Below are 70,922 nucleotides of genomic sequence, written 5' to 3' on the forward strand. Positions count from 1 at the left end.
GGCAGGATGAGGTCGCGGTCCATGCGTTGTTGTGATGACCGCCGCCACTGCACATTGTTCCTGGTGTAACCTAGCTTATTAACCTGAACGCATCCACTAGCATTAGACAAGGAGGTATCGATGCATGTGTTCTTCTCGTATCAAATCGTTTTCCGTGTTAGCTCCCTCTAGCAGGTGCTTGTTTACTGTCATGCTATCTATACACGATTATAGTCCAACATATGCTACTTTGGCGCAGCTGAAAGAGAGAACGGTGCCTCCTTGTGCATTCCAGTATTTATTTAGCTGAGGCATTTTTTTATAGGCTGTTTCATTTTCCGCCCGTTTTTCTTTAGATAAATGAAGCAGTTTAGTAGCCTAGGCACGCCTATTCATATGTCAAGGTTTGAGCGTATGATAATGATGATGATAGCATGCTTCAACATTAATAAACAACGATTGAAAGAAACGGATATGTACACTTCTCTATCTATCTCTCTCTCTCATTCTCTCTCTCTCTGACATTGCAGTTCAAATAATGTATGCTGCACCATTCTGTGGGGGCTAGGCTTCGTTTGTGACAAAATTAACTTTATTGCTTACGTCTATCAGGGAAAAGCAAGCAAGAAGAAGATGAATTAGGTTTGAGTGGATTGGGGCCATGGGAATGCCAGCCCGTTATCGGCCAATAGGGATTAATAGAATGTCACATATTTACATAATTTTTCTTAATGTTGTCCTGACTCTCTAACCTGCAGGAACCCCAAGTGTCACAGTGTCCTTATAAGGGTGCACACATAAGCAACATGGACAGCACCGCAGCCAGCGGATGTGGATTCAGCACCACGGTCGTGGACAGCACCGCGGTCAACTCCAATATGAGCCAGATTGGACCTGTGTTGTTGATGGTGTGGCTTTGTAGACAGAAGGCCTGTATAGTGACTCTCAAAGTTCTCTGTTCTCCCCACGCATGTAAACACATTGGATTGGTTTAGCATGGGCTATGGGGAGTCTGATTTTCCACCATATTTCGTATACCAGTCACGTGAAATCTAAAATGTCCAGAATCGGGTTTATTAAATAGCCGATGACAAACAAAACCCCCTGGTCCTATTGAAGCTAATGTATGGCAAGGACAAGGTCATTTATCCATTTATGTCACTAGAGACTACAGCGGCAGGTTAGGATATGGGACTGTCACTTTAGTTTAACCCTAGCTTTGTCTCTGGGGAATTTCCTTTTAGCATTAACCATAAATCAGTGACCTTGCAGCCCTCCCATCCTTCCCTCTCTCAGTATGAACAAACTGCTGCATCAATCAAATCATACTCTCTGACATTATTATGTTCCATGTGCAATTCAAGGTGAGCCAGGCTACACTGTGTCCCAGCCACTCAATTGTTTCTGTGCACTGAATATAACAATTGTATTGCTTATCATTAATCAGTGAAATTGGAGTAAGATCAGGACAGAACAAAATGTTAGTTGGGCATGCTGACAATGCCATAGGTAAGTGATTAAAAAGGCCTGGTAGGGCAAAACACATTTGAAATGGTACACATAGTATCATGTTGCCATATGGACATGAGCAGATGGAAGAGGATGAAATTGATTCTCACTGCATTCTTTATGAATGCTGTCATTGGGCTATAGAACCTTGACAAGGTACATTTGTTGATTAAAATCTTCCAACTGCATGCAGAGAGGTGTACGCAGAGCATGCGCTGACCAGCTGGCAAGTGTCTTCGCTGACATTTTCAACCTATCCCTGACCAGGTCTGTAATACCAACTTGTTTTAAGCAGACCACCATAGTCCACATGCCCAAGAACACCAAGGTAACCTGCCTAAATGAATATCGCCCTGTAGCACTCACATCTATAGCCATGAAATGCTTTGAAAGGCTGGTCATGGCTCACAACACCATCATCTCAGACACCCTGGACCCACTAGAATTCGCATACCGCCTCAAGCAACAGATCCACAGATTATGCAATCTCTATTGCACTCCACACTGCCCTCACCCACCTGGACAAAATGAATACCTATGTAAGAATGCTGTTCATTGACTACAGCTCAGCATTAAACACCATAATCCCCTCCAAGCTCATTACTAAGCTCAGGACCCTGGGACTAAACACCTCCCTCTGCAACTGGATCCTGGACTTCCTGACGGGCCGCCTCCCAGGCGGTGAGGGTAGGCAACAACACATCCTCCACGTTGACCATCAACACAGGGCCCCTCAGGGGTGTGTGGTTAGTCTCCTTCTGTACTCCCTGTCACCCACGAAGAGCTGATGACTCAACGGTGGTAGGACTGATCACTGACGACGATGAGGTAGGAGGTCAGAGACCTTGCAGTGTGGTGCCAGGACAACAACCTCTTCCTCAATGTGAGAAAGACAAAGGAGCTGATCGTGGACTACAGGAAATGGAAAGGGGAGTACTCCCCAATCCACATCGATGGGGCTGTGGTGGAGTGGGTCAAGATCGTCAGTATCCACATCACTAACGAATGAACATGGTTCACACACCCACACAGTTGTGAAGAGGGCACGACAGTTGCATCACTGCTTGGTAAGGCAACTGCAAGGAACCCGACTGCAAGACACTGCAGAGGGTTGTGAGTACGGCGCAGTATATCACTGGGGCCGAGTTCCCTGCCATCCAGGACCTCTATACCAGGTGGTGTCAGAGGAAGGCCCAAAAAATGGTCAAAGACTCCAGCCACCTAAGCCATAGACTGTTCTCTCTGCTACCACACAGTCTGGAACCAATAGGACCCTGAACAGCTTCTACCGCCAAGCTATAAGACTGCTAAACAAGACTGCTAAATAGCTAATCAAATGGCTACCTGAACTACCTGCATTGAACTTTTTTTTAATGAACTCTTGCACTGACTATGCACAACAGTGGACTCTACCCACACACACATACTTACACTGACACTACAAACTCCCAAACACACATAACGTGCACACCCTCACCACTTATGCTGCTGCTACAGCTCACTTTATCTATCCCATTGCCTAGTCACTTTACCCCTACCTATATGTACATAGCTACCATAATTACCTAGTACCCCTGCACATCGACTCGGTACTGGTACTCCCTGTATATAGCCTTGTTATTTTTACTCGTTATTTACTGCGTATTTATTCCTCGTGTAAATATTTATATTTTTTTGTCAATCCATAACTCTGCATTATGGAAAAGGACCTGTAAGCATTTCACTGTTATTCTACACCGGTTGCATCCTGGATCTGGGCGGCAGGTAGCCTAGCGGTTAAGCGTGTTGGGCCAGTAACCGAAAGTTTGCTGGTTTGAATCCTCGAGCCGACTAGGTGGAAAATCTATCGATGTGCCCTTGAGCAAGGCACTTAACCCTAGTTGCGCTGAATAAGAGCTTCTGCTAAATGACTAAACTGCAAAAAAATATGTGCAACACTAAAAAGAACAGTCAATTATTCAAATGTTTTTCTAGACATGTTTATTCATTCATTGGATTCATATGTACATACAGAAATATTCAGGCACTATGGACTGAGTTCTCAGCTTGCAAATAATTACAATGTTTTCATTCTTTTCAATTTACAAAAGAAAAAAATATTACTCCCTGAAAAAGGTAGCAAATCTTGTGTTTTTAAATATGAATCATACATAACAGAAATTAAGAGGGCAAAATGAGAACCTTGTAGTCTCTATTTGGTAGTTCATTATATAGCCCCCTATTTAGATTCATTCCTAATTAACTACTGGTACACACTCAGATACAGTCACACACTGAAACACATTCATGTCTAACCGGTCTCCACTCTATCCTGTAAACACTACTACTCTCCACAATCAAGAGTAAATGTGACAAATTATACTTAAAATAAAAAATATATTCATTCTTTAAAAGGAACTCAAATCAATGTTGCTCTGCAATCCGCATCACTGTGCAACACTTGAACAACAAAAAAATCCTCCTTTAGAGGTAGAGGATGTGTTTGACAAAAAGGGCATTTCTCTTTGTGGGGAGGCGGGTCAGTGGTTTCACTATAGGATGGGGGGAGGATGTTGGGCCCACCTTGGCCCCAAGGAGGAAAGGCAGAGCAGGAGGGATGAGCCTGTCCACTTAATAGAGAAAGCAGAGAGCAACCATCCCTTCACCCTCAGCCCTGACCAACAGCAGAGATTGAGCATTGTGTATGTCTGTGTGAAAAGTCATCAGTAAGTTCATACGGAAGTGTACATGAGTCTGTGTATAAACGGGCATGTTTGGTCAGGGGGCGTATGATATTGCAGATTTGGTAGCAGAGGCATCAGTAGAAGCAGACTGTGTGGAGGAAAGGCCTATTGCTCTTGTCCTCAAACTCTTGCAGCAGCTCGTCCATCTCGTTTTCCATGTCATCGGTGTGCTGGATCTGAGACGGGGAGAAGGGACAGTCTGAACACAACACCTGCTACACTGGGCAAGGCAAATGCATCAAATTCAATTTAAGTCCCAGTTTAACAGAATCACAGAGACATACCACTAACTCATGCACCATTGCTGTCTCTCAACACAATCATCCCAACACCACAAAATGCTCTGTGTATGTTCTTCAATTACATGTACTGTATGTCACCAACATGTATCTAGCAGAGCTCATTCAACACTGTAGAAAAAAAGACCACTATGTACCCCAGGAGTAGAGTCTCTGACTCCCCATTATACCATGTTCCTATAACAAAAACGGGCATTCCCTATGACAAAGTAACTGTGTGATTGTAGCTGCATAGGGTCAGGCAGACAGACACTCACACACTGACACAGCTCACAGATGAGGAAAGCCCCCAGTGTGGCCTCCTCGTGGTTGTCCTGGATGTCCACGTTGATGACGTGAACCGGCGTGAAAGTCTCCTGCTCCCGGGAGCTCAGGTCTGAGTGGGAGAGTAGTGATAGTTGATCAACATGTAGACAGAGTGGCATAGCGCTAGACTAACTTCGTTGTTATGCATGCTTTCATGGAAGTGTATTCAATATTTCAGTTGCATTTCACATGCATTAAACCCCATTTATAATAGTTCATAGCTTGACACGTGAATCCCTCCACCCTTCTGTCACCAGTCCCCTCACCCTCCAGCACTTGGTCGTAGACCCTCTCCTCACAGGTGATGACCAGGTCAAACTGGTCCTTACAGCTCTGGAAGCGTTCCGGTCGGGACTTAATCCGCTTGTTGCGGTCCAACATGTGCAGGATTCCGTTCTGCGTGTATCTGAGGTGCTGAGGGTCAAGGAACACAGCAAGACGAGGGACAACACACAAGACCTCAAACATTAAGGGATCTATGAAAATATATCAACGTCTCAGATTGACACCAGTTAGACAACACCCCCTAGAGGCCAAAACTCATAACACATGAAAAACATGTTTGATCTTTAGAAGTTTAATAACTTTAAATAAGATCCTGTAATAACTATTGTAACTGGCATCTAATAAACTACCGGTGCAGTATTCTAGATAAACTCACCTTCCTCACCTAACAATTTTTACATTTGGAGAAAATATGTTGGGTTTAGGAAGAAAGAGGGAGATGAATAGTCAAGAAAATATTACAGAAATGTTCTCCAATCCTTGCCTGCACTGTAAGGATGGGTGTCAACTCGTACACTCCTTAAATAGGGACTTGAAGTGAAAGGAGTGTTATTTAGTTCCCACTAACAATTCATACATATCCCCTTTCTTTTTACAAGCATGCAGATATCTCGATTGTCAAAAAAATCTTTGGGGGTACATTTAAAACGCTAGTGGGCATGCCTAACACAGAACTGTCTCAAATACTTCAGTCTTATGCTGAATCCCAAATTGATTGCTAGCCCCTACCCTGCTATGCACTTCAGTAGATCTGATAGGATTTTATTGACATCTACAATATAATAGCACCAATGTTCACCTTCCTGCTTACACCTATCCAATTTATTCAGATCCCAAGTGTAGCAGTAGGAGTCCATTTAAGGTTGGACCATGTGGGCTCCAGAGTTGTTATATGAATTGATGCCTTTTCAAAGATAAGAACTTGGCTTCAATGGCAAATTTATTTTTCTGAGGAGTGTGGTTGAGAACCCTGTAGTGGAAGGAAGGGGTCCAATTATTTACATGTGGAAGCATATACTAACACAGAAGGAATGAATGTTCACATTCAAAAGTAGTGCCAATTTACAACGCAAGATTTAAACTACAGACTACTAGTTGGGTCAAATACATATAGTGCGCAACAAACCAGCATTTCTGTTTTGTTTATAGTCTACATCCTGGTCCTGATATGGAAAGACCGAGATATATTCCCTAGACCTTCTGGTTTCTGGGCCCAGAAACAACCTACCTGGCTATAGAGGATAAATGGATACTTGTTTACATGAACCTGTCAAAAGTGAAATCTTTCATGCACCCCACTCATTAGAAAAAGCAATGTGACAGCATGTGAAATCTCACAAATAGATGTGAGGACAAGCCTGAGTGCCAGTCTGTATGTGCCATCATGCAAACTCCATGTCATTCACTGTCATGCCAATGTTTGGCTCGACAAGTGCAGCAACGGTGTTTGCAAGAACACAAAGATCTGGGATCAGGTTAGTGAAGGACATCCTTTACTACAAAATCACAAACTTTAACATGCACCTCCATGTTCAGTGACCCTTCATGTTTTCATACATATAATTTGGTATATTTCCAGTGAATATTAAGAGAATAACTCACTGAAGAAAGGAAACATGGAAGAGATAGGGCTGTGTTTAAGGTGTGTGTGAACGCAAGTGTGCAGGGGATACAGCTCCTTGTCCTTGCGGACCAGGTCGTTGTACATCTGTTCATAAGTAGTTTTGAAGTCATACACATTGGGCTTGTCCGGTGCTGGCCCAGGTAGCTTCACATGGGACCCTGTCCCAAAAGAGCGTACGTCAAAGCCACGCTTACTGTAGAGATGGAAAGAAATAAGAGAATGAAACGGGAAAATATGGTTACTTTCAGACCAGTACATACAATGCAAAAAGTATACAGACCACAGCATGGGAAATGCGTGGATGTCATCATCAATGAAGTTCTCATCATAAGAGCCATATTGCAGGAATCTTCTGTAATTCCCCAATAGGCTCTCCTTACCTTTCCATCAGTTTTTTTTACTCAGTGAAATGACAAATTAGTCGTAAGATGTATTATTTTAGTGTTACCCTGCCTAAAATATTGATTCATTTTGAGGCTGTTGGGTGACAATTGCTTTATGATCCTTTCATGGAATAATCCAGAACATGAAAGTAAGTTGTAGGTGATGCATGGCAGGTCTAACTATTTGTATACATTTTTTTCTAATCATATTTTTACAATTTCAGGTAGTTGACTGATTCGTTGCCTACCTAGTTCTAGCCAGTTTGTTCTAGTTACTTCCAGCTAGTGACTGACGGCTATGCCGACAGTCACTGCACTGAGTTAAAAATGCCCTACTTCCGGTAGTCGTAACACCGGCGAGGAAAAATACATTTGCTTTTTCTCCATGTGTGACACTCGTAATTAGTTGAGCTTCATAAAGACCTAGAAGTATACGTCTCAGTCTTGTAAAATATGGAAGTTAGCCATATTAGTGTAATAAAATGCGTCGACCCTTCGTTTGCCGCAAAAAGACTACGGTCGGCGTAGCAAGCCTGCATTGTTGTGTGGAGGAGGGTGAGCTCTCAACCAAGTAAAAAAAAATAAAAAACAGGCCGCTGAAAATCAAAAGTTGCGGCTTCGTGACATGTCGTCGTAGTTTGTCTTCCAGTAATGTTACCTGAGGATGTTGTGCGCTTCCATGCTGCGGTTCTGGTTGCTCGAGCACACCACCGCCACGCGCAGCGGGTGGCTCGGCATTGCGAATGCTATTTTTCTGAAAGAACTAGCAATCGAATGTTAAGAAAGTACAACTTGTTTAAACGTGGTACAAATGTAGCTATTACAAAAGGACTGCAGGGAAAACCTTCGTTTTAACTAACCAACCAAATACAACAGGGTATATATAAATGAGTCAAAGCGATCTGACAACCTTCTTTCTGTGAGCCTGTTAAAATGGCGACGGGGAGTTTTAACCACAAGGTTTTACAGCTGATGTCATATGGGGGCAGGGCTTCACACCAAAGCCATTTATGGTGCACCCATTGTGCATGCATGACGTCATCCAAACATAAACTTCTCCGGTCTGACCCGATCAAGCCCTGATGATGCTGGAAAACAGGCTGCAACTGTCCCACATGTATCCGTAATTAATTGCACACAGTCTAGGCATAGCCATCTATATTTTATTTGTACAATGGATGGATGGACGGATAGATACAAATATTAATAATATTTTTCTGTACACGGGTACACAAACACACATATTCGGTGTGTTTTATTGATTCCACAGGGCCTCCTAAAGTAGAGGTTTGGCACAGTATTTGGCAGACTGCAGAGCAGACCAGCCTGTTAAAGGTCTATGACATACATAGCTCTCTACAGCCATGACAAGATATGGCGAATAGGAATCATTCTTGGCTGCCTGGGGGTTAATTGTTGACATTAATTAAATGAATCCTCTCTGAGGTAAAAATGAAAAAAGCACTAATTAAATTACCTACTGTGCTTGCACTTATTATTTGCCACTTAACAGAGGTAATCATAACCAATCTATAACTGGGCTCCAAAAAAATTGAGAAATCTTTATAAATACTGGTTTATACTGGTTGGCACACATTTTTTTTCTCCTCTGCTCAACTATAGACAATGTTTCACTCTTAGGTAGGCCTACCGACTACCATCTTACTATCTCTAATACAGCACACATTGATTTCTAGCAGAAAGGCTGAGATAAATACACATGAGAGGAAAATATGCACACAAAAACAGAGATGTAATTATCTGAGCCCTATCATTTGAAAAGTATGTAATAGTATTTGAAAGTGTGGTGGTTTGTTCTGAGGCTTAGTTCATCATTCTTCCACAAGCTTGCACATCGGTATGATGTATTTTAGTCGTGTATAAGGTGCGATTCCCTGAATCTGTGTGAGATTTCTATTATGTGTGTGTGGTTGTTCAATCACAGTATGTTACATACATGTGTTTTTAGAGTATGGATTTAGATGTGGGAGTAAAAGAAATTAGTGTGATATTGCTTAACAAGAATACAAGTGTGTGTGTGTGTGTGCGTGAGTGAGTGACATTAGTGGCGAGAGTGTGTGTGGTATGTGGAGTGTGAGTGCTGTGTCGTGGGGCTCATGATGTTCTCAGTGATGTACGCCACCAACAGGCAGATGATGACCAGCATCACACAGATGGCTCCTCCCACTGTTGTCATGGCGATCACAATGTCCTGCATGCCCAAGGGTGAGACGGTGAACTCTACGCAGTCTCCCAGGTCCTGTCTTTGGCCTGCTCCTCCTGAGTGGGGCAGTGGGGTCAGGGTGGAGGCCAGCGGATGTAGGCAGATGCGGTAGGGGATGTTCTCATGGAGCTCAGTCAGCAGGAAGTCCCTGCAACCGGAGCCAAGATGAAGACCAGCGCACTCAAACTGGGTGTAGCTCCCATTCCACCAGCAGCTCAGCGCAAACCCACCTCTTCTGACCCGTCGTCCACTGAATACCCTCTTTGGTGAGGCAGTCAAAATCCTGCTCTCTTCCCCAAGCCCTGTCCTAGGGGCCCCTTTCTGTCCCTCTACAATTGTTCCTCTAGTCTTAGTCTCTTGTTTATCTAGGTCATGTCTAGCTGTGTTTCCTTTGGTTGTCCCATGAGCCTCTCCCCTCAGACCTTCGTATGTCCACTGTAGCAGCACGCTACCGTTGGTCAGAACGTTGGCCACCAGGGACCCTCCTGGAGACGGAACAGTCCGGCAGTCTCCACGATGACACCTGAACCCCTGCTGTGTGTGTCGAAAGCACAACCGCCCCCCGATTCCCCCCTCTGTTACCCGGTAGGCACATATTGGTGCCACTTCTCCCTCCATGGCCATGACCCACCTTGTTCCACCTTGCACATGGTCTGGCCTGCCAGATATCACAGTGGTTCCTGTATTGCCTCTGCTGGTGTTGATGGATGAAGTGCCATTCCTATGGCTGAGGTCCCCCTCCAGCTTTGGTGTGCTCATAGTTTCATTCTTACTGAAATAATCAATACCGTAGTTATGGTGTTGGCCAGAGTTTGGGGAGACACCCACGTCCTTCTCGCTTCCCTCGTCTGATGAAGATGCTGACGATGATGGTGATTGCCCATCGCGGCCGCCGCGTGTCTGGTTGGAAACTGCGATTGTTGCGCGGCACAAACAGAGAAGCACTGCCGAGAAGGCGACCAGGGACAGCCGCCGTTGGCCTCTCATGTCTTCCCGTCTTACAGGTTCACTCTCACTGTATTTAGTGAAAATTGATAGTGGACTGCGCCGTTACTGTCAGCGGAGATCCGAGGCGAGAAAGAGAGGTACGGGGGCAGGTGCCTTCCATAACAGTCGTAAACCACCAATGCGGTGTAGCCTCTCCCCGGTGCAGAGCACGAAAATTATCTGCAACAAAAGCGAACAGTAACAATCATATACCTAGTTGGATGATTGATAGTTTGCAATCCACACTATTAGAGAATGAGCCAGACTGCTATCACTTGGATACGCATGCTTGATCTGTTTATCCATACACAAATGTTGGTTATGCACACAACTAAACCAACCAATAAATAGGTCACATCGCTTATTACAATTGTTCATGTAAGGGAAATCAATGTAAGATGCATTTTGGCTATTTGAGAAAATAACTTCCATGTCTGGGTTTTCGAGAACGAGGACCGCGGCAGTTATCTTTTTAATCCCATTTGGCCCAGTCTTGTCCTCCAGTCTGGCTTTCTTTGATGGTTGTTGTGAGGAAGTGTGTGTTTGTGTGTGTCTGTCAGAATGTTTGTAGCCTAGTCATCAACAGTCAATTACATCATGAGTCATCATTTCAAATCCCCACTCCAATCTTAATTTCCCTGCCACCATTTCCGTTACTTTTTTGTGCCTTTCCATCCTTCCTTCCACTCTCCTCTTCCCCACATTTGGTGTTAGGCTGTCGTCTTCAAGGCTGATGTGTGTAGCCTTTTGTCTATGCTATCAAGTCAGGCAGTTTATTGGAAATGCATTACAGGATATTGTTTTGTGCATGTTTATCCTGTAATACAAATGTCCTATTTTCAGGAAAAAAATGTATTGTAGAAGACTATGAAACTTGCAGCAATTAACTCTGGTAACAGTTTATAACACATTAATGAGATAAATTTATGTTACGCTAACTGACATTTCGATATCGTCAGCGGTAACCCAGGGCTGTAGTTGGTTTTGGTGTGATGCTATTTCCAAACCTACAGCGTCCTCAAGTGGTGATTAATTGATAATAGGTCTATAACGTTCTACAATATTCTGGCGCTAGTTAAACGGCAGACCTTGTAGAGAGCTAGGTTTCTTTTGCACACACTCAAACACTTCTGAAGATTTTTGCTGAAACATCCATTTTTGGTTAGTTGTACAACCTCTTTATAACCTCTTTAAAATAGTATCATCGTTAGAACGATCAGATAATAGGAAAACCAGAGCTGGATTACAACAATCTAAATACACATTGATTGCTGTGTTGATGAGTAGCCTAATCATCATATAGGTAATACAACTCCAAGTCTAACAACACCTACTGGCAGATATAATGGTCACAAAAAGCTTCATATATGTGAAGATCTTGAATTTAAGAGCATTTCATTTTAATTTCTGATCAATTCGACTCAGCAGTTCACTGACAAGGTTATTGGAGGTAATGATTATATTTCCATTCCCAAAAGGAAACAATAGGCAAGATAGTAGGGCCAAGGGAGAGGACAGGAACAGTGTGATTAATGAATAATACTGCAGCATCAGTGGATGGGATGGTTTTAATAAGACCCCTGGGAAGCCCCTGGGGTATGCTGGGTAAATTAGTCTGATGATGCCTCTCTACATCTGAGCAATGGGAGCTAACGATGAGGGGGTAGAGACACTCATGGGATGGGGCACGAACAAATGGATCATAACATAACACACAAACATCTAAATATACATGTATGGCCCAACAGATATCTGACACAATCACATACCCCTGTTAAAATAGGAAGATTTCACCATGTTTTATTTGTTTGAATTAACCATTTACAGCCTGCTGTGTAACAGGGCAAAAAAATAAATACATGTCTGGACACCCACTGAAATGAGCTGAAATTATTTGTATATCTTTATGGTCTCAGGCGTTAGTCAGCCTCACATGTCTTGTAGATGTGGCCTGTCTGTGGGGTATGAGTTGATAAGAGGTGTGTGTCTTTGCAGCTGGCCAATGGAGTGAAAAATCTGCATGCCTTAGCAGCAGGTAAGGGCATGGTATCTAGGCGACAAATTATTGGAGTAAATTGACCCTGAGCCGGGTCAGCAATGGGATGGCTTTGTTTGTGCATGAGTGTGTGTGTCTATATAAATAGTTCACAATGAACAGGATAAAGGCAGATATACAATGGATACCCTGGTAGAGTAACAGAGTAGGGAGAGTAGCTCTCACCACTCTTGAGAGTTGAGACACATCCATGCAATGAATAAGAAATAAATAGTGGCGCCATGCTAAGGAGGATGCGATGTCGGAGGTCCTCACTGTAGATGCTATTCTGTTTGGGTTTCTGGTCTTCTCTGGCATCCTGGGAAACATACTGGTCATCCATGTGGTGAGGAGAGAACTATCAAAAAAATAAATGGAACCCAGCTGCCAATAGCCATGGAATATCAGCCTAAGAGGACATCACACAGTGTTTAGTGTAATAATGAATTATACTCTCTCTCTCCCTCTCAGGTGTTCCAGTTGGCCATTGAAAGTTTGTCTCGTCGGCTCCCTCCCTCTGACACCATCCTGGTGAACCTGTCGCTGGCCAACCTGCTGACGTCTCTGTTCCGCACGGTACCCATCTTTGTGTCTGATCTGGGTCTGGACGTGTCACTGTCCCAGGGCTGGTGCCGTCTCTTCATGTTGCTGTGGGTGTGGTGGCGGGCCGTGGGCTGCTGGGTTACTCTGACCCTCAGTGCCTTCCACTGTGCCACCCTGAAGCGCCAGCATGTGGCCATGGGCCCCCTTGCACAGGAGCATGAGAGGAGGAAGGTGTGGGTGGCTCTGGGGCTGGTCTGGGGGCTCAATCTGGCCTTTTCCCTGCCAGCGCTGGTCTACACCACACATGTCCAAGGCAATGCCACGGTGGAGCTGATGGTGATCAGCTGCACCACCAGACCCCTGCTGGGCTGTATGTGGGAATTCCCCTCGGAGGAGCAGGGCTCAGCTTTCGCCTCCACCTCCCTGGCCCTCAACGAGGTGGTTCCCCTGGTGCTGATGGTGGGCACCAACCTGGCTACGCTGCACTCGCTGGCCAAACACATCCGGGCCGTCACCTCGGCGGGCGAGGCAGGGGGAGGGACGCATGGCGAGCTGGACAGACACGTGGCCAGTGAACGCAAGGCCAGTCATGTGATCATGTTGCTGGTGATGCTGTTTGTGGTGTGCTGGGTCCTACAAGTTGCGGCGGTGACATACTATAACCATAACAGGGGGCACCATGCGGAGGAGCTGCTGACTGTGGCCCACTTCTCTGCCTCTGTGTTTGTGGGCTTCAGTCCCATGGTGGTGGCTCTGGGACACGGCAAGCTGAGGAGGAGGATCATGAGGATGATCGCTGGCTGTGCTGACAGAGTGAAATGTCAACAGGAGAAAATAATAGATGAAAGCAAAGCTCCAGACAAAAGGGAGAGGACTGCAAAACAAACCGTTTTCATTATTCAGAAGGAGAGAGAGGTTATCAAATAAGAGGAGAGAGTTAAAGCAAATATGAATGAATGAATGAATGAATGAATGAATGAATGAATGAATGAAGGCGTATCACTTTGTATGGAATCATTAATTAACCAATGCTTGCCTCCCGTTCAGTCTGTGTTTAAATGTCAACATGTATATAAAACCCTGTCTAAATATGTAATAACCCACCCAATAAATACCTTAGTACTTTTAAAGTATTGGAATGTTTAAGATCTTCTACATTTGGAGTATTGACATATTGTGAAGTTTGTGAAACTCTGATGTAGAGGAACCTCAGGCTGGGAGATGGTATATGACTGTTTTTTAAAGAGCAAACAAGTCAGAACATGTAACAACAACTATCTACAGCTAGGAGTGCCCTCTTACGTACAGTCAATATATCAAAAACATTCTCTCACTCACAAAAAGGCAGCTTGCCAGAAATAAATTGTGTTAATGTAGTCTCACTGACAAGTACAGAGTATCACATTTTATTCCAATTAAGAACTCAACAATATTTTCTACAAAACCCCTCCAAACAAGTGACAGTGCTCTTCCTCAGTACTGATCATTGCATCCTTAGAAATGGTCATATAAAATGAATGGGTTTGTCTCTCATAGTGGCCATATTAAAACAGCCTTCCTAAGGAAGAGGATCAAAATGGATGCCAATGGTTAGAGGAATGCTAACAACCATATAATTCTATGTTACTGTTAGGCTGAGGGCAAGTATAATATCTTTCCACTGACTTCCCCATAATGTCAGTTGCAGTGTGTGTGTCAGAGTGTGGGCTCTGTCAGTGAGTAAGAATAGACTTAATGACAGCACGCAGCCGCAGGTGACCCACTGCCAGCACGATGGGCGAAATGGCATTGAAGATGGTGTTGGCAAAGCGAGCTGTAACCAGGAGGAACTCGGCTGACAAACCTCGGTTGAAGTTAAAGTAGTTTATAGAAATTAGGCTGGTTCCCCAAGACCCAATGAAGAGCATTATGGGGGCTGGAATCACCTAGAGAAAGAGGGAGGGCAGGGAGGGAAAATACTGTGAAACTAATTACCTGTTTTCTTCTTCTCTTAGCATAAGGGTCATAAAACATACACATAAACATGTATTTTCTGTACTAACACTGTTTGTTGAAAGCGAACCTGGATCATCAATCAATCAATCAAATGTATTTATAAAGCCTTTTCTATATCAGCAGATGTCACAGAGTGGTAAATTAACACCTTGGTAATCCATAAGCCATTTCTTCCCACATTCCTCATGTTACAGGTACACATTACATGTGCTGTACTTCTCCATCCTTCCATCCACAGTAAGCAGGGTACATATAACATGGCATAATTCTGAATCCTGTCCAGCCTCTTTCACCTTGACAGCTTGTCTCTCGGCCGGTGCCCTCTTCAGGGCGGGTGCGTCCGTGGTCATGTGTGCGGTGTAGCGGGTCCTGCTGTGGGCATAGAGCGTGTAGAGGGAGGCAAGGTTGGTGATGGCCATCAGCATAATGGGCACTGTCTCGTGGATCACCATGGAGGTGGTGGCTTAGGCCAGGCCCACGTAGCTGGAGGGGAAGTCCCACAAACAGCCCAGCGGGGTGCGTGTGCTGCTGTTGAACAACATCAGGGTCTGCATGGGAGGGGGAGGAGAGAGGTGGAGAGAGGAGATGAGAAGCGGGGAGGGGATGAGAAGATAGAAGAGAGGAGAGGGGTGGGAAGTGTCGGAGGGGAGAGGACAGGAGAGGAGACAAGGCAGGGAAGCCACACTCACACCCCCATCAGGAAGCAACACCGGTCTCTGGAGGAGTACAGCGACAGAGAGAGCTGGGTGTCAGTTTTTGTGTGTGTCTGTGTGTGTGTGTACACAATAGTGTCGACCGGAACAATACTAATTCCAGTAATTATGGCACGGTATATTGTCAGCTTGCTTTAATTTCACATAGCATATCTCCAATCACAGACCCCACCACCCTCCCTTGCGCTTGCATTTTAAACTACCACTCCTCAAAGATCAGCCCAAAACCCTCTGATATCTTAAATACCAAATCCCATAATCACAACCCTTTTACATAGAGCCCAAACCACACACAATCCCCATACCTGCCTCTCCCTTGTCTCGAGCACCCACATAAAGCCATTATTCTTCAGCATCCTCTACTCCAGTGCTCGACCCCTGTCCCAGACCAACCCAGCTCCAGGTCAGCGATGACCAGCAGGGCGTTCCTCAGGACAGACATGAGCAGGTTGGAGAGGGCCATGTTCATCAGGTTGATGTCTGAGTTATGTACTCCACTGGGGTCTTTGAACACGTTCTCCCCGATCACACCAACCACTGTGTTGTTACCCGTGATACCCAGCTGGATCAGAATAATGTACAAGGCGGTCTGAGTGGGAGACGTGGTGACACAGAGCCCCATCCCCACCGGCTCCTGCCCTCTCAACTCCGGCATTGGGGCCTCCATCTCAGCTACTGAATTAGAGTGAGTCCTGGTTAGAATACTTTGTCTCTCTGCATCCTAATCCAGGGCACTATTTTCAGAAGTTTTTTTTTTTTTTTAGAAGAGCGAGTTATATTCCAGTAACTGTCAGCTCCATTCTATCTGCATCTCCCAATCCACTGCTAGATGTTTTATTCTAAACATGAACACCTAAATACAAATGCACAAAAAATACGTATCTATTTCAGGGACACTTTTATACACTCCCTCTCTCTGTAGCATCCAGCACAAGCCCAACCTCCCACAGAAGTACCTATGTAAACTTACCATGGAGACCAGATAAATACAAAGTAGTTCCTGGCATACCCATCCACCCATCTTTCCCTAGTTACTCAACTAACATCTGCTAGGCCAGAGATATTGTGGGGGTTCCAATCCCAGGGTTTAGCTACTGAGCGCGCATATAAAGGGAACACAAGAGATTCATCAGTCAGCCTAATTGAAACATGTTTCCTTAGCAGCTAGGTTCATTATGCCTAGCTTCCCTAGGGAGGGATGTAGAGGTGTGTATGGTTGTGGTGCTGAATGGGTGGCAGGTAGCCTAGCAGTTAGAGGGTTGCCAGTTTGAATCCCGGGTACGACAGGAAAACGTAAAGCTAGCAACCGCAGCGTTGTTGGTATCAAAGTCCTAGAAGCCATTGAGCAAGGCACTGAACCCCCCACAACAGCATCAAAACCTGTATATATATACACTGTATAATATATATATATATATATATATATATATATATGCGCGAGTCCTTCGGAGGGGTTGGGTTAAAAGCGGAAGTCACATTTCAGTTGAACCTTGTGTGCGGTTGACCAATACAGTGATCTAAATCACTTGATGCCATTCATAAAACAAGACAACAGATCATCTAAAAGCATTTTTATTTCAAAAATATTGTTCAGACAAAAGCTTTGGACTATGATCTTAGAGCATAGTTTCCCAAATTATAATGTAATACAAACAATCTACAAAAGTGAAAACATTGGAAAGTCTGGCTTGTATTTGGTCCATGATGTGCTGTTCGATAGGTAATTTACGATAGCTCTTCCTTGACAACACCTATGAGAGTTATCTTCTACGTGAGTATTCATCTCTCCTTCCTCTTCCTCGCTCCCTCTCCCGTTCCCGCCGACGCTCCCTCTCTTTTTCCCTTTCTCTATCCCTGCGACTGATTTTCTGGCGGTGGGTGGGAGAGACAGAGCGCAAAGGAGAAGACACACTGCGACTGCGTCTGAAAACAGAGAGTGAAGTTAGTCTCAGAGCTGAGACCCAAAATGGAGTCCATATGAAACAGAGTAAGGAACAGTGCTTCTTCCATACCTTCTTCTGGAAGGAGACATGGACTGAGTTTCTCTCCTCTCATCACTACGACTCCCTCTTTTCTTCCTGAGTGAGAAAAAAAAGGAGAAAAGAAAAAATAGAAAAGTCTTCATTTCATGAGGGAAAGCAGCTCCATTCAATCGCACAAATATACTCAGTACAGATATCCCCATACTCCAGTAGAGGAAGAATACTTACTCGTCTCCGTTAGCGAGTTTCCGGCAGGCATTTTTTAGGGCGACTTGATTTAGGGGAGACTCCCTGTTGGTCTGTGGTACAGCAGGCGACGCTAGGACAAAGAGAGATGAGCATACGGAACTTTGTAGGAGGAAATGGTTAAAAAGTCAAAGGGTTGCTAAAGGAAATGATGAGCACATGAGACAAACAGAAGTGGAGAGGACGGTAATAATCATTTAAAAAAAGATGCCAGGATGCAAAAAGAAGGAAATAGAAACAAAAAAAGCATGATATAAAACATTAGGATATCACTTATTACACAGTGTGTTTCCTATGGGTGAGTGGTGTGCGCCTGTCTCACCTGCTTTGGAGGCAGGGGAGAAGCTGGAGGGGACGTCCAGGGTGGGGGTGCCCACAGCCAGCAGTCCCCCTCCTGCCAGCTTAGCCTTGGCGATGCGTGCATCCAGGGCCAGGTGACACTGGTCCACTTCTTTTAACATACTGGGGAGGGAGACGTTGGGCAGTGAGTACAGCCTCAGGATCCGCCCACAGATCTCCCTCAGGTCCTCCTCAGACGCACCAAACAGCAGGAACCAGGGGGGCTGGTCCGGCAGAGGGATCTGCATGGAAGACGGGAGGGGGGTGAGGAATCAGACAGGTGGTCATGTCGCTGTTATGGATATCTGGGAGCTATATAGACCAGCTAATCATGTTTGAGCATATGTCCTTAGATAAAATCTTGGTTTGTGTAGTAGGTGTGCTGATATGTGCAGGTGTATGAATGACAACCTGGGATGGTATACTACTGTAAAATACCTTATGTGTTAGCATGTTTAAAGCACATAAGTGTACACTGTAGTGTCCTACCTGAAGTGTTCTGGCTGACAGGTAGATACAGGCACAGGCCACGGTCTCAGCACTGAACCTCAAGAACACATCTGTCCTCAAACTGTCATTCATGTAGTTCCTAGAAAACAGACAGCAGCAGAGAGAGGCGGAGAGCGAGATGAAAATAGATAAATAAGAACTCTTCCTAATATGACATTCGAGATATATTGAGAAATGATTAAACAAAATAAAGACAAAATATCAAGAAGATACTCACCAAGCTGTCTGTACCAGCTTTGTATTCTTCTCACACTCCAGCACCTGGAGGTACATCACAATGATCTGTGACAGAGGAGCACAAAAACTGTTAGGGATGTGTTCCCAAGACCAGATGCAATGTAAATTGCCATAGACAAGATAATTTGTTAGGCATGTCATGGTAATACAAATCCAAGCCTACAGTAGCAATCACAACAAACCAGTAGGACAAACAGGGCCTAAACCACAGTGGTTATCAATTGTCCTGTTTTAGATAAGATGCGCCACTGAATGTATTGAAGGTGGTGAGGTAAGGAGTCTGCTGCTTGCCTTGTGGGGGTGTTTGACATGCACACAGAAGCCCAGCTCCTTCAGCACTCTCCTCTCTGTCTTGATCACCTGAGCCTTGGCACTGATGTAGCTGGCATCCAAAGGCATGGGGACCTGGGTCCTGGAAAATACACATGGTTAGCGATATACACAATAACGCAAGAGGGTTGGGAAAACTGGAAGAGGAGTTCAGAACCCCTTACCTTTTGCCTTTGCTGTGTTTGAGGTGGTAGAACACATTGAGAACATCGCGTACCCTGCGCGGTTCCTCCTCAATCTTTGAAGCCAGGTGCACACAAGCCATGGCAACCATCTGGAAAGAGGCAGGCAGGGAGGTAGATGGGTATTTTGAGAAGGGGAAAGAGGACAAATGGCATCATTGGATTAGTTAGTCACAGCAACAGGGTGAACAAATAGTAAAGGGGTGAATGTTTGCGCTAAGTCTGATAAAGGATTTTTGCAGTGGAACTGGTTGCCAAACAGAGCAGGATAATGGGGGTCCTACCTCTGCACAGTGTCTGACGAACGATTTGCAGTAGTAGAACCTCTGGAAAAGGATCTGCCCCGTGGCCATGGCTACCTGGAGAGAACGTTTATCAATTAACTTGCTAACTACGATTTAAATCCATCGCATGGCCTGCCTCATTGGTAAACAACATGCGTCTTTAACTTAGCTGTTGATTTTAGACATGGTCTCGTGTTTGACCTGTACAATTAGATTTGTCTGACTTTGAATGCAAATTCTACTTAAGTTCGGCACAATAGTTAGCTAAATAGCTGTTACCAACCTGCGGGAGTCTAAGCAGAATACCCGCGGCCTGTATCAACTCACAGCCCCGCATTCGCAGCTGCTCCTCGGTATCCGCGGAGAGCCCATGTTCAGCGGACGGACTCTGCTGTAGTCGCTCCGGCGGCAGGAGACAGTTATCTAAAGTTAGGGTTACACCAGAGTATATTTTATCCCCTATAAGAATTCCCTCCCCGGGAATTCTCAAGTCTTCTGCCGCCATCACATATTCAATAGTCGGTTGCATGACACCAGGCAAGACCGAGGCCCAGTCCAGCACGGGACTCCAGTACAGTCTCTACCGATTGGATGGACCGTATGTAAACCGCGCCCCTTGCTATTCTTCATACTGGTTGTGATTGGTTATTGTGCTCTTGAATTTCGTTACGTAAACCAATAATAGCAGTATCTTTTAAACGGTGGAAGCGGTTAATTTTTATTTCTGCAAATTCCGGTGTTCATCGTTTTGTAAAAGTTTGCATTGTTTTGATACCAGAATGTTATTTCTAAGCGTGTTTTGCAGTTGAAAAAGTTATTGTCTCTTGAGGGAAGAGCCTATCATTGATAAAATGGACTCACTTGGGTAAAAAATATTTGCTGTTTAATAGGCTAAATCTTAATGCAGATCAATCTATGGTGGGGCTGCAAGGCATGTGACAATTTGACAATTTTGTCTAGAGATATTAATGGTCATACTGTACCTGACAACAATCATACAGTTGCCTGTGTGTGTGTGTTTTTGTGTGTTGTATTGATTTTTACACTCCAAATGAAATTATTAAAAAAGAAGAAGCAATAATTTACACTCGTTTTATTACCTCATATGATATTAACATTGAGTACATAGAATACAAGGTTCGTAACACTTCAAAAAGTACAAGAAAGTATTTCGACACCCACCATCTCAGATTGTTTTTATATCATTTCTGTCGTTAGAAACAGATTAAATTAGCAATCCTGCAAAATTATTTTGTTGATCTCTGAGAAATGAATCTAATTGATTGCACCCAAATTGGCCATTTAAATGTATAGGATTCGTATAATATTCAATAAATATAGTACTTAAAATCCGATTTCCACCAAATATACTAACAATTAAATACACATGACGAATCTCAAAAGCCACCCCAACAACGAGTATATATTATCAGTTCTCTATGTCTGAAAAGTAGTATGAAGCTGCTGCTCGGAGTATTGTTTCTTTATCCTATATAATGCATTCCCAGTGAATTTGGTGATGTCCCCCGTTTATAGAAACCAATCATTGAAGTCATTTGGTTTATGTGCCATTATACATCCTGATACTACCAGGTTCTGACCACTAGATGATGCTGTTCCTGCTATTAGGTGATTAAAAAATAGAAATAATCCCCTCCCCTCAATGTTGGTTTCCTTACCAGGTAAACACTAAAGTTTCTAGCATTTGTGGCACAAATCCAATGCAAGTCAATGGTACCTATATTAGCATTTTCACACTTCATGTCCAAATCATCCTAATGTACCAAAACATGTATTGTGTAACTCAATAGCTAGGTTTCCATCCAATTGGCAACAGATTTTCATGTGAATATTTTAAAATCCACATTAAGAAAATATGCACATTTTCCCACCTGTGGTGTTTCCACCAAACTGACTTGTTTCCCCAAAAAATTAATAGGTGATGACTTAGTGCACACAAAATGTAGTTTTTCGCTCAAGTTTTCATATACCGAATAAACATTTTAAATGTGTTTCCATGGCATTTTCCATCGATAGTTTTGTTAACAAAACTGTTGAGCAAAATAGCAAATGTGCCTACTCTGGTCTTGGCACATGTGCTCTTTAGCCAACAACTTGCAGTGCGGGTAGGCTATACAGATAGTCTAGTGAGTCTACATGATGAGATTATTATGGATAAGAGACAGAATATTTTTATTTGTCAAACGGTAGTCAAGCATCGATCATCATGTCACCAGAATAAGACCTTCAATATTTATTGGAAAACTCATCACTGTACTGTGCACTTTCACCACCCTGTGAAGTTCATTATGATTTATTTAATCTGTAGCCTAATAAACTGCATGGTTTCCCGAGTCATAGTGGGAAGAGTCCTAGGGCTGTTATGGTGACCATAATACCTCTTTGTTAACTGCTCTACACAGAATAGCCACATGTGCACACTCCTTAAATCTTTGGAGAAAATATATTTTCTATTTTATTCAATTGTATTCTTCATACTATAAAATAATGCAATGGAATTCTAAGCAAATCTTGTAAGCTAAATGAACTAGCCATATGGCTTAGCCATATCAGGGCCTAACACAAGGACAACTCAAGAGTATGCTATTCTGTTATTCTGAAATAGACTTCTTTAGACCTGTCTAAAATAAATCATGGATTTATTGTGTTGGTATAGGCTGTATTACATGGATTTAATAGACTTTTTAAAATGTAGATGTTCCAAAGGTCTGCATCAGTGGCTTGTAGGCTATGCATGGAAGCCAGGAGATGCTAAATGTGTTAATTAACGGTCAATTACAATGAGACCTGCAGTTATTTGCTTGACAATCACAGCTGACAAAATGTCATGACCACCACAACCCTAGGGAGGACCACACACCATATCACTTTGTGACTCCAAGTTTACTTCGATATGATGGTTATTTTATCAATATTTGTAATTTGCACCACCTTTTCTTGCATAACAAATTTTTCATACACAAAAAGATCCCACCATGTCGAACGAAATAATGATCTGTCTGCATTTATACAATTGTAACGAAACGTCCTGTTTCCATCACAGCTGTCATGTTATTTTTATATGTTGGACTTTACTGGCCTAAAAATTGTGGTTGGAAATGTGGTTCCTGTTGTTACTTACAGATGATTTGGACATGAAGTGTAAAAATGCTAATATAGGTACCGTTGACTTGCATTGGATATGTGCAACAAATGCTAAAAAGAAACAGTGGCTCGGTAAACAAAACCAAAGCATCGGTTGCTGTCATACCTTGTCCATAAACTGCTTACAGGGTGAGGAAACCAATACGTCAGTTTGTAATTTGGGTGAACTATCCCTTTATTAACATTGAGGCGGCATGGAGTTGTTGGGGGTGAGATTGGCGCAGTGTCGTCTGGTGGGAGGTGCTATAGAAGGTAGGGCTCATTATAATGGCTGGAATGGAATTAATGGAATGGTACCAAACACATGGAAACAACTGGTTGGACTCCGTTCCATTGATTCCATCCCGGCCATTACAATGAGCCCGCCCTCCTATGGCTCCTTCCACCAGCCTCCTCTGGATTGTCGTGGGGTGTGGGGGGTCTGTGGGTGACTTTTGACAATTTCTTTGGATTCCTTGTGTTTTACTCATTGTTAGAAATAAGTTTGGTCCAAATCGGATGTTAGGTACTATATTTATTTTACCTTTCTTTAACTAGGCAAGTCAGTTAAGAACAAATTCTTATTTTCAATGACGGCGTTGGAACAGTGGGTTAACTGCCTTGTTCAGGAGCAGAACGACAGATTTGTACCTTGTCAGCTCGGGGATTCAATCTTGCAACCTTTTGGTTACTAGTCCAACACTCTAACCACTAGGCTACGCTGCCGCCCCAGTTACTATATTTATTAAATATTATATGAATCCTATACATTTAAATGGCCAATTTGGATGCAATCAATTAGTTTAATTTCTCAGAGATCAAATTATATTTCAACCAAATATTGTTGCTGGAATGCTTATTTAATCTGTTTTTCTACTACAGAAACTATTTCAGAACAATCTGAGATGGTTTGTGTCATGGCTTGCTGAAATGACATGGAACGACCCAGAAGATGAGATGTGAGAGGAAATGTTTTCCTGTTTTCAGATATTGCAATTTATCTACCATCTATATGAGACCAATGCATTGCTGTTCAATTGGAACACGGGCTTAGCTTTTTGCATTATATTCACACTTAGGGGTGTACTGTGCAGCAGACAAAGAGTTGAACAAGTTGAACATAGGCCTGATTGTCACAGCCTGTGGTGAAAGATGTGTCCCACTAGATGGCGATCTTCACAAGCAAGTTCACAAGAGCCAGGCTGATGGGTTTAAATGTTGACTGCAGCCTATTATGTGGAAGCTAAACTGAAAACTGAATATAAAAAATATGTGAGAAAGCGTACAAGTACATTTTGATTTTACATCATGTTTATGAAGTGAATATACTTCTCTTTTTATCAGAAATTATTAAAATGCCTATGTGTAACAGCATGCCCACAATATGACCAGATGGATGATGGGAGAGAAGATACAGTTATTCAAGAAAGTTAGGGGGTTCTATGTCTTCTTTGTTCCCCTCTATCCACCCTTCTTTCTCTTCATCCCCATCCACCTATCCCCCATCAGTGGCAATCCTTCTCATTGGAGTCAGAGAAATGGAATCCATCCATTTGGATCACAACAGCTCTATGCTGAAGCTACACTTCTTTATCTTGACCCAGATGACCCAGTACCTCTCTTCCTTATGAAATGACAACATAATCCACTTACATGGCCTTCAGAAAGTATTCATACCTCTACTTATTACACATTTTGTTGTGTTACAGCTTGAATTCTAAATGATTTAAATGTATTGTGTACATGCAATGCCCCATAATAACAAAGTGAAAACATGTTTTTAGACATTTTTGCCAATTAATCGATAATGAAATACAGAAATATTATTTTCAAATGTTTTCATGCTTTGTCAAATTGGTTCTCAATCATTGCTAGGCAACCATTTTCAGGTCTTGCCATAGATTTTCAAATAGATTTAAGTCAAAACTGTAACTCAGCCACTCAGGAACATTCACTGTCTTCTTGGTAAGCAACTCCAGTGTAGATTTAGATTTGTGTTTTAGGTTATTGTCCTGTTGAAAGGTGAATTCCTCTCACAGTGTCCGGTGGAAAGCAGACTGAACAAGGATTTTGCCTGTGCTTAGCTCCATTACGTTTATTTTTTATCCTGAAAAACTCCCCAGTCTTTAACGATTACAAGCATACCCATAACATGATGCAGCCACCACAATTGTGCTTGAAAATATGGAGCGTGGTAGTCAGTAGTGTGTTGTATTAGATTTTCCGCAAACATAACATTTTGTATTCAGACGAAAATGTGCCTTGTTGCAAACAGGATGCATGTTTTGGAATATTTCTATTCTGTACAGACTTCCTTCTTTTCACTCTGTCAATTAGGTTAGTATTGTGGAGTAACTACAATGTTGTTGAGCCATCCTCAGTTTTCTCCTATCACAGCCATAAAACTCTGTAACTGTTTTAAAGTCACCATTGGCCTAATGGTGAAATCCCTGAGCGTTTTCCTTCCTCTCTGGCAAAAGGGTTAGGAAGGACACCTGTATCTTTGTAGTACTTATTGACTCAAGACATTTCATTTTTAATTAAGTTGTGCAAATGTTGAAAAACATTATGTGGTATTGTGTGTAGGCCAGTGGCAAAAAATCTAAATTTAATCCATTTAATTTTGGGCTGTAACACAACAAAATGTGGAAAAAGTCAAGGGGTGTGAATACTGGATAATCAAGTGGTTTGAAGCGACATAGAGATGTGACTCCATTGTACCACAGCATTGATGTGGCAATAAAGCACTTCAAATTTCAAACATTTCCTCCACTTCAGCTCTCTGATTGCAGGCAAATCTCATTGATAACTGCAAAATACTGCCCTATCAAAGTGAGAGAGAGGGAGAGAGAGAAAAAGGGGTTATTACTTTCCTGTTGCCATATGAAGACGACTACTTCCTTAAAATTACAATGACTATAATGTGGCGATTCAATAAATCGGTCAAGTCCAATATAAGGCTGGCAGACCTGTGCGTGTGTGTGTCTGTGTGCGCAGTGTCAGACCAGTTTGCGTGTGCGTGGTGCAGCAGAGCCCCTCTCCCCGGGCCGTGCGGTAGACAGGGGACACACACACTCGGCTGCTGGGGGCCAGGTGTGTGAGCAGCATGGACAAGGAGCCAGGGAGCAGGTATAGGGAAGAGGACGCAGGGCGGGAGGGGATCTCTGTCTCACCCCTCTCCCAGCTGAGCCAGTACCCCCTCAGACCCTCTTCGTGGCCTCGCCACCGGACCTGCACCTCATCACGCCCCACTGGGGTCAGTTGGAGGTCAGCCAGGGCAGGCAACACTGAGATACACACAGAGATACAGGACAAGTTAGTGTCTGTGCTTTGTTATAAAAGCCATAAATCACAGAATGAAAAAAAGAGAGGGGCCAGGCCCAAAGGTAAAAGTGGGAGGGATGGACTCCTTATAAATGATTACGATAAATACATAGAGTATACAAAACATTAAGATCACCTGCTCTTTCCATGACATAGACTGACGAGGTGAATGCAGGTAAAAGCTGTGATCCCTTATTGATGTCACATGTTAAATCCACTTCAATCAGTGTAGATGAAGGGGAGGACAGTTTAAAGAAGGATTTTTAAGCCTTGAGACAACTGAAACATGGATTGTGTATGTCTGCCATTCAGAGGGTGAACAAAAACACACACATCTTACCCTCCTGAGTGCAGGCCTTGACAGACAATGCCTTCTCTTTGCCAGTGGAGTACAGGGCGCTGATGGTGACCAGGTATTGTGTCTCTTGCTTTAGACCAGTGAGCAGAGTGGTATTCTGATGTCCGTGTAGCATAACCATGTGGACCTGTCCACTGGGTAGAGCTCCATACTCTATCTGGTACCTCTGGACCTGCTCAGGCTGCAGAGGACCCCAGCTCACTCGCACCCTGTCAGGACCTGAGTCTGACACCGTGACCACCGCTGGGCTCAACACCTCTAGGGTGTGTGAGAGAGGAGGACAGGGAGGAGAGGGGGATGACAGAAAAATAAAATAGATTATTATTATGCACAACAAGTTGTTCAATAATGTAAAAAGATTGTCTACCAGTGTTGATTTTCTATTAGACTATTCATATTTCATATTTCTACCATGTCACTGAACTTTATATTCCACTCCCACATTCCTGACATCTATTCCAATCCCTTTCTTTCCATCGTCTCTTCCTCCTCTCCCAGTCTCCCTTCCTCCCGCCCTCTCACCGGGCAGTGTGGTGAAGTTGGCACTGAGGGTGTTGAGGTAGTCCTGGTTGGACTTTGGGTTGAGGGAGGCGGTGTAGCTGGTGTCTGGTTGCAGACCACTCAGCTCTATCCAGCTGGCATCCCCAGGGAGGGTCCGTCTGTGGTACTGCACCCCGCTGCTGGCCCCGCCACTAGGCTGACCCTTCCCGCCACCTGGCAGCATAGAATTGTAGTGGACCTCATAGAAGCCTGTGTTGGCGCTGAGGACAGGACGCCACTGCAGCACGGCACTGTGGGAGGACACCTCTACCACCCGCAGGCGCTCAGCATGGATCAGCTCTAAGAGAGAGAAAGAGGAAAGAGAGAGGGGGGGGGGGGGGGGGTGCGGGGAGAGCTACACCTCAGGTGGGGAGTTTGCATGGACAATACAAAGGCTGCAATCTCAGGACTGTCTATAAATACTTGAGTCTGGCAACTCAGTTCTAGTCAAGCAGCATAGTCCCACCTCTGTTGTAGTGTTAGAAGTGAAAACTATGTGTGCTGAATGGTTTTATACAATGCTGTGCTGTTTGAAGGGCAAATTGTTTTATTTCATATATTGTCATCTATTTCCTCTGTCTTTGTATCCACCCTTTGTGAGTCACTACCCTCCCTCCCTCCCTCCCTCCCTCAACCCCGCCCCACACACCAATGATGGCCTCCCTCAGGTCCTCTGTGATGATGCTGATGTCATCGATGTCCACAAAGTACAGGTGGGACTCGATGGGTGCGGTCACCACCCTCCGCAGCACCTGGTAGTTCCCGTGTCCTGTAGAGACAGCCAGCACGGACACGCCCGCCGTTCTCAGCTCTGCCATTGGTCCATCCACTACTCCCGGCTCTACCCCGTCCGTTAGCCACACCAGCACCTTAGGGAGCTTTGTTTCATCCCCAGCTCCAGTCCTGGCTAGCAGCCCCTGTGCCAGTGTGAGGGCAGCCTCAGTGTTGGTGTCCCCCTGGAGCTGCCTGGTCCTCTGCAGTGCCCCCTGCAGGCCAGGCTGGGTGCTGTGGGCGTCCAGACCAAACTCCAGGTGTGGCTCAGTGCCCACCTGCAGCAACCCCACCCTCACCTGGCCCTGCCCCAGTGAGAAGGGGAGGAGCAGCTCAGACAGGAAGCGCAGCAGGCGAGAGAACTCATAGGATGACACACTTCCTGAAGAATCCAACAGGAGTAGGATGTCCCCTTCACAACAGTTCAGAGCTGAGAGAGAAAGGGGGAGAGTGAGAGAAAGGACGAGAGAGAGCGATCACACTGAAGCTATTTATCCCTGATACCGTATATCTACAAAGAGAATTGTAAGCAGGCATGTGGCTGCAAGCCCAGGAACAGATTCCACAAGGCAACAAAAAAACACTTGTAATGAAAAGCTTTTCAAAAAACATTGTTTGCCAATGTTATTACCTGTCGTGGTAGTTCTTTACTTGCTAATCTTCCTACGTCCAAATCTAAATATTAGCTGTTCTTTGTGTGATCAGTCAAAATAAACTTTATTGGTTTAAGCCATTTTATTCAAACACAGACTGGGATCCAAGCCATAGAACATAGGACAACACAGGACAAGAGAGAGGAAAGGAAAGAGGGATGAAGAGACGAGTGCTAAAATATGGATAAAGATATGGGGTTGAGAGATGACTGTCAAGGGAGTGAGAGAAATTAAACAGATTAAAAACTGAGGATAGTTGGAAGAAAACGGACACAAACTAGAGAAAGAGAAACAAAACAACAGAGAGAGAGAGCGAGAGAAAGATAAAAAGAGAGACAGAGAACATTATGTGCAGAGAATAGCCACAGTCTGGACAGATGCACTCCGATGAGCACATTATAATTGTCACTGGATCTTTATTCTCAGAAACAATTGAGCCCCATTTGCTCTCTCAACCATCTACATACCATAATCATTTCCAGTAAAATCTAAATTGCTTCTATTAGCACTCCAGTTTCTACACCCCAGCTTCTACTAACAAAACAAAAACACACTTGCAGTAAATTCAAATATAGTAGCTCATACATTTTCATTTGTCCTGTGTCTGACTCAGCTCTCTGCCTCTCTGCTGTGTGTTACTGGTGTGATAGAACGCCTAAGAGGCTGACTGCCAAAGCAGGTTGGCAACAGCTATACAGTATATGGTTGGTAAAACAGTAGACGTACCTCTGTCACCTCAGGGACAAGGGCATGTCAGATGAAACCCATCTCTTTTTCCATCAGCTGTCATGACCTGTTGTAACAGGTGTATAACCCTGCATGAATGCAGGAGCAACCCAATGATTTTGCTGTTCTAACATGCTATTGGGGTGATGCACTGACATGCTCTGGTCTAGTAAGAACAATACAGGTATCACTCAATCACAAGCTGACGCCTGGTACAGACACAGACGCACAGACACAGACACACACAAATGACTGCCATCATCCAAAGGCACATATACATATTATGCATATTGCGTCACTTCTTCCGCCCATTTTATTCCACTTCCTGCAGAGCCTTTGTTATTTTTCATCTCCCTTTATCCCTTTCTCACTCTCTCTCTCTCTCTCTCTGTGTCACCCACATAAACTTCAGCTCTCTGTTCCTTTCAGAGAGCCCTCTTGGAACAACATTCCACAATCATGAAACTTTTATAGAGCGCTAGAAAATGATGGTGGTGGTAGGGAGAGAGAGGGAGGGAGGGATGAGAGGAAATGAAGGAGAACAGAGCAATCAGGAGAAAGGTATCAGCTAATGTCTGAAAACAACCATACAATAGTAACTAACACAGATGGAGAGGAGAGAGGAGAAGAGAGTGAGGGAGGGATGGGAAAGGAGGCAGAGGCACTATCCCCTATTAACCCCTTATAAAATAGATGCTTAGTGGAATATTGGGAGGAAAAGAGAAGGATCATGAGAGAGAAGAGATCAAAGGGATTTGCAGCTCTCTTCCCTCTGCATTCCACAGTGAGGTGTTTGTGAGCAAGAGAGACTGCGTGTGAGAGATGTAATAGAGAAGAAGTATGGCTTTTCCTTCAAACCCTAAGTCTCTGTTTATGTAATTAAAAAGTAGCTAAAAAAATCCATTAAACTTTGTTCCCACCTTTATGACCCGCAGAAAAATGTCTCCAAAGGCTTTGCTTAATATTTTTCAAATAAACCTGAGTCATAGATCCAAATGTTTATTTTTAATTAGTTGGGGACTACCATAAGCGTGGATATATTATTACAGCTTTGTTATTGTAATTTGGCAAACAGAATGTTACCCATTTCCAGAAAAATTCTGGCCTAAGTCAGCAGGACAAATGTTTTTCTTGAAGACAGCAATATCAATGAAAGACAGAGCTTCCATTGTCTCCCTTTCAACTGTAATGCCAAGAGCTGGAAGGCTCTCTCTCTCCCTCTCTCTCTCCCTCTCCCTCTCCCTCTCTCTCTCTCTCACATACACACACACACACACACACACACAGACACACACACACAAACACTTTACAGAAAAAATATGAACTCTGTCAATAATACAATACACTTATACTAGACCCTGTAAATAAGTTACTATTTTGCGGATTTAGGCTATACCACACTATTAAGCCATGTGATCAGATAAATATTACGATGCATTCTAAGGAGGTCATTGTTAGAAAACTAATGATTATCTAATGATGTGACTGAGTATCCCGACTTTAATCAGCGCCAACTGCAGAAAGGAACAATGTTGAGAGTCTACAGTAAATATGAAAACGCCATCTCTCTAACCGTGACACACCTGTATAAGGTAGGCTAAACTCACCTGCGTCAGGCACAACGTTTTGTGTGTTGCTTGGCCGGAGTAACACACCGAACAGCAAACAGGAAATTCCAAGCCACTCCATCATAAATTGGATCAATACGTTATGATGAAATAGACCAAACAAGTGCACCCTAAACGGGATCTTCTCAAGTCACTGTCCATGGCATTGTTGTACTGTATTACAGTTCCTTCCCTCTCACATTCCCTCGAGCTTCTCATGCGCCAAGGGATCAGTCCGTTTTTAGTTGTACAGCCTAATTGTATCAAGGCTGAAAAGTCATTACGAACTACCCCCCCCCCCCTCCACACACACACAAGGGCACTCGCGTGCGCACACACAAACAGCGGAGACCGTGTTATCCACACTACCTAATTTAAAACGTATTAGAAGGCGCGACACTCCCACTACCACAGCATGAATTTTATCCCCCTCGCCACAAGATCAACTGATAAGGAAGCGCTTCTTCGATTTCATGTCCTCCTCGGCTCTGCTACTGTTTCGCCCTCCAATATATTTTGGTCCTCTACTGGCCCTTCTATTTCCCTTTCTCAAGCGTCCTCCCCTCAACAGTCAATAGTTTTTCAGCGTCACTTTTGTTGGACTTCGTCCCTGTTTGGGACATTATCCAGAATGCTTCACATTCAATAGCACGAATGTGATTAAAACTTTATTGACTCCATTAGTAGGCTATTATGATCGCTCTACACTCATACAATACATGACCAAAAGTATCCTCATCGAACATATCATTCCAAAATCATGGGCATTAATCTTAGGCCTCACTCCCCCCTATCTGAGATACCTAATGCAGCCCTCACCCTCCACATACACACCCGTTCTGCCAGTCACATTCTGTTAAAGGTCCCCAAAGCACACACATCCCTGGGTCGCTCCTCTTTTCAATTCGCTGCAGCTAGCGACTGGAACGAGCTGCAAAAAACACTCAAACTGGGCCGTCTTATCTCCACGTCTTCATTCAAAGACTCAATCATGGACACTCTTACTGACAGTTATGGCTGCTTCCTGTGATGTATTGTTGTCTCTGCCTTCTTGCCCTTTGTGCTGTTGTCTATGCCCAATAATGTTTGTACCATGTTTTGTGCTGCTACCATGTTGTGCTGCTGTGTTTTGTCCTATATATTTTTTATTTTGAATCCCAGCCCCTGTCCCTGCCTTTTGCCTTCTGGTAGGCCGTCATTGTAAATAAGAATTTGTTCTTAACTGACTTGCCTAGTTAAATAAAGGTTAAATAAAAATACAAATATGGAGTTGGTCCCCCCTTTGATGCTATAATAGCCTCCACTCTTCTGGGAAGGCTTTCCACTAGATGTTGGATCATTGCTGCGGGGACTTGCTTCCATTCAGGTACAAGAGCATCAGTGAGGTCGGGCGCTGATGTTTGGCGATTACACCTGGCTCAGGGTCGGTGTTTCCAATTCATCCCAAAGGTGTTCGATGGGGTTGAGGTCAGGGCTCTGTGCAGGCCAGTCAAGGTCTTCCACAGCGAACTCAACAAACCAGTTCTGTATGGACCGCGCTTTGTGCATTGGGGCATTGTCATGCTGAAGCAGGAAAGGGCCTTCCCCAAACTGTTGCCACAAAGTTGGAAGCACAGAATCATCTAGAATGTAATTGTATGCTGTAGTGTTAAGATTTCCCTTCACTGGAACTAAGGGGCCTAGCCCAAAGCATGAAAAACAGCCCCAGACCATTATTCCTCCTCCACCAAAATGTACAGTTGTCACTATGCATTGGTGCAGGTAGCGTTCTCCTGGCATCCGCCAAACCCAGATTCGTCCATCAGACTGCCAGATGGTGAAGTGTGATTCATCACTCCAGAGAACGTGTTTCCACTGCTCCAGAGTCCAATGGGGGCGAGCTTTGCGCCACTCCATGAAACCCATTTCATGAAGCTAACAGTTCTTGTGGTGACGAGGCAGTTTGGAACTCAGTAGTGAGTGTTGATCTTTACGCGCTATGCGCTTCAGCACTTGGCGGCCCCATTCTGTGAGCTTGCGTGGCCTATCACTTTGCGGCTGAGCCATTGTTGCTACTAGACATTTCCACTTCACAATAACAGAACTTACAGTTGACCGGGGCAGCTCTAGCAGGGCAGAAATTTGACGAACTGACTTGTTGGAAAGGTGGCATCCTATGACAGTGCCACGTTGAAAGTCACTGAGCACTTCAGTAAGGCCATTCTACTGCCAATGTTTGTCTATGGAGATTGCATGGCGGTGTGCTCGATTTTATACACCTGTCAGCAACGGGTGTGGCTGAAATAGCAGAATCCACTAATTTGAAGGGGTCCTCACATACTTTTGTATATATAGTAATACCTGGACCCCCTTCAGTGAACAGGTTTGTGCTCTACTCAGGGACGGGAGGAGCAGTGTTCGGGCATGTCCTGAGACAATGCAGGCTAACAGGGTGGAGTGGCAGCAAACTATTCATTGCAATAAACACCTAAGAGCCTTTTATTTAGATTTTTGCACTGACTCTATGCACACTCACAGGACTCTACACAGTCACACAATATTGAATTTGCATATTTTATAAACAATACAAAACATACCTGCCCAGACCCACTAGCCCCCACCCCTATGTCCAGTGCCCTTATCACTTTTCTCCACATGGCCACAAACTGCACGATTTTGTTTCTCTCTGTCGCCATCGCACTTTACATTTTTAGATAAAGCAGTTGACCTTTCCATTGCATGAACGACAGAGAATTGGCTCATTTTCAGTTTGAATATAAGTTTTTTAAAGATAATTGATGAGAAGAGTTTTGTCCAACTCATCAGTGCACCCTCACATGTCATGTCTTGAAATATACAGACAGACAAATTAAAAGTACATTTACATTGTAATACCTCTGACATCCATCTCGCCACCTCCACCCAAAACTTTTGAACTTTGTAACATTCCCAGAAGGCATATTGAGTCATTAGTAGTTTTACACTTCAGACATGACTCTGCCCTTGTGCTGTAGAATTTCTCTTCTATAATAAATTCTGTACATTCATTTATACTGGATTAAGTGTACATTTTTGTTAACTGTAATCTAATTAGTGATGTTCTGACATTTCCTCCATCTTGTTCTTTTAAAATATTGGTTCCAATAGTTTATATTTATTTCTAAGAGATTGTCAGTTGGAAAGGCAAGCTTTTGTATAGCTTACCTATCATATGAATATAATGTTCTTACTCGAATAGGATTCCCTGAAGATTGCTCTGATATCCAAAAGACTTTAAAAAAATGAAATTAAACTTTTAAGTTGGATGTATTTGAAAATATCTACATTGGTCAACCCAAAATTGCTTTTTACAGTTTTCCACAATTGTTTACACACGTTTTTCCAAAATTCTAAACACAAAACACAAACTGCAAAACTCTACAAAGCTCTAGCAAAAGCAAACACAGCATTCAAAACTGTTCTCTTTCCAAAATGTTTTTTTTTGCATCAAAATGACATACACATGTCATATGAATAAATCTGTCTTTCAACCAACAACACACTGATGTGCTCAACACAAAACACTACTATGAATATCCAATCAGTAGGTTTATGCCTTTTGCATTTTCAGTGTTACACTGTAGCCGGTTGTAAAGATTGTTACAGTAGTGTATACCTACTCAAAAATACATAAATAAACACACACAAATGCAATACAGTAACAAAAACATTTTCGTTTATTTCCAAAATGCTGTATTTTTGAACACTTGTGTTTTGTATGTAACACTTTCCATACCCAACAGGAGATAACCAGGAAAAACATTCAGCAAGATAAAGGTTTTTCTGCAATTTTTTAAAAAGAAATGATAGTGGCTCATTCTTTCAAAACTCTAAACACAAAAAGACAAAAACACATGCAAAATGTAAGAAAAAAGACATTAGGCTGCATCCTGCCTCCCATTTTCGTCTGGCCACAGCACCTCATCTACATCACAAGCGATGTTCTCCCTGGCTAAACAGCGGGGAAAGAATCTTCTGGAGTGATGGATCCAGCCACCGAAAGCCCCCACATCAACTTCACCACATGCATCCTCCATAGCCTGGAGAAGAGGCACGGAGGTCATACACCTTCCATCGCCATTTCCCCCAAAAAACTCTTCAATTGGGTTTAGGAATGAGGAATATGGTGGGAGGTATAGAACAATAAATTGTGGGTGGTCGATGAACCAGTTGCGGACCAGAGCAGCCCGGTGGAAACTCACGTTGTTCCAGATGACAACATACCTGGGCTGCTCTGGTCCACCCCTCTGCTCGGCTGGAATGAGGAAGCCATGTAGTGTGTCCAGGAATGTGATGACAAGGGCGGTGTTGTAGGCATCAAGGTTGGCATGGTGATGGAGGACGCCTTGCTGGCTAACGGCTGCGCACATGGTGATATTCCCTCCACGCCAATAATGTTCTGTCCCCGTCCCCTTCTTTTGGCTAGGTTGAAGCCAGCCTCATCAATGTAAATATAAACGTGCTGAATTGCAGCGGCATCCAGCTCCAAGACTCTGAAACAGTCAACAAGACAATATGTGACATAGACCTAGAGCAGTCAATATGGTGAGTCACAAAACACTGGATTACGGTACTGTAATGTGTCTATACAGTGCTGATATGATAGTAAATTCACAGTATAGTACTTACTTGCACATATTCATAGCTCTGTTCTTTAACCCTCTCTGTGTTTCGCTCAAATGGCACCCTGTAGACCTGCTTCATCCAGATTCGGTGTGTAGACAAGCCCACCTGGTGAATGTTATTGAATATTGTGTTGTCTGCAATTATGTGGTTCTGGGTTTCTCGTAGTCTAAAGGTATTATTTGCCACTACCATGTTCACAATAGCGGTCTCCTGTTCTGGTGTGAACAGCCGGTGTCTTCCACCATGGTCTGCCCATCTCTCAGTTCTGCAGAAGATCCACATATATGATATGACTGGTTACAGTAAGCTAAAATAATCTATTTCCTTTCATTATGAAATTACATTACTGTAACATTGGCCAACAATCATTGAGTAACATAGGCCTACTGATATGCCGGACTGCAGTATACTACAGTATACATACATAAAAAGCATATTGTAGATGGTAGGTAATGTACCGGTTGTCATTTCTGAATTTACGGATGATAGATGAAACCGTGTAGCGGCTCAGGTTGGGCTGAACTCTCTGCCCAGCCTCCCTCATACTCAATCCATGGTTTGGCACACGGTCAACCAATGTGGCCCTGATCTCATCTGAGACAACTGTCCTTCCTCGTCCTCGTCCTCCTCTTCCTCCTCTTACTTTCACTCCTTCACCTCTAGCTCTTGTTTCACCATTGACTTCCATTTTCCTCCAAAACAGGAGAGCTCATCTGTGGCCTTTTATAGAGCTAAGCTCTGATTTCTAAGTGAATAATTCAGCATCTAGTGTTTACACCTGTGAGGAGTGGGTGTTGCCAATTGGTGTATAGAGCTTGGCATTGTGATTGGCGTTGCTTTCCAAAGGGACTAAAGAGATTTTAATTTTGAATGTTGTGCCTAATGTAGAGAACTGTGTGTAGTGTTTTGCAATAAGTGTGATTTAGAATTGAAAACTGAGTGTAAAGCAGGAATTGTGCTTGCAATTTTGCAGACTTGGTGTAGGGATTTGGTACATGAGTTTCAGGTTTCGGTGATTGCGTTTCAAGGTCCAATTTTAGTGTGTAAACAATTGGGAAAAACTGTAAAGCTGTCATGGAAGTATATGTCTTTCCTATTACCAAGTCATTTATGGTTTCTATGCCTTCAGTTTTCCATGTGGGCCAATTTGTCGATTAATTCTTAAAAGCTATCTAAGGATTGTTCCTTAAGGTTGTGTTTCTCGGGAGGGATATTGGTTCTTGTAAAATTCATTTTTTCCCATATCGTTTTAGTGTTCTTAACTATGAAGTTTTTAATGTTCTCAGCTTTATCCTTTGAAAACCACCCTCAGACTTTTTTATTCTATGAGTTTAATTTGCCCTAGGCAGCTACCTGCCGCTAGCTTAGTGGTTAGAGCGTTGGGCCAGTTAACTGAAAGGTTGCTAGATCAACTTCCTGAGCTGACAAGGTAAAAATCTGTTGTTCTGCCCCTGAACAAGGCAGTTAATCCACTGTAGGCCGTCATTGTAAGTAAGAATTTGTTCTTAACTGACTTGTCTAGTTAAATAAAAGTTACATTTAAAAAAATATATTTTTAAAGTCTTATGACCGAGTATACTTTTTTAAGGAATGTCTTTGGTGGGGTAATTGCTATTACCGAAAATAAATACAAAACTTTGGCAGCCATGCCATTCTAAAGAGGATTTATGGGAAGATTCTTCCATTTAATTAGATCTGCTTTTATATTGCTGAGTAGTGGAATAAAGTTATCTTTATATATTTGTTGTCACTTATTAAGCATCCTAAGTATTTAATATGTTTTTGTGGTCCAGTTGAAGGATTGCTGTAAATCGTGAGTTATTATTAAGAATTTTCATCATTGCCATTATTACTTTTTTCCCCCACTTAATTTTATAACCTGAGCTTTTTGCAAATAAGTTTAGTTTGTATTCATGTTTACCAATCCCAGTTATTTCTGCAAGTGGTTCAATTGCCAGTGCAAACAGGAGGGGGGAGAGGGGGAATCCTTGTTTTGTACCCTTTTCTAAAGCAATTTAATCAGATAATGTATTATTCGTGTATATTTTCGTTTTAGGATCATAATACAATATCTGTATTTCATTTATAATTTTAGCTGGAAAGTGGAAAAGCTTCCAAAATTTGGAATAGAAAAGGCCATTCAAGATGATTGAAAGCCTTTTCCGCATCAACAACTATTATTGATACGTCTATACAGTGAGGGAAAAAAGTATTTGATCCCCTGCTGATTTTGTACATTTGCCCACTGACAAAGAAATGATCAGTCTATAATTTTAATGGTAGGTTTATTTGAACAGTGAGAGACAGAATAACAACAAAAAATCCAGAAAAACGCATGTAAAAAATGTTATAAATTGATTTGCATTTTAGAAGTAAAAATGTAGTCAATTCTTGAATGGCTTTTCTTACTTTGAAGGAAAAAATGGTATTTTGTAGTTGGGAATAGTAATCTCCAGGTGTCCTGTAAATTATTTGTAGAGATTTCATTTTTCAGCTTCTTTGGAGTCTTCCTAAATTTGCTTTTCTTTATTACAGTTTTTGACAAATGCATACACATGATTTCTGAAACTATGACTCCTTTTCTCTACACACAAAACCCCAAAACACACACACAACATGCAAAACGTCACACATCTCTTACAAAACCAAACACTTAATTCAAAACTATTTTAACTCTTCTCAAAATGGTGTTTTTGCATCAAAACTCTACACACAAACCATGAAATGATTAGCTCTTATACACGTCAACTACATACGGATGTTACAAATGGAAAACACTACTATCTTTTGTCTTTTCCATGTTCAGTGGAGTCCACGGCACTTTGTCATAGCACTCACACGTTCATGTGCACAAATATATACAGTATGTATGCATATTCAGTATATATTTACACTATAAACAGATATGCAAAAATGTATTTATTTCTCAAAACATTATTTTCATCCAGATTTCAAGATGAACAGTAACAGACAAAACAAATACAGTATAAGATAAACAAATAGGCGTGTTACTATAAAGAAAAAAACAATTAGGTGCATCCTGTGTCCTATTTGGGTCTGGCCACAGCACCTCATCAACATCACAAGCTATGTTCTCTCTGGCTAAACATCGGGGGAAGTAGCGTCTGGAGTGGCGTATTCAGCCCTGGCATGCCCCCTCGTCTATGTCACCACAAGGGTTGGCGATCGTATACATTCCAACGCCACGCCAAAAATAACTTCTATTCTATTCTATTCAAATCAAATCAAATTTATTTATATAGCCCTTCTTACATCAGCTGATATCTCAGTGGTGTACAGAAACCCAGCCTAAAACCCCAAACAGCAAGCAATGCAGGTGCAGAAGCACGGTGGCTTGGAAAAACTCCCTAGAAAGGCCAAAACCTAGGAAGAAACCTAGAGAGGGACCAGGCTATGAGGGGTGGCCAGTCCTCTTCTGGCTGTGCTGGGTGGAGATTATAACAGAACATGGCCAAGATGTTCAAATGTGTCACGTCCTGACCATAGAGTGCTCTTATTTTCTATGGTAGAGTAGGTCAGGGCGTGACTGGGGGGTTTTATCTAGTTTATTTTTTCTATGTTGGGTTTTTTCTATGATTCCCAATTAGAGGTAGCTGGTCATCGTTGTCTCTAATTGGGGATCATATTTAAGTAGTTTTTCCCACATGTGTTTGTGGGAGATTATTTTGAGTTAGTGCATGTTGCACTGCTGTCGTCACGGTTTGTGGGTTGTTACAGTTTTTCTGAAAGCATGCCTCGTATTCTCAGAACTCTACACACAAATCAAAAAACACACACACAATGGGCAAAACCCCTCAATTCTCCAGCAAAATTAAACTTTACATTCAAAACAATGTTATTTCTTATCAAAATGGTATTTTGTTTTCAAATGACACACACAAACCATCATATGAATAGACATTTATAAGAACCAGTTGAACACTGATGTGCTCAATGTAAAACACTATGATGAATGGAAAACACTTCTTCTCCATTCTTCATAATGACTTTAGCCTTTTTTTGGTTCAGTTTTGCCATTACTACAGACAGTACATACATATGTGTGTTGTAAAATATTTGAGAACATTGCTTTTATACTCAGAACACACAAATACACGGTAACAAATATATTTTATTTTTCCCACAAAAACAATGTACACAGTGTACATCCCATTCCCAACCAACACAAAGTTGCACATACAGTGGTCTACATACAAAACAGAAGAATTTAATGTATACAGTTACAGTAAAAAAATAAAAAATTTAAATAAAAAAAAACTATGCTGCATCCTCTCTTCTGTTGCGGTCTGGCCACAGCACCTCATCCACATCACAAGCAATGTTTTCCCTGGCCAAGCAGCGGGGGAAATATCGCCTAGCATGGCGATTCCAGCCATGAAAAGCATCAGCTGCTATATCTCCACATGCGTCTTCCATAGCTTGGAGAAGAGGTATACGCGTTTGTGGATTTCGGTCATGCACTTTCCATCTCCAGGCATAAAAAAATTCCTCAATAGGATTGAGGAATGGAGAATATGGAGGGAGATAAAAACAACTAAAAAGCGTGGGTGGGCAGTGAACCAATTACGAACCAGAGCAGCCCTGTGGAAACTTACGTTGTCCCAAATGACAACGTACCTGAGCTGCTCTGGGCCATCTACCTGATCTGGTGGAATGAGTGTGTTGTGTAGGGTGTCCAGGAATGTGATCAGATGGGCGGTGTTGTAGGGGCCAAGGGTAGCATGGTGATGGATGACGCCGTGGTGGGTAATCGCTGCACACATTGTGATGTTCCCTCCGCACTGTCCAGGGACTTGAACAATGGCACGCTGGCCGATGATATTCCTTCCCCTCTTTCGTCTTTTTGTGAGGTTGAATCCAACCTCATCAATGAAGAGGAACTGGTGCTCCACTGCAGCCACCTCTAGCTCAAGGACTCTCTGAAACACACATGACAATATCAGAAATAGACATGGAGTGGTCACTATTGTGAAGCACAATCATTATGATTACAATACTGAAATATGTATAATTTATACAGTGTTGAGAGTATGCATCAATTGTGGGATTGTATAGGACTCACTTGCACATAGTTATATCGCAATTCTTTGACTCTTTCTGAATTGCGTTCAAATGGCACCCTGTAGACCTGCTTCATCCTGAGATTATTTCTGCGCAAGACACGGTCCAGTGTTGATAAGCTTACCCTATCAATATTTTGAAATATCTCATTGTTTTCTATTATTTTTCTTGTATTTGCCGTAATGTTATGGCGTTATTTTCTAGGACCATGTTCATGATTTCAGTTTCCTGTTCAGGAGAGAGAACACGTTCCCGACCACCTTGTGTTGGTAATCTTTCACTTCTGCCAAACAAATAGTAAAATACTGTAAATACAAAGTAGGAATACATTTCCCAAATACTTGAAACATACTTTATTGTTACAGTCCTACAGAACAGTCTACAGGCAATACTGTACTCATTGAGTACTGTATTGATATGCAGTACTGCAATTTTCTAGTGAGAGTAGATTTCTTACCTATTCTCATTTCGGAATGTCCGGATGATGGATGCTACAGTGTACCTGCTCAAATTTGGCTGTACTCTTTGCCCAGCCTCCCTCATTGTTAGACCATGGTTGACCACATGATCAACCAAAGTGGCTCGGATCTCATCAGAGATTACGGTCCTTGGCCTTCCTCGTCCTCATCCTCGTCCTTGTCCTCCCCGTCCTCCTCCTCTTACTCTCACTCCTCTGGCTCTGCCTCTGTTTCCAATGTTGGCATCCATTGCTCCAAAACAGAAGAGCTCACCTGTTGCCCTTTTATGCTAAAGTTCTGATTGCTAATTGTAAAACTGTGTGACGGGTGTTTGCCCATGTGATGAGTCAGTGTGCATATTTTAATGGCAGTGTGTTCATTGTGAAAACAAGAGATTTTCTGCATGAAAAGTGTGCCAAATGCAAAGAATTGTGTGTAGTGTTTTGAAAAAAGTGTGTTTTAGAACTGCAATTTGAGTGTAAAGCAGGAATTGTGCTTGTAGTTTAGCAGAATTGGTTCAGGGGGTTGGTGCATGAGTTACATGTTGTGGTCATTGTGTCTCAAGTACCAGTATTTGTGTGTAAACAATTGAGAAAAACTGTAATAGTTTATTGTTCGTTTGGCTAAGTTTCACAATATAATAAAGATGTGGAACGATACTCACGCTGCGCCTTGGTCTGTTTCTACACAAAATCGTGACAAAATGTTCATAAATGACCAGCATGATCCTGAGGTGCAACAGGTCAGCACCTCAGGAGTAAATGTCAGTTGGCTTTTCATAGCCGATCATTGAGAGTATCTCTACCGCTCCTGCTGTCTCTAGAGAGTTGAAAACAGCAGGTCTGGGACAGGTAGCATGTCCAGTGAACAGGTCAGGGTTCCATAGCCGCAGGCAGAACAGTTGAAACAGGAGCAGCAGCACGGCAAGGTGGACTGGGGACAGCAAGGAGTCATCATGCCAGGTAGTCCTGAGGCATGGTCCTAGGGCTCAGGTCCTCCAAGAGAGAGAAAGAGAAAGAGAGAATTAGAGAGAACATACTTCAATTCACACAGGACACCGGATAAGACAGGAGAAATACTCCAGATATAACAGACTGACCCTAGCCCCCCGACACATAAACTACTGCAGCATAAATACTGGAGGCTGAGACAGGAGGGGTCAAGAGACACTGTGACCCCATCCGATGATACCCCCGGACAGGGCCAAACAGGCAGGATATTGGGTTTAGAAATTGAGAATATGGTGGCAGGTTGAGCATCAAAATTTGCGGATGGTCAATGAACCAATTGCGGACCAGAGCAACCCGGTGGAAACTTACGTTGTCCCAGATGACAACAAACCTGGACTGCTCTGGCCCATTCCTCTGGTCATTGGGAATGAGGATATTATGCAGGGTGTCAAGGAAGGTGATAATGTGGGCAGTATTGTAAGGACCAAGAGTGGCATGATGATGAAGGACACCATTCTGACTAATGGCTGCACACATTGTGATGTTGCCACCACGCTGTCCAGGGACATTGACAATGGTGCGGTGTCCTATGAGGTTTCTTCCCCTGCATCTTGTTTTGGCTAGGTTGAAGCCGACCTCATGATGCTCTGCAGCTGCATCTAGTTTCATAACTATCTGAAACAGATAAGACAAAACATTATTGTATGACAGTATGAATAGACATAGAGCAGTCAATATGTAGCACAATACACGGGAATACAGTACCAATGACAGGATAGTATAGCTTACTTGTACGTATTCATAGCGCAGGTGTTTCACTGTCAGAATTTTGCTCAAATGGTACTCTGTAGAGCTGCTTCATACCAATCTGATGGCGTTTCAGGAGACGGCCAAGTGTGGATAAACTCACCCTATTTATGTTACTAAATGTTGTGTTGTCAGTGATGTGTTGTTGCAGTTGTCGTAAACGGATGCTGTTTGAAATGACCATATTCGCTATATATTGTTCCTGCTCTGCTGTCAACAGCCGGTTTCTTCCTCCATTAAAGGGTCATCTAGCAATTCTGCAAAAACATGACGTGAATGGTTAGGGGGCAAGATTTCTTTCAGTATGAAATGAAATGTTACTGTAGTGCTGTAAGTGCTGCAGTGCTGTAGGTACAGTAGCATGGTATAGAGGGTAGGTTTACTTACCTGTTCTCATTTCGAAATGCCTAAATGACAGTTGCTGCAGTGTTGCAGCTCAAGTTAGGCTGGACCCTCTGCCCAGCCTCCCTGAAACTCAAACCATGGTTGACCACACGGTCAACCAAAGTGGCCTGGATCTCATCTGTAATTGTTCTCCTTCCTCCTCTTCTTTGTCCCACTCCTTATCCTTGTCCTCTTACTCTCACTCCTCTTCCTCTAACTCTCTCCAAAATTGCCATCCATTGTTGTCCAAACCAAGAAAGCCAACCTGAAGCCTGTATTTTTAGTGCTCAAGCTCTGATTTCTATGTGAAGAAATTAGCTATAAGTGTTTTCACACGTGAGCACTGGGTGTAGGTAATCGGTAAATGAGTGTGGCATTTTGAATGCCAGTGTTTTCCAAATGAAACACAAGACCTGTTAGTTTTGAATGATGTGTCTAATGTAGAGAACTGTGTTTAGTGTTTTGCAAAAAGTGTGTTTTACAATTGCAAATTGAGTGTAAAGCAGATAATGTGCTTGCAGATTTGCAGACTTGGTCTGAAGATTAGGTACATCAAATCAAATCAAATAACATTTTATTTGTCACATACACATGGTTAGCAGATGTTAATGCGAGTGTAGCGAAATGCTTGTGCTTCTAGTTCCGACCATGCAGTAATATCTAACAAGTAATCTAACCTAACAATTTCACAACAACTACCTTATACACACACAAGTGTAAAGGAATGAGTAAGAATATGTACATAAAAATATAGGAATGAGTGATGGCCAAATGGCATAGGCAAAATGCAGTAGATGGTATAGAGTACAGTATATACATATGAGATGAGTAATGTAGGGTATGTAAACATTATATAAAGTGGCATTGTTTAAAGTGGCTAGTGATACATTTATTACATACATTTTTCCATTATTAAAGTGGCTAGAGTTGAGTCAGTATGTTGGCAGCAGCCACTCAATGTTAGTGATGATGGCTGTTTAACAGTCTGATGGCCTTGAGATAGAAGCTGTTTTTCAGTCTCTCGGTCCCAGCTTTGATGCACCTGTACTGACGACCCGTCAGGATGTCCAGGACCCAGTTGCACAGGGCAGGGTCGAGACCCAGGGTCTCGAGCTTAATGATGAGTTTGGAGGGTACTATGGTGTTAAATGCTGAGCTGTAGTCGATGAACAGCATTCTTACATAGGTATTCCTCTTGTCCAGATGGGTTAGGGCAGTGTGCAGTGATATTGCGATTGCGTCGTCTGTGGACCTATTGGGGCGGTAAGCAAATTGGAGTGGGTCTAGGGTGTCAGGTAGGGTGGAGGTGATATGATCCTTGACTAGTCTCTCAAAGCACTTCATGATGACGGAAGTGACATATGAGTGCGGTAGTCATTTAGCTCAGTTACCTTAGCTTTCTTGGGAACAGGAACAATGGTGGCCCTCTTGAAGCATGTGGGAACAGCAGATTGGGATAAGGATTGATTGAATATGTCCGTAAACACACCAGCCAGCTGGTCTGCGCATGCTCTGAGGACCCGGCTGGGGATTCCCTCTGGGCCTGCAGCCTTGCAAGTGTTAACACGTTTAAATGTTTTACTCATGATGGCTGCAGTGAAGGAGAGCCCACAGGTTTTGGTACCGGGCCGTGTCAGTGGCACTGTGTTGTCCTCAAAGCGAGCAAATAAGTTGTTTAGTTTGTCTAGGAGCAAGACATCGTGGTCCGCAACTGGGCTGGTTTTTCTTTTGTAGTCCGTGATTGACTGTAGACCCTGCCACATACCTCTCGTGTCTGACTACATACATGAGTTTATGGTTTCACTGAGTGTGCCTCAAGTACCACTTTCAGTGTGTAAGCGATTGTAAAACTGTACGACGTCTGTCAATCTTATCAAATGTATGATTTAGTTCACCTACTAAAATAATAGTTCCTGTCTGGTTTTGTTCTAATATAGCTTGAATTCTATCAAAAACACCAGATATGGCTCCTGGTGGGATATACAATGAAATCAGTGTATTTTTCACCATGTAAGGTACAATTCAACATTAGAAAACAGCCTTCTTGGTCCATATGCTGGGACATAAGGGAAAATGGTTTATTCTTATTTATCAGGATACCTATACCTCTGTTGTTACTACAGTAGTTGGCAGTATAGGCTTCTCCAACCCAGCTGCTCTTTAAATGTTCAACTTCTTATTTTTTAAATGTAACTCATGCAAAAAAAAAACATATCTGCTGACAATCTCTTTAGGTGTTGGGGAACTATTTGCTTTTTTCCCCATCATGGAGCCCTTGGACACTTCATGTGATGAGTTGGATTTTGTTGGTCTGTATTTGTATAAAATCAAACTTAATTTTATATGTTCTGTCTATCATTGAAGAACCCAATACATTTTTTAACAGACATGACATATGAGTGCGGTGGGCATTCCATAGAATGGGAAGATCCTAGTATACATACATAGTGATTGTACACATTACATACAGTGCCTTCAGAAAGTATTCAGACCCCTTGACATTTTCCACATTTTGTTACATTTTAGCAAATTTATAAAAAATATATAAAAAAAATAAATACCTTATTTACATAAGTATTCAGACCCTTGGCTATGAGACTCGAAATTGAGCTCAGGTGCATCCTGTTTCCATTGATCATCCTTGAGATGTTTCTACAACTTGATTGGAGTCCACCTGTGGTAAATTCAATTGGTTGGACATGATTTGGAAAGGCACACACATGTCTATATAAGGTCCCACAGTTGACAGTGCATGTCAGAGCAAAAATCAAGTCATGAGGTTGAAAGAATTGTCCGTAGAGCTCTGAGACAGGATTGTGTCAAGACACAGATCTGGGGAAGGGTACCAAAACATTTCTGCAGCATTTAAGGTCCCCAAGAACACAGTGGCCTCCATCATTCTTAAATGGAAGAAGTTTGGCCGCCCGGCAATCGGGGTAGAAGGGCCTTGGTCAGGGAGGTGACCAAGAACCTGATGGTCACTCCGACAAAACTCTAGAGTTACTCTGTGGAGATGAGAGAACCTTCCAGAAGGACAACCATATCTGCAACACTCAACCAATCAGGCCTTTATGGTAGAGTGGCCAGACGGAAGCCGCTCCTCAGTAAAAGGCACATGACAGCCCACTTGGAGTTTGCCAAAAGGCACCTAAAGACTCAGACCATGAGAAACAAGATTCTCTGGTCTGATGAAACCAAGATTGAACTCTTTGGCCTGAATGCCAATCGTCACGTCTGGAGGAAACCTGGCACCATCCCTACCGTGAAGCATGGTGCTGGCAGCATCATGCTGTGGGGATGTTTTTCAGCAGTCGGGACTGGGAGTGTCATGTCCTGACCCTTGTAAGATGTCATTTTCTATAGTAGAGTAGGTCAGGGCGTGACAGGGGGTGTTTTTGGGTGGTTTCTATGCTATCTATTTCTATGTGGTTTCTAGGTTTCTATTTCTATGTTGGGGTTTTTGGGATGATCTCCAATTAGAGGCAGCCGGTCCTCATTGTCTCTAATTGGAGATCATATTAAAGTAGGGTTTTTTTCCACTTGTGTTTGTGGGTTGTTATCTTTTGAGCAGTGTTTATTTCTCTCTGCGTCACGGTTTGTTGTTTTTGTTATTTGTGTATTGCAACGTTTCCCGGAATAAAATAATATGTGGAATTACAACCATGCTGCACTTTGGTCCGATCCTTTAGACAACCGTGACAGGGAGACTGGTCAGGATCGAGGCAAAGGTGAACAGAGCAAAGTACAGAGAAATCCTTGATGAAAATGATCAGAATGAATTGCTGGAGTTTTTTCCTCAGTCTAGCAGACAGGTCCTGGACAAATCAAATGGACTGGCCCTGGACCTTGATCTCCGTTCCCTCCTGTGCCCTCAGAATGTTGAATTTGGTCTGATAGTTCCACAGATTAAAGATTACCATGCAAGGGTATTTAGCGTTCTTCTGCTTCACGCCGATCCGATGGCATCGCTCCAGATCCTCCGGCGACACATCCACTCCAAGCTCCTCTGATATCAGCTTGATCACGGAGCTGGAAAGATCCCCAATATTCTCATATTATTTAGTCTCGATCTGATTTCTGGCTGATCCAGTTTATCTTCTAAAGTTTGCACCTTTGTTTCCAGAAGGCCAATTTTGTTGTCTTGTTCATCCATGAGCCCACCATATATATACATACCTGACTCGATAGACTCTACTTTTCTTTTGAGCAGATCTACTTCTTTAACAACAGATTGTAACAGTTTGTTTGTTTTGGTGAGCATTGAGAGCACTTTAGCTATGTTTTCCTAGAAATCCTTCAGCTGTTCGCTGTTCTCATTTGCATCTCCATAGCCATGACGTGTTGGGTTTGAGTCTCAGCATTGCTTTACTCACAGACTGGTTTGCTGTTGTGAATAACTGACCACTCACTCACTCCCGGTTACTTGGTGATATATTAATCTATCAATTTCAAGGCTTAATTTAAACTATATTGTCTGGTTTCTTCATGTACCCATAGTATCGGTACGCGCATGCGTCTCGTCCCTTGATCCAAAATATAAATCCAATGAAATTCAATTTTTATTCCATAAAGATTGTAATTGTGTCAATATCAGTGGAGGCTCTTTAGAGGAGGAAGGGGAGGATCATCCTACTCAGTGAATTAAAAAAAAAGTTAATTTTGAAACATTAAATAAGTTATCCTTTTTAGATAAAACGTGGGGTGGCAGGTAGCCTAGTGGTTAGAGCATTGGACTAGTAACCGGAAGGTTGCGAGATCAAATCCCTGAGCTAATGAGGTAAAACTATGTTCTGTCCCTGAACAAGGCAGTTAACTCACTACTCTAAATATACATGCTATTCCACATTTATTTTGAGTTATAATCAAATTATAATTCTCGCATGAATATAATGCTAGGCTGTCATTGAAAATAAGAATTTGTTCTTAACTGACTTGCCTAGTAAAATAACAATATATATTCACATCACCAAATAACTGACTAAAACACACTGTTTTGCAATGAAGGTCTACGGTAGCCTCAACAGCACTTCCTGGCGTAGCAGCTAGTTAATTCCGCCTTCTCAAACAGAGAGGAATACTATTTATGTTAGCTAGCTGGCTAAGGCTATCCAACACTGGAAATGTTCCAAGTCAAGGTTAGCGTTCGGTCTTAAGAATTTATTTCCAAAGGGTTTCGCTGTGTAACTGCTAAACTGCTTTCTATACGTACAATGGGAGCCCACTAGTGGATGTTGAGCGGGATGTATAATTGAAACGAGCTGGACTTTTGTCTGTGTCAGAGACGTGGATGTTGAACGGGATGCAAGGACGTCTCCATCAAGGAGAGCCACTGCTCAACTGGATGCAGAAGTGTAACCAGCTGGACGGATTCCATAGTAGTAAGCATTATTTTGCCTTTACATTTCATAATATTTTTTGTTCTTCTAACAGGCTTATATGTTGTGTTGGACTGTTGTTTAAGACATTCGTTAAATTAAACTCTGCTTTTATTGTTGCAAACACAATTATTATAGTAGCAGTCGGGTTAGCTAGCATACTAGCTAACAATCATAATGGATTTGTTGTCAGCCAGATTAACATTTGAATTATTTTGCGTGTAATGCTGTTGATTGGTGACAATGGTATGAACATATATTCAGCATTATAATCATACGAGAATTATAATATGATAATAACTCAAAATAAATATGGAATAGCATGTATATTTAGAGTAGTTGCAATGCAGTCTGGGAGTCATATTATAACTGGTTATAAGTGGTGGAATTTTCTTTGTAATATTTGTAACACTTGACCTCAAAATGCAATTAGCCACGCTTGTATGTTATAAAGGTATGTGGTGGTATTGTATTTGGAAGGCGTGTGTTCCACACATGTAAAGTGTTGGTCTCATGTTTCACGAGCTGAAATAAAAGATCCCAGAAATGTTCCATACGCACAAAAAAGCTTATTTCTCTCCAATTTTGTGCACACATTTGTTTACACCCCTGTTAGTGAGCATTTCTCGTTTGCCAAGATAATCCATCCACCTGACAGGTGTGGCATATCATTACACAGGTGCACTTTGTGCTGCGGACAATAAAAGGCCCCTCTAAAATGTGCATTTTTGTCACACAACACAATGCCACAGATGTCTCAGGTTTTGAGGGAGCGTGTAACTGGCATGCTGACTGCAGGAATGTCCCCCAGAGCTCTTGCCGGAGAATTGAATGTTAATTTCTTTACCATAAGCCGCCTCCAAAGTCGTTTTAGAGAACTTGTCAGTACGTCCATCCGGCCTCAAAAGCACAGACCACATACAACCACACCAGCCCAGGAAATCTACATCCGGCTTCTTCATCTGCGGGATGGTCTGAGACGAGCCACCAGAACTGCTGATTAACTGTGGGCTTGCAGAACCAAACAATGTCTGCACAACTGTCAGAAACCATTTCAGGGAAGCTCATCTGCGGGCTCGTCATCCTCACCAGGGCCTTGACTTAACTGCAGTTCGGCATCGTAACCGACTTCAGTGGGGAAATGCAGACCTTTGATGGCCACTGGCACGCTGGAGAAGAGTGCTCTTCACAGATGAATCCCGGTTTCAATTGTACTGGGCGGATGGCAAACAGTGTGTATGGCATCGTGTGGATGAGCGGTTTGCTGATGATGAACGTTGTGTACAGAGTGCCCCGTGGTGGCGTTGGGGTTATGGTATGGGCAGGCATAAGCTACCATCAAGGAACACAATTGCATTTTATCAATGGCAATTTGAACGCACAGAGAAACCTTGACGAGACCCTGAGGCCCATTGTCGTACCAGACATCCAACACCATCATCTCATGTTTCAGCATGATAATGCACGGCTCCACGTCGCAAGGATCTGTGCGCAATTCCTAAAAGCTGAAAATGTTCCAGTTCTTTCATGGCCTGGTTTATGGACAAGGTATGACAGCAACCAATGTTTTGGTTATGGTACATATGTCTATAAGCTCTTACAGTCTCACGTCAGAATTAGGCATTCATCCATGTTTCTCAAGCGTCAAATTTTGGAGTGCTTAAGGTTAAATTTAGGTATTAAATCCGAATTCTTAAGGTTAGGGTTAAGTTTAGGCATGAACTCCGAATCACTGAAGGTCTTACATGTCTTGACTCATACTGCTTTTCTATTCCTTTGCATGGGTGAGCTAGCTGGATGGATGCCACACGCCACTACCTCAAGCTGAACTGGAAGAGGTGGCTGCAGCTATGGTCCATGTTTTGTCTATGTAACAGATGTCCCACGAAGCCAAGAAGACGGGTGTTGGCACCGGTGTAACATATCTGATCTTTACTCTCTCTTGCATTGTGTTTTTAAAGAAAGGAATGCCCAGCCAGCAGTCCCAGTTGATTGGTATTTCTGATGATAAAAACAAAGATGCACATTAGATGTGCAGGACAACACCATGTTTATGGCTGTAGATTCGTGAGTTGTCTGTTACCATGGAAATAATGGTGAAGATAGCCCAGCTGTTAAGAGTGTTGGGCCAGTAATCGAAAGGTCGCTTGTTCGAATCCCCAAACCAGAGAGGTGCAAAACTCTGCTGTTCTGCCCTTGAGCAAGGCAGTTAACAACTGCTCCCCAGGTGCCGATGATGCCGATTAAGGCAACCCCCAAAATGTTTCTGATTCAGAAGGGTTGGCTTAAAAGTCACATTTCGCTTAAATGCATTCATTTCTGCAACTGACTAGGTACCCCCTTTCCCTTTGTTAGCAGGGAGCTAATGTAACCATTACAGATGTAACCATTACATGCTAGCTAACTTGCTCTTACAGCAAAAACATGCAAAAGCACATCGCAGGAAGCCCCCAATATCTAACATAATGAACTCGTACACATTGTAAATACGTAAATAGAATGCACTATTTCAGAATGTCAATAACAGCCTGGGAAGAATTGATGATCGCAATCTCCCCCATCTGCAAGCGCAGCCAATATCATAACACCTTGTTGACATCTGACTTGAACTAACCAATAGAAATACATAAACATTGAATTCATATTTATGCAGTGGCAAGTGGAAACATAATCAACCCTGTTACATCTACAACCATTTCCACACTGGCAGGAAAAGACACACACTGCTCTGAATAATCCTGCCCGACCCAAATGCTTTAAATGGAACAAATCCATAATAAACTGTGTGTTTGACAGGTGTTTATGAAACAGAAACCATTAGAACACTATCCCTCACAACATATACTAAAAACAGTGAATAAAGTGATTGTTTGATTGAACCTGTTGTATTGTAAACTAATGATTAGTTACATGTTGACTACATATGTTATGTTACCCTTTCCTGATATGATTGAATAAATCCTGACTGCTGTGTCACGTCCTGACCATAGTAAGATGTTATTTTCTATGGTAGAGTAGGTCAGGGCGTGACAGGGGGTGTTTTGTGTTTTTCTATGTTTTCTATTTCTATGTTCTTAGGTTCTAGTTTTTGTATTTCTTTGTTGGTTTGTTTGGGGTGATTATTTTTGAGTAGTGTTTGTTTCTCCTCTGCGTCACAGTTTGTTGTTTTGTATATTCAGTTATTTGATGTATTGCATAGTTTCACCGAGTAAATAAAAATGTGGAACTACACACATTCTGCATCTTGGTCCTCTCCTTTTGACAGCCGAGACAGAATCACCCACCACCAAGGGACCAAGCAGCATGATATGGACCAGTGGACTATTGCGGAGATAAGGAGGAGTATATCCAGGGTTTTGGAGGATTTAGGGGCAGGAGAAAAGCGCCTCACATGGGAACAGGTGGAGGCAGCGAGAGCGCAGCAACAAGAGAAGCACGAGAGGCAGCCCCCCAAAAATCTTTGGGGGGGGGCACACGTGGAGATGGGCAGAGTCAGGTTGGAGACCTGAGCCAACTCCTCGTGCTTACCGTGAGGTGCGTGTTACCAGTCTGGCGCCACCTATGTCAGCCCCACGCATCAGGCCTCCAGTGCGCCTGCCCAGTCCGGGGTGTCCTGTTCCTGCTCCCCGCACTCACCCTGAGGTGCGTGTTACCAGTCTGGCGCCACCTATGCCAGCCCCACGCATCAGGCCTCCAGTGCGGATGCCCAGTCCAGGGTGTCCTGTTCCTGCTCCCCGCACTCGCCCTGAGGTGCGTGTTACCAGTCTGGCGCCACCTATGCCAGCCCCACGCATCAGGCCTCCAGTGCGCCTGCCCAGTCCAGGGTGTCCTGTTCCTGCTCCCCGCCCTTGCCGTGAGGTGCGTGTTACCAGTCTGGCGCCACCTATGTCAGCCCCACGCATCAGGTCTCCAGTGCGCCTGCCCAGTCCAGGGTGTCCTGTTCCTGCTCCCCGCACTTGCCCTGAGGTGCGTGTTACCAGTCTGGCGCCACCTATGCCAGCCCCACGCATCAGGTCTCCAGTGCGCCTGCCCAGTCCAGGGTGTCCTGTTCCTGTTCCCCGCACTCGCCCTGAGGTGCGTGTTACTAGTCTGGCGTCACCTGTGCCAGCCCCACACATCAGGCCTCCAGTGCGCATTCCCAGTCCAGACCTTCCGGCGACAGCTCCCAGTCCAGAGCTTCCGGCGACAGCTCCCAGTCCAGAACTTCCGGCGACAGTTCCCAGTCCAGAGCTTCCGGCGACGGCCTAGAGTCCGGAACCTCCTGAGACAGCTTACAGTCCGGAACCTCCTGAGACGGCCTACAGTCCGGAACCTCCTGAGACGGCCTACAGTCCGGAACCTCCTGAGACGGCCTGCAGCCCAGAGTCTTCAGCGACGGCCTGCAGCCCGGAACCTCCTGAGACGGCCTGCAGCCCAGAGTCTTCAGCGATGGCCAGCAGCCCAGAGTCTTCAGCGACGGCCAGCAGCCCAGAGTCTTCAGCGATGGCCAGCAGCCCAGAGTCTTCAGCGACGGCCAGCAGCCCAGAGTCTTCAGCGACAGCCAGCAGCCCAGAGTCTTCAGCGACGGCCAGCAGCCCAGAACCTCCAGCGGCGGCCTGCATCCCAGAACCTCCAGCGGCGGCCTACAGCCCAGAACCTCCAGCGGCGGTCTGCAGTACAGAGCCTCCGGTGATGATCTGCAGTCCGATTCCTCCTCCGACGATCCGCAGTCCGGTTCCTCCGACGATGATCCACGGTCCGGTGGTACTGAAGCAGAGGGATCAGCGGGTGGAGCGGGGATTACGCCCCGAACCGGAGCCGCCTCCTCTGCTGGAGGATCCGCTGGAGGATAAGGTTATGTGGACTGCATTAGAGCCGCCATAGACAGGAGTTACCCACCCTACCCTCCCTTTTGTTTTTTTTGTGTTTTTTTTGGGGGGGGGGTTTGTTGTTGTTGTGTTTATGTGCGGTCGGAGTCCGCACCTTTAGGGGGGTACTGTCACGTCCTGACCATAGTAAGATATTATTTTCTATGGTAGAATAGGTCAGGGCGTGACAGGGGGTGTTTTGTGTTTTTCTATGTTTTCTATTTCTATGTTCTTAGGTTCTAGTTTTTGTATTTCTTTGTTGGTTTGTTTGGGGTGATTATTTTTGAGTAGTGTTTGTTTCTCCTCACGGTTTGTTGTTTTGTATATTCAGTTATTTGATGTATTGCATAGTTTCACCGAGTAAATAAAAATGTGGAACTACACACACGCTGCACCTTGGTCCTCTCCTTTTGACAGCCGTGACATGTTGTCTCTAGGTTAGTCTTGTCTGGCACAAACACTTGCTGAATGCTGAATGCATTGCTAACACCGCCCTGAAAACATTACCGTTCCCATGCCGTTTAAAAAAAATAATTTACACATATGTCTTGTGTGTGCTATGTTGTGGTATTCTTTCCTGTGTTGACAGTGGCAATGTTCAAAATCTGATTTTGGTCTAGGTGCCAGTTCCCATATAAGTTGTGTACTCTGCAGGGTTTTCTCTCTATATACTATTACTTGTTGCTGAAAAGGAAATCATATGATGTAATATATTTACACTGAACAAAAATATAAACGCAACATGTAAAATGTTGGTCCCATTTTTCATGAGCTGAAATAAAACGCACAAAAAAAACCTATATTTCTCTAAAATGTTGCATACTTCCTTGTTAGTGAGCATTTCACTGGGAAAATGCTCACCTTCAATGGCCACTGGCACGCTGGAAAAGTGTGCTCTTCACAGTTTAATCCTTGTTTCAACTGTACCGGGCAGATGGTAGACATCGTGTATGGTGTTGTGTGGGCGAGGAGTTTGCTGATGTCAACATTGTGAACAGAGTGTCCTATGAGAGCAGTGGGGTTATGGTATGGGCAGGCATAAACTATGGACAACAAACACAGTTGCATTTAATCAATGGAAATTTGAATACGTAGAGATACTGTGATGAGATTCTGAGGCCCATTGTCGTGCCATTCATCCGCCGCCATCACCTCATGTTTCAGCATGATAATGCACGGCACCATGTCGCATGGATCTGTACACAATTCCTAAAAGCTGAACATGTCCCAGTTTTTCCATGGTCTGTATGCTCAGCAGACATGTCACCCATTGAGCATGTTTGGGATGCTCTGGATCGACGTGTACGATAGTGTGTTCCAGTTCCAGCCAATATCCAGCAACTTTGCACAGCTATTGCAGAGGAGTGGGACAACATTCCACAATCAACAGCCTGATCAATTCTATGCGAAGGAGATGTTTTGCGCTGCATGAGGCAAATGGTGGTCACACCAGATACTGACTGGTTTTCAGATTTTATTTTTCTTAAAGGTATCTGTGACCAACAGATGGATATCTATATTCCCAGTCATGAGCAATCCATAGATTAGGACCTAATAAAGTTATTTCAATTGACTGATTTCCTTATATGAACTGTAAAAAATGAAAAGCTGAAATGTCTTGAGTCAATAAGTATTCAAGTCCTTTGTTATGGCAAGCCTAAATAAGTTCAGGAGCAAAGATTTGCTTAATAAGTCACATGATATTTTGCATGGACTCACTCTGTGTGCAATAATGGTGTTTAACATGATTTCTGAATGACTACCTCATCTCTGTACCACACACACATACAATTATCTGTAAGGTCCCTCTGTAGAGCAGGGAATTTCAAACACAGATTCAACCACTAAGACCAGGGAGGTTTTCTAATGCCTATTGATAGCAACAACATCAAAAGAAGTAGACATTGAATAAGCCTTTGAGCATGGTGAAGTTACTCATTACACTTTGGATGGTGTATCAATACTGCCAGTCACTACAAAGATACAGGCGTCCTTCCTAACTCAATTGTCGGAGAGGAAGGAAACAGAATTTAATGGCTGTGAGGAGAAATTGAGGATAGATCAACAACATTTTAGTTACTACACAATACCAACCTAATTGACAGAGTGAAAAGAAGGAAGCCTGTACAGAATACAAATATTCCAAAACATGCATCCCGTTTGTGTCAAGGCTGTGGGTAACTGGTGAAAGGAGTCAGGCGCAGGAGAGCTGAGATGCGTGGACAAGGTATTTAATTCAAGAAAAACACCAGTATAAACACAATACTATGGTGCTGGAAAAATACCGGTACCACAAAATAAACGGGCGTAATAACAAAACCCGATAACAATATACCAGCCGTCAGATACAGCCTTACAATAAAACAAACACGCACACAAACATGGGGGAAACCAGAGGGTTAAATAATGAACATGTAATGGAGGAATTGAAACCAGGTGTGTAAAAACCAAAGACAAGACAAATGGAAAATGAAAAGTTGATCGATGATGGCTAGAAGGCCGGTGACATCGACCGCCGAACGCCGCTCGAACAAGGAGAGGGACCGACTCCGGCGGAAGTCATGACAGTTTGCAACAAGGCACTAAGGTGATACTGCAAAAAATGTAGCAAAGCAATTCACTTTTTGTCCTGAATACAAAGTGTTATGTTTGGGGAAAATCCAATACAAGACATTACTAAGTACCCCTCTCCATATTTTCAAGCATAGTGGTGGCTGCATCATGTTATCGGTATGCTTGTAATCGTTAAGGACTGGGACGTTTTTCAGGATAAAAATAATATGGAATGGAGCTAAGCACAGGCAAAATCCTAGAGGAAAACCAGGTTCAGTCTGCTTTCCACCAGACACTGGGAGATGAATTCCCCTTTCAGCAGGACAATAACCTAAAACACAATGCCAAATCTACACCGGAGTTGCTTACCAAGAAGACAGGGAATGTTCCTAAATGGCAGAATTTTGACTTAAATATAATTTTGACTTAAAAATACTTGAATATCTATGGCAAGACATGAAAATGGTGGTCTGACAATAATCAAGAACAAATTTGACAGAGCTTGAAGAATTTTTTAAAGAATAATCCAGGTGTGGAAAGCTCTTAAAGACTTGCTAATGTCAAAATAAATCTCAATTTAATACATTTTCAATTCAGGCTGTAACACATAAAATTTTGGAAAATGTCTAGGTGTGTGAATACTTTCTGAAGGTGGAAAGTATTCAGACCCTTTGACTTTTTCCATATTTTGTTACGTTACAGCCATATTCTAAAATTTCCCTCATCAATCTATACACAATACCCCATAATGACAAAGCAAAAACAGGTTTTTATACATTTTTGCAAATGTATTAAAAATAAAGAACTGAAATATTACATTTACCTAAGTATTCAGACCTTTTACTCAGTACTTTGTTGAAGCACCATTGGCAGCGATTACAGCCTCGAGTCTTCTTGGCTATGATGCTAGAAGCTTGGCACACCTGTGTTTGGGGAGTTCAAGTCCGGGCTCTGGCTTGGCCACTCAAGGACATTCAGAGACTTGTTCCGAAGCCACCACTGTGTTGTCTTGGCTGTGTGCTTAGGGTCGTTGTCCTGCTGGAAGGTGAACCTTCGCCCAAGTCTGAGGTCCTGTGTGCTCTGGAGCAGGTTTTCATCAAGGATCTCTCTGTGCTCCATTCATCTTTCCCTCGAGCTTGACTAGTCTCTCTGCCACTGAAAAACATGGTGCCAGGTTTCTTCCAGACATGACACTTGACATTCAGGACAAAGAATTCAATCTGAGTTTCATCAGACCAGGGAATCTTGTTTCTCATGGTCTGAGAGTCTTCAGGTGCCTTTTGGCAAACTCCAAGTGGGCTGTCATGTGCCTTTTACTGAGGAGTGGCTTCTGTCAATTCCTTCAACCTCATGGCTTGGTTTTTGCTCAGACATGCACTGTCAACTGTGGGACCTTATATAGACAGTTGTGTGCCTTTCCAAATCATGTCCAATCAAGTTGTAGAAACAGCTCAAGGATGATCAATGGAAACAGGATGCACCTGAGCTCAATTTAGAGTCTTATAGAATATCACACTTTTTGATATGTTGAAAATAAGTACGATTTCTTATGCATTTCCGAGTTTTCAGCACATGCTCAATAATTTGACAAATATGAAATCCATATTTTTCTTTCATGCACAAATCATTTTTGGATTCCCTCTGGATATCATACATGGTATGGCTGGTTATTGACTCATTAGATATCCTGAGATAGGCGTATGTGGACATCTTATTTTCTCTATATGATGAAAAATTCTGACAGTAGGCTGACATGTCCATATCAGGATCTAGATATGCATTTTGATATGCTAAACCAGGACAACTTCTGAACCTTATTTGAGTTGAGGACATGCTCAATAATTAGACAAATATTAAAACCATATCATTCTTTCAGACACTAGCTATAATTTTTGTATTCCCTCTGGATAAAGGAGCGAGTAAACATCAAGCTGAAAGCACTGCTCATCAATAAGCTAAGGACCCTGGGACTAAACACCTCCCTCTGCAATTGGATCCTGGACTTCCTGACGGGCCACCCCAGGTGGTGAGGGTAGGTAACAACACATCCGCCACGCTGATCCTCAACACAGGGGCCCCTCAGGATGCTCAGATATGTCACCATCATGTGAAGAAGCACAATGATTTTCGGTGCCTGAACAGGTAAAATAATTTGGGCGCTGAAGTAGGATTTAGCCCATTTTCGATCAGACACGTGAGGATGAATAGTACATATCATGTAAGGATATTTATTGAAATTATGCATTTTTTGAGAAATACAGATAGATAAATGACTACAGATATGATACTTTTCTTATTTATTTATTATTTCTTTTTTTACCCTTGTTTTGTCCCCAACTTCATGGTATCCAATTGTCTCATCGTTGCCACTCCCGTACAGACTCGAGAGAGAGCCGAATGTTGAGAGCCGTTCGTCCTCCGAAGCATAACCCAACTGCTTCTTGACAAAGTGCCCGCTTAACCTGGAAGCCAGCTGCACCAATGTGTCAAAGGAAACACCATGCACCTGGGGACTGTGTCTGCGTGCACTGCACCCAGCCTGCCACAGGAGTCGCTAGTGCACGATGGGACAAGGAGATCCCTGCCGGCCAAACCCTCCCCTAACCCGGACGACGCTGGGCCAATTGTGTGCCCCCCCCATGGGTCTCCCGATCACGGTAGGCTGCGACAGAGCCTGGACTCGAACCCAGAATCTCTAGTGGCACAGCAATCACTGCAATGCAGTGCCTTAGACCACTACGCCACTCAGGAGGCCCAATATGATACATTTCGGAAAATATGGGGATTCATTCATGCCTAAATATAAAGACTTAGATATGTCATTTTTTATTTTACCAGGTAAGTTAACTGAGAACACATTCTCATTTACAGCAACAACCTGGGGAATAAGTACAGGGGAGAGGAGATGAATGAGCAAATTAGAAGCTGGGGAGGATTAGGTGGCCATGATTGTATGAGGACCAGACTGGGAATTTAGCCAGGACACCAGGGTTAACACCCCTACTCTTACGATACGTGCCATGGGATCTTTAGTGACCACTGAGAGTCAGGACACCCGTTTAACGTCCCATCTGAAAGACAGCACCCTACACAGGGCAATGTCCAAATCACTGCCCTGGGGCATTGGGATATTATTTTACACCAGAGAAAACAGTGCCACCTACTGGACCTCCAACATCACTTCCAGCAGCATCTGGTCTCCCATCCAGGACCAACCCTGCTTAGCTTCAAAAGCAAGTCAGCAGCGGGATGCAGGGTGGATGCAGGGTGGGATACTGCTGGCCAGAGTGGTATGCTGCTGTGCTTTATTGCCTTGCAGAAGGCCTTTATTGAACTGAAATTGGTACTTAATGCAGATTAAACCAATTATATGTTATTTTCCAAATCACATAAAAATGTATCTGATAATTTATGCATACATATATTGGATGGTGCCCTCATTGATCATGTCCCCGCTTAAAAATATAAAGTTAAGAATTAAAATGGGCTTATTTTATAGGAAGGGGCCATGGCATTCATTAAATAGCAGAAAGCAAATAATTCAGTCAACATTAATCCAGGCTGAATCACATCTGGTCTTGATTGGGAGTCCCATAGGGCGGCGCATAATTGGCCCAGCGTCTTCCATGTATGGCTGGGGTAGGCCGTCATTGTAAATAAGAATTTGTTCTTAACTGACTTGCCTAGTTAAATAAAGGTTAAATAAAAAAATATACATAAATGTATTCCGGTCTTAGACTATGGCGATATTGTCTATATGAGTGCAGGTGCAACTGTATTGAAGCCACTGGACGCAGTTTATTATAGTGCATTACGCTTTATTATGGGCAATAGTTTCAGCACACATCACGGCATGCTGTATCAAATATTAGGTTGGCCCTCTTTGAAGTCTAGATCAATGCATTTCACACTCTTTGTTTATAAAGCCCATAAACTACCACCATACCCCACTTCTGTGTTAACCTTCAGAAATACAAGCTATCAGACACGGTCTCAGGGATGGCTAACCCTGGAGATCCCTTCAATCACCACCCAGTTACCAGACCTGGACTCAGGAATGGCTAACCCTGGAGATCCCTTCGATCACCACCCAGTTACCAGACCAGGACTCAGGGATGGCTAACCCTGGAGATCCCTTCGATCACCACCCAGTTACCAGACCCGGACTCAGGGATGGCTAACCCTGGAGATCCCTTCAATCACCACCCAGTTACCAGACCCGGACTCAGGGATGGCTAACCCTGGAGATCCCTTCAATCACCACCCAGTTACCAGACCCGGACTCAGGGATGGCTAACCCTGGAGATCCCTTCAATCACCACCCAGTTACCAGACCAGGACTCAGGGATGGCTAACCCTGGAGATCCCTTCAATCACCACCCAGTTACCAGACCTGGACTCAGGGATGGCTAACCCTGGAGATCCCTTCAATCACCACCCAGTTACCAGACCTGGACTCAGGGATGGCTAACCCTGGAGATCCCTTCGATCACCACCCAGTTACCAGACCTGGACTCAGGGATGGCTAACCCCGGAGATCCCTTCAATCACCACCCAGTTACCAGACCAGGACTCAGGGATGGCTAACCCTGGAGATCCCTTCAATCACCACCCAGTTACCAGACCTGGACTCAGGGATGGCTAACCCTGGAGATCCCTTCGATCACCACCCAGTTACCAGACCTGGACTCAGGGATGGCTAACCCCGGAGATCCCTTCAATCACCACCCAGTTACCAGACCAGGACTCAGGGATGGCTAACCCTGGAGATCCCTTCGATCTCGACAGAGTTAGGTAAATCTGCCTTTAGCTATTTTGCACCTTGCTTGTGGAATGGTCTACAGAGTTCACTGAAATTGGATGAATTGGTGCCTCTGAGACAGATCAGACAGCTGTGTGAGGACCTTTTTAAGAAAGAATGTGTTTGTTTCTTATGATTATATTCTTGATCTTATGTTACATTTTTTATTATTGTGTTTGTGTTTTTGGCTTGCTTATATACAGATAACTGCCAAAATAAAGGAATCACCAACATAAAGTATCATAATAATAGGGTGTTAGGCCACCATGAGCCAGAACAGCTTCAATGCAACGTGGCATAGATTCTACAAGTGTCTGGTTCTCTATTGGAGGATGCTACACCACACCCTTATTCCATGAGAAATTCCATATTTTGATGTTTTGTTGATAGTGGTGGAAAACGCCGTCTCAGGTGCCGCTCCAGAATCCTCCATAAGTGTCCAATTGGGTTGAGATCTGGTGACTGAGACGGCCATGGCATATGGCTTACATTGTTTTCATGCTCATCAAACCATTCAGTGACCACTCGTGCCCTGTGGATGTGGGCATTGTCATCCTATGGGATCATAGCCATGGTAGCCAAAATAATGGCCAGCCGCAACAATGTTCTATAGGAACCTAAGCGTGATGGGATGTTAATTGCTTAATTAACTCAGAAACCATACCTATGTGGGAGCACCTGCTTTAACTATACTCTGTATCACTCATATAGTGTCATTATTTTGTCAGTTACCTGTATTTTTACTTTGTTTTATAACTTTCCCCATGTCATTTCTGTAAATGAGAATGTATCTTCTCAGTCAACACACCTGGTAAAATAGGGAATAAATTAACTAAAAAGTGTGTGTTTCTTTGTGTGCACGTGGGTGTGTTTTCTTTTTCTCAGTCCACATCTGCTGCTCATTATGGGCTTAGTGTCCTTGGAGGACAGTGAAAATAACTTTAATTTAGAATGGAACTAAGGGAACGCTCTGGTCTCCTCTCACTCTCCTCATGTGAGACTGGGAGTTATACACTGGGGTGTATTTCACATACCGTTTTCAGAGTAAATTGATGTGTGTGTGTGTGCGTGTGTGTGTGTGTGTGCATGTGTAAGTGCGTATGTATATGCATGTGTGTGTGTGTGTGTATGCTTAAAACCCCTAAAGGAGTTTGTATGAATTCCTACAGGGGTTCAATTTTTGCACCGAGTTCACCATGGAGTGGTACTCTATTATCAGGGAAAAAGTGCAGAATTATGAAATCCAAAGCTCTAAGATTGCACTGTGTAAAAGAAAAGAGAAACTGGACTGGGTTTCAAAGCAAGTCTGAAGTGGAGGGATACGTGCTGTTAAAAAAACATGTATTATTTACATGCTAATCTGACTAGGTTGCCACTGGCAGATACAGTCCGGGATCTTAAGCACTTACACATTTGTAACATATTGTATCAATTGGAATTTGTAACATATCATACGAATATTGCAAAACATATTTATTTTCTTGCAGGACGTAACATATCATACGAAATGGATGACGTTGTACACAATTGTGCACCATTTTCGTTGACCCGTTCTGGCTCGTGAGCACTACATTCAAAACTACTGGCAATAATGATACAAAAGCTCTGGAGCAGCACTTTAACTGTCATGTTAACATGCTATCATCTTCCCAGGCTCCCTGTTGTCTTGACTGACAAGGAGCTGGAGGATTATTCCTTCACAGGAGATAAATGTCACATGAGGATTTGGAACCCTTTGTCAAATAGTTAAAGGGTTTAAGGATACCTAGTTTAGAATTACCCTTGAACGGAAATAACATACCGAAACTATCTGGAGGATGTCACTGACATCATTTGACACTGAATCTTTCCTATTTTCTTTTCTTGTGGAATTGTCACATCAAGTGTCATTGACTTTGATGGAGCTGTCAAGAACATTTCTCAACAAAATGTCCTTGTAAAAAATAAGAAAATAGCATGCCCTAACTAAGCACACTGATATAAAGACTTCCTTGGAGTTTATGTGTCAGGGCATACAGTAAGCTTGCAATGTATGTCTGTAAGAAAAGAAGACACATATTGTGTATCCCTATGCAAAACAATAGGTTAACTGTCCAATAGGTAAACATGACATAACCCTATTGTATGTCATGTTGTAACTGGCTTTTTGTGTAGACACTGTTCTTTAATCAGGGTATCATAAGCACTTGCAAAAAGGAAAACAGTAATAGTGTTTGGTGCAGTTTATTGGTAAACAACAAATCTAGCCTTACCTGCAATTCCTTTCACCACACAGCAAGAGAAAAGACATAGAGAGACAGAGACAGATGGAGAGCGAGAGCGACAGACAGACAGACAGACACAGACAGAGAGAAAAAGAGAGAGAGAAAAAGAGAGAGAGAGAAAGAGAGAGAGAAAGCCTTAGAGCTGCTGTTGTGAAAACCATCAAAACATTTATGTCATTTCAGAGCTTTGGCATCTGTGCCGACACAGAGGGTTTTTGTATTGGGTTTGGAAAAGTCAAAGGAATCCCACAGAATGGGGAAAATGAGTGAGCTCTCCAGGACACAAAGCCCTCATTGACACAAACAAACCACTAATTCAACCCTATCCAACTGTCAAATGTGTGATATGCTTTAATCAGTCTGTTTATTAGCCAGTTGGCATTATGGTAAACCCAATCAGAGCTCAAAATGAGGATGGCACCATGGGAACAACTGATGTTCTGGTGTCACCCAGAAAACAACAAACATTCCCAAAACTTTAAAAGAATGTTCATTTAAGAGTCTCATTAGGTCATTATCTAACGTTTTAATAGAAATGCTCCAGTGACGTGCAAGGACCATTTCCAAGAGACCATTCCCTTAATGTGAAACTGAACTTACCCAGAAAGTGGTTGACATGTTTGCAGAATATTCAATATTAATGTTCTAGACATCTTTTATGGGAACGTTGCAAGAACATTTATGTTTCCAGTTTTCTGATGATTAGGAGAACATTCCATCAACGTCCCACCAAACTTACACAGAACATGATTGCCATCTTCTCAAAATATAAGATATTAATGTTCTAGACATGTTTCATGGGAGCGTTGCAAGAACATTCCTGTGTATCAGTTGTCAGGATGTCGCCTGATGGTCCCAAAGAAACGTTCTCCAAAACAAAAACAATTGTCTATAATTACACGCCAACCCTTGTTACTGCAGCCAAGCCATCAATGCTCTGATTGGTGAACCACTGATTCATTCACAGCTCTTTGTTTGTTGGCAAGGGACAATCACACACAAACAATGCATTTAGCATACAATGTTTTCAACTTACATATTTGACACACTTCATTACATTGCGCATGTATACAGTACTTTATTATTTAATATGTCCTCCAATGGGATTAGAACTCACAACCTCTTGGTTGTAAGAATGTAAGAAGTAAGAATGGCCATGTTCAAGAATGGCCTTTTCCCTTTATTCAGATTACAACCTCTCACTTTCAATTCCATGGCACATGGATTATGAACTGATACGCATAACCACACAAGATTCAAACTTCGATTCTTGCAACCAATAGAATGTTATACAGTGCATTTGGAAAGTTTTCAGACCCTTGACTTTTTCCACATTTTGTTACGTTACAGCCTATAATGACAAAACAAAAACTGTTTTTTAGAAATGTTTGCAAATGTATAAAAAAACAACAACTGATATATCACATTTACATACGATTTCAGACCTTTTACTCAGTACTTTATTGAAGCACCTTTGGCAGCGATTACATTTACATTTACGTCATTTAGCAGACGCTCTTATCCAGAGCGACTTACGAATTGGTGCATTCACCTTATTACAGCCTTGAGTCTTCTTGGGTATGACGCTACAAGCTTGGCACACCTGTATTTGGGGAGTTTCTCCCATTCTCGCTTAGGGTTGTTGTCCTGTTGGAAGGTGAACCTTCGCCCCAGTCTGATGTCCTGAGTGCTCTGCAGAAGGATTACATCAAGGATTTCTCTGTATTTTGCTCCGTTCATCTTTCCCTCAATCCCAACTAGTCTCCCAGTCCCTGGCGATGAAAAACATTCCCACATTATGGTGCTGCCACCACCATGCTTCACTGTAGGGATGGTGCCAGGTTTCCTCCAGACGTGACACTTGGCATTCAGGCCAAAGAGTTCAATCTTGGTTTCATCAGACCAGACAATCTTGTTTCTTATGGTCTGAGAGTCCTTTAGGTGCCTTTTTGGAAACTCCAAGAGGGCTGTCATGTGCCTTTTACTGAGGAGTGGCTTCCATTTGGCCACACTACCATAAAGGTCTGATTGGTGGAGTGCTACAGAGATGGTTGTCCTTCTGGAAGGTTCTCCCATCTCCACAGAGGATCTCTGGAGCTCTGTCAGAGTGACCATCGGGTTCTTGGTCACCTCCCTGACCAAGGCCCTTCTCCCCGATTGCTCAGTTTGTCCGGGCGGCCAGCCCTAGGAAGAGTTATAGACTGATCATTTCTTTGTCAGTGGGCAAACGTACAAAATCAGCAGGGGATCAAAACTTTTTTCCCTCACTGTACCTGGCGCTAACTGGCTGATTAGAAAAGTCATAGTCAGTCGATCAATAATATAATAATACTTTTAGCAAAAATGTTTATCTTTAATTTACAATCTGTAGAAACTATGAGAATAGAAAGGTTTACAACATTTGTGAAACATCACAGCACAGTTGAAAAATATATGGCCAATAGAAATAAAAAATGGATGCTGTTGGGGGATAGATGGGATGGGTTGAGTGGAGCTGAAGGGTGGGATTAAAAACAACAAGATAACTAATGTAAAATATGCTGTGTCCGTAAAATGTATATGGGTTTGGAACTTTTGTGAAACAGCACAGTTAAAAATATATGGCAAAGTAGAAATCAAGCTGGATGGGCTTCGGAGATGGATGGGAGGAGTTGTTGGTAGCTGAAGGATGGGATTAAAAACAAACAAAAGATAACTGTTGAAAGATGCATTGTGTCCGTGAAATGTATATAGTATGTATAAACTGCAAGTAGAAGGCTAAGTGTTGTTGTCCATTAGTTTACTCCAATTAGGAGAGTGTGGGTAGGGTTAGGGGAAAATAATAAAGGAAAATATATTTACATAAGAAAATATAAATAATAATAAAGAATCCAAAAACATATCCAATTTTGATAAACAGAATTTATAAAAAAAATTATATATAAAAAATACTCATATATGAGGGGTAGTGGAAATGGGTAAAATGCCCCACCATCATTAGACCCTAAAATTACTGAAAAACGTCATTCAAATCAATGATGAGAGAATAGTCAGATGAACTGACAACTGAAACAGACATGGGGGTGTAGTAGAAAGAGCGGCATGCCTTGAACCAAGAGGGTTTATAAATGAACATGCACAATGTGGTCATATATGTCAAATATGTAAGTTGAAAAAACTGTTTGTTAAAAGCACTGTGTCTCTCTAACCTTGCCAACATACAAAGAGCTGTGAATGTATCAGTGGTTCACCAATCAGGGCCTTGATTGGCTCAGCAACAGTAACAAGGCGAGAATGATTCTTTGGGGCCATCACGTGACGTTCTGACAACGTCCTGATACACATACAGTTGAAGTCAGAAGTTTACAAACACTTAGGTTGGAGTCATTAAAACTTGTTTTTCAACCACTCCACAAAATTCTTGTAAACAAACTATAGTTTGGGCAAGTCGTTTAGGACATCTACTTTGGGCATGATAAAAGCAAATTTTTCCAACAATTGTTTACAAACAGATTATTTCCCTTATAATTGACTGTATCACAATTCCAGTGGATCAGAAGTTTACATACATTAAGTTGACTGTGCCTTTAAACAGCTTGGAAAATTACAGAAAATGATGTCATGGCTTTAGAAGCTTCTGATAGGCTAATTGACATAATTTGAGTCAATTGGAGGTGTACCTGTGGATGTATTTCAAGGCCTACCTTCAAACTCAGTGCCTCTTTGCTTGACATCATGGGAAAATCAAAAGAAATCAGCCAAGACCTCAGAAAAAATGTGTAGACCTCCACAAGTCTGGTTAATCCTTGGGAGCAATTTCCAAACGCCTGAAGGTACTATGTTCATCTGTACAAACAATAGTACGAAAGTATAAACACCATGGGACCACACAGCCGTCAAACCACTCAGGAAGGAGACATGTTCTGTCTCCTTGAGATGAACGTACTTTGGTGCAAAAAGTGGAAATCAATCCCACAAGAACAGCAAAGGATCTTGTGAAGATGCTGGAAGAAACAGGTACAAAAGTATCTATATCCACAGTAAAACAAGTCCTATATCGACATAACCTGAAAGGCCGCTCAGCAAGGAAGAAGCCACTGCTCCAAAACCGCTATAAAAAAGCCAGACTACGGTTTGCAACTGCACATGGGGACAAAGATTGTATTTTTTGGAGAAATGTCCTCTGGTCTGATGAAACAAAAATAGAACTGTTTGGCCATAATGACCATTGTTATGTTTGGAGGAAAAAGGCGGAGGCTTGCAAGCCGAAGAACACCATCCCAACTGTGAAGCACGGGGGTGGCAGCATTATGTTGTGGGGGGTGCTTTGCTGCAGGAGGGACTGGTGCACTTCACAAAATAGATGGCATCATGAGGTAGGAAAGTTATGTGGATATATTGAAGCAACATCTCAAGACATCAGTCAGAAAGTTAAAGCTTGGTCGCAAATGGGTCTTCCAAATGGACAATGACCCCAAGCATACTTCCAAAGTTGTGGCAAAATGGCTTAAGGACAACAAAGTCAAGGTATTGGAGTGGCCATCACAAAGCCCTGACCTCAATCCCATAGATTTGTGGGCAGAACTGAAAAAGCGTGTGCGAGCAAGGAGGCCTACAAACCTGACTCAGTTACACCAGCTCTGTCAGGAGGAATGGGCCAAAATTCACCCAACTTATTGCGGGAAGCTTGTGGAAGGCTACCTGAAACGTTTGACCCAAGGTAAACAATGTAAAGGCAATGCTACCAAATACTAATTAAGTGTATGTAAACCTCTGACCCACTGGCAATGTGATGAAAGAAATAAAGGCTGAAATAAATAATTCTCTCTACTATTATTCTGACATTTCACATTCTTAAAATAAAGTGGTGATCCTAACTGACCTAAAACAGGGAATTTTTACTAGGATTAAATGTCAGGAATTGTGAAAAACTGAGTTTAAATGTATTTGGCTAAGGCGTATGTAAACTTCCATTGGGTAACCTCCCTAGTCTTTGTGGTTGAATCTGTGTTTAAAATTCACTGCTCAACTGAGGGACCTTAAAGGTTGTTAGTTATTTAACTGGTCAAGTCAGTTTAGAACAAATTCTTATTTACAATGACGGACTACCCCAACCAAACCCGGATGAGGATGGGCCAATTGTGCACCGCTCTCTGGGACTCCCAATCACAGCCAGATGTGATACAGCCTGGAGTTGAACCAGGGACTGTTTTGACTCCTCTTGCACTGAGGTGCAGTGCCTTTGACAGCTGCGCCACTCGGGAGCCTTTATAATTGCATATGTGGGTTACAGAGATGAGGTAGACATTCAAAAATCATGTTAAACACTTATTGCCCACAGAGTGAGTCTATGCAACTTATTCTGTGACTTGTAAAGCAAATCTGTACTCATGAACCCTTTAGGTTTGCCGTTATTAAGGGGTTGACTAATTGACTCAAGACATTTCAGCTTTTAATTTTTAATACATTTGTAAAAATGTCTAAAAATATAATTGCACTTTGACATTATGGGGTATGTGCATAGGCCAGTGACCTATAAAATCTCAATTTAAACAATTTTAAATTCAGGCTATAATACAACAAAATGTTGTATGGGTCAAGGGGTGTAAACACTTTCTGAAGGCACTGTAGGTTTTCAGAAGGTTTTTGCTAACATACATGTATAATGTTCCCCTAACTAACGGAATACTGGACACACAAACATCTGAGGAACATTACAGGTAACATTACAAAAACTTTCTCTTTCTTTAGTGATGGCTATTTAACAGTCTGATGGCCTTGAGATAGAAGCTGTTTTTCAGTCTCTTGGTCCCAGCTTTGATGCACCTGTATTGACCTCACCTTCTGGATGATAGCCGGGGTGCACAGGCCGTGGCTTGGGTAGTTGATGTCTTTGATGATCTTTTTGGCCTTCATGTGACATTGGGTGCTGTAGGTGTCCTGTAGGACAGGAAGTGTGCCCCCCCGGTGATGCGTTGGGTAGACCTCACCACCCTCTGGAGAGTCCTGCGGTTGCGGGCGGCGCAGTTGCTGTCCCAAGTGGTGATACAGCCGACAGGATGCTCTCAATTGTGCATCTGTAAAAGTTTGTAAGGGTCTTAGTGGCCAAGCCAAATTTCTTCAGCCTCTTGAGATTGAAGAGGTGCTGTTGCGCCTTCTTCACCACACTGTCTGTGTGGGTGGACCATTTCAGATTTTCAGCGCCGTGTACACGAGGAACTTGAAGCTTTCCACATTCTCCACCGCGGTCCCGTCGATGTGGATAGGGGCGTGCTCCCTCTGCTGTTTCCTGAAGTCCACGATCAGCACCTTCATTTTGTTGACATTGAGGGAGAGGTTATTTCCCTGGCACCACTCCGCCAGGGCCCTTACCTCCTCCCTGTAGGCAGTTCATAATCAGGCCTATTACTATTGTGTCATCTGCAAACTTGATGATTGAGTTGGAGGCGGCGTGGCCATGCAGTCATGGGTGAATAGGGAGTACAGGAGGGGGCTGAGCACACACCCTTGTGGGGCCCATGTGTTGAGGATCAGCGAAGTAGAGGTGTTGTTTCCTATCTTCACCACCTGGGTGCAGCCGTCAGGAAGTCCAGGACCCAGTTGCACAGGGCGTACCGAGGGCACCAAGCATAATGATGAGTTTGGAGGGTACTATGGTGTTGAAGGCTGAGCTATAGTCAATGGATAGCATTCTTAAGTAGGTATTTCTCTTGTCCAGATGGGATAGGGCAGTGTGCAGTGCTAAGGCGATTGCATCGTCTGTGGATCTATTGGGGCTATAAGCAAATTGAAGTTTGAGTTTATTTATTTTTACAGGGACAGTGCACATTAATCAACGTTTCAGTAAAAGTGCCGGTTTTAGCCTGCCGGCTCATTTTCAACCGCAGTCCCTGGGCAGGTTATTAAATACAATTACAATACAGATCAATGAGCAGTGAGCACACGCAGAGCAACATAGGACAAGCAAGACGTAGCATACAGACAGAGCAACATCGGACAAGCAAGACGTAGCATACAGACAGAGCAACATGGCACAAAAAGCAACAAGAAAAAATCCATAAAAGCAACAGTGTTTCCACACCTCACAAGCTACAGACAACAGACAACATGGAAAGTGGCAATACACAGCTAGGGATTATGTTCACAAATCTGACCTTCAGCCATGTCTTCATGTTTTTTGTGAAAGTGTGATAGGTGGTGCAGTTATGTGTGTCTGATGGCAGTATATTCCAGACATGGGAAGCTCTCACAGAGAAAGCGAATTTACTAAAGGTGTTTTTCCTTAAGGGAACTATACAGTCACCTCTCATGGCAGACCTTGTGGATCTGCTGCCATATGTTTGGGTTTTCTGTTTAACAAAAATACTGAGTGGAGGGGGAGCCATGCCATTTAGGATCTTGAATACAAGACATGCGTCGTTGTATTGCACAAGATTTTCCCAACTCAGGAGCTCATACTTTCTGAGGATGTAACAGTAATGATGGCTATAGGGCTTCCTATGAAGCACTTTGAGAGCCTGTTTGTAGACAGACTGAATGGGTTTTAATGTTGTACAGCAAGCTTGGGCCCAACTAGTCAAGCAGTATGTTAACTGGGGGAGTATCAAAGATTTGAAGTACAGTTTTGCTACCTCTGTAGTCAAACAATTTCGTATAAATCGGAAATTAGCTAGGTTGAATTTGGTTATTTGAATTACCGTTTTCACCTGCTTTTTAAAAGAGAGGTTGGAATCAAGTATGATGCCAAGATACTTAAAATCAGATACCACCTGGAGCTTCTCCCCTGACACATAGACATCTGGCTCAGTAGCATCTGTTGCCCTCTTTGTGAAGAACATGCAGACAGTTTTTTTCACATTGAGATGAAAATACGAGTCACTGAGCCACTTTGTAACCTGGACTATTACAGTAGTGGGTTCTTGTGCAGCTTGTTGTTTGCT

The 70,922-nt window shown here is 43.0% G+C and overlaps 6 protein-coding genes and 1 pseudogene across 8 annotated transcripts in view; 1 reads left to right on the plus strand and 6 right to left on the minus strand.

Moving 5' to 3' along the window:
• Window positions 1-455, minus strand: part of LOC115207778 (transmembrane protein 240) — a 5,001-nt gene extending 4,546 nt beyond the window's left edge. The window contains exon 1 of one of the 2 annotated variants that reach the window (XM_029775252.1): window positions 1-455. This exon is cut by the window's left edge and continues 401 nt beyond it. The gene's annotated coding sequence lies outside the window, so the exon portion shown is untranslated. The other variant, XM_029775253.1, reaches the window with a different exon arrangement.
• A 2,996-nt stretch (window positions 456-3,451) lies between these two features.
• Window positions 3,452-8,061, minus strand: ssu72 (SSU72 homolog, RNA polymerase II CTD phosphatase). Its single transcript, XM_029775254.1, has 5 exons — window positions 7,767-8,061; window positions 6,775-6,918; window positions 5,083-5,222; window positions 4,768-4,886; window positions 3,452-4,387 (listed from the first exon to the last, which is right to left on the minus strand). Exons 1-5 carry the CDS (start codon window positions 7,844-7,846, stop codon window positions 4,286-4,288), a joined length of 585 nt encoding a protein of 194 aa, XP_029631114.1. The 5' UTR covers window positions 7,847-8,061; the 3' UTR covers window positions 3,452-4,285.
• Window positions 8,062-8,255: 194 nt separating this feature from the next.
• Window positions 8,256-11,040, minus strand: LOC115207780 (uncharacterized). The gene is made up of 2 exons (XM_029775255.1): window positions 10,977-11,040; window positions 8,256-10,499 (listed from the first exon to the last, which is right to left on the minus strand). The coding sequence occupies exon 2, from the start codon at window positions 10,317-10,319 to the stop codon at window positions 9,171-9,173; it is 1,149 nt and encodes a 382-aa protein (XP_029631115.1). The 5' UTR covers window positions 10,320-10,499; window positions 10,977-11,040; the 3' UTR covers window positions 8,256-9,170.
• A 1,573-nt stretch (window positions 11,041-12,613) lies between these two features.
• LOC115207202 (olfactory receptor class A-like protein 4) lies at window positions 12,614-14,129 on the plus strand. The gene is made up of 3 exons (XM_029774176.1): window positions 12,614-12,700; window positions 12,826-13,710; window positions 14,100-14,129. The coding sequence occupies exons 1-3, from the start codon at window positions 12,614-12,616 to the stop codon at window positions 14,127-14,129; spliced, it is 1,002 nt and encodes a 333-aa protein (XP_029630036.1).
• A 480-nt stretch (window positions 14,130-14,609) lies between these two features.
• LOC115207203 (olfactory receptor class A-like protein 4) lies at window positions 14,610-16,260 on the minus strand (annotated as a pseudogene).
• Window positions 16,261-17,161: 901 nt separating this feature from the next.
• LOC115207782 (cyclin-L1) lies at window positions 17,162-20,298 on the minus strand. The gene is made up of 10 exons (XM_029775256.1): window positions 19,999-20,298; window positions 19,716-19,790; window positions 19,414-19,523; window positions 19,211-19,331; window positions 18,900-18,964; window positions 18,662-18,761; window positions 18,156-18,414; window positions 17,816-17,906; window positions 17,618-17,683; window positions 17,162-17,528 (listed from the first exon to the last, which is right to left on the minus strand). Exons 1-10 carry the CDS (start codon window positions 20,242-20,244, stop codon window positions 17,366-17,368), a joined length of 1,296 nt encoding a protein of 431 aa, XP_029631116.1. The 5' UTR covers window positions 20,245-20,298; the 3' UTR covers window positions 17,162-17,365.
• A 5,063-nt stretch (window positions 20,299-25,361) lies between these two features.
• On the minus strand, window positions 25,362-31,622 carry LOC115207783 (von Willebrand factor A domain-containing protein 1). 2 transcript variants are annotated; one of them, XM_029775258.1, is made up of 6 exons: window positions 30,839-31,622; window positions 27,731-28,282; window positions 27,064-27,381; window positions 26,524-26,799; window positions 25,865-26,146; window positions 25,362-25,683 (listed from the first exon to the last, which is right to left on the minus strand). In XM_029775258.1, the coding sequence occupies exons 1-6, from the start codon at window positions 30,921-30,923 to the stop codon at window positions 25,634-25,636; spliced, it is 1,563 nt and encodes a 520-aa protein (XP_029631118.1). In that variant the 5' UTR covers window positions 30,924-31,622; the 3' UTR covers window positions 25,362-25,633. The 2 variants fall into 2 exon arrangements, with proteins under 2 accessions (XP_029631118.1, XP_029631117.1); XM_029775257.1 differs by having other exon boundaries at window positions 25,829-26,146.
• Window positions 31,623-70,922: the final 39,300 nt, after the last annotated feature.

The sequence above is a fragment of the Salmo trutta genome, chromosome 14, assembly GCF_901001165.1.
Source record: "Salmo trutta chromosome 14, fSalTru1.1, whole genome shotgun sequence".
Taxonomy (NCBI): Eukaryota; Metazoa; Chordata; class Actinopteri; order Salmoniformes; family Salmonidae; genus Salmo; species Salmo trutta.

What these genes read in the sequence shown, in the direction of transcription:
- ssu72 (XM_029775254.1), bottom strand. Translation starts at nt 7,846, where the DNA reads ATGCCGAGCCACCCGCTGCGCGTGGCGGTGGTGTGCTCGAGCAACCAG. An exon ending in GTCCGCAAGGACAAGGAGCT is followed by an intron (nt 5,223 to 6,774) that starts GTATCCCCTGCA and finishes TCAGCACCTCAG; the next exon opens with ATACACGCAGAACGGAATCC. An exon ending in TCTGTGAGCTGTGTCAGTGT is followed by an intron (nt 4,388 to 4,767) that starts GTGAGTGTCTGT and finishes TCCCCGTCTCAG; the next exon opens with ATCCAGCACACCGATGACAT.
- LOC115207780 (XM_029775255.1), bottom strand. Translation starts at nt 10,319, where the DNA reads ATGAGAGGCCAACGGCGGCTGTCCCTGGTCGCCTTCTCGGCAGTGCTT.
- LOC115207202 (XM_029774176.1), top strand. Translation starts at nt 12,614, where the DNA reads ATGTCGGAGGTCCTCACTGTAGATGCTATTCTGTTTGGGTTTCTGGTC. An exon ending in ACATACTGGTCATCCATGTG is followed by an intron (nt 12,701 to 12,825) that starts GTGAGGAGAGAA and finishes TCTCCCTCTCAG; the next exon opens with GTGTTCCAGTTGGCCATTGA. An exon ending in TCGCTGGCTGTGCTGACAGA is followed by an intron (nt 13,711 to 14,099) that starts GTGAAATGTCAA and finishes ACTCTGATGTAG; the next exon opens with AGGAACCTCAGGCTGGGAGA.
- LOC115207782 (XM_029775256.1), bottom strand. Translation starts at nt 20,244, where the DNA reads ATGCAACCGACTATTGAATATGTGATGGCGGCAGAAGACTTGAGAATT. An exon ending in TCGTCAGACACTGTGCAGAG is followed by an intron (nt 19,524 to 19,715) that starts GTAGGACCCCCA and finishes GCCTCTTTCCAG; the next exon opens with ATGGTTGCCATGGCTTGTGT. An exon ending in AAACACAGCAAAGGCAAAAG is followed by an intron (nt 19,332 to 19,413) that starts GTAAGGGGTTCT and finishes TGTATTTTCCAG; the next exon opens with GACCCAGGTCCCCATGCCTT.
- LOC115207783 (XM_029775257.1), bottom strand. Translation starts at nt 30,923, where the DNA reads ATGATGGAGTGGCTTGGAATTTCCTGTTTGCTGTTCGGTGTGTTACTC. An exon ending in CCTGAGGGAGGCCATCATTG is followed by an intron (nt 27,382 to 27,730) that starts GTGTGTGGGGCG and finishes TCTCTCTCTTAG; the next exon opens with AGCTGATCCATGCTGAGCGC. An exon ending in CAAGGCCTGCACTCAGGAGG is followed by an intron (nt 26,147 to 26,523) that starts GTAAGATGTGTG and finishes TGTGTATCTCAG; the next exon opens with TGTTGCCTGCCCTGGCTGAC.